We start from the raw sequence: 63704 nt of genomic DNA, 5'->3' as shown, positions 1-63704 counted from the left end.
ACTGGGCAAGTCTCATGGCAATTCCCTTGGACTTGGAAGGGTAGCCAGGACTTCCTTGGATCAGGGTGAGAGGGAAGGGGGTTCAAGGTGAAAGGAGCGGCAGGAGCAAAAGCAGGGGGTGATGAGTTATGCAGATTTTTAAAAAGCACAAGTAATCTGGGGAGAGACAACCCTTAGCACAACCCTTCCCGAGCCTGTTTCACATTGTGAAATGAAGATACCAGCGCCTACCATCTCAAGGGATTGAGCTAATGAATGAAAAGTGGGAAGTTGCAGGCCCACCAAGGAAGAGGGGTGGTAAAGAAAGGACACTTCAGACAGAGAAGTCAATTTCTGAATGCCTGAAGGAGGAGATCCAGTTTGAGAAATTGAATGTGGTTTGGTGTTTCCCAGATTACAAGGCACATGCCTTGTAGGGAAAGTGATGGGAAATGAACTGGAACTGAGGGAGCACTGTAGACAGAGCTAGGAGTTTATCATGTAGGTGCGGATTTATTCACATAGTTAAGACCTTGTAATAGTAAATAATAATTCTTCTCATGTGGAAAACTAATTGTGATAAAATAAGAAATAATGTAGGTTCTTTGTCCCCAGTTATGACACAGAGGTTCTAAAACATTTGGAATTTCCTGATGGGGTGAAAGGAGTATCTTTTGTTATTCAAAACAAGCCCCTTTCAACCAGACTTGAGTTTATGCTAATAAGGTGATAGGAGTGGGGCTGTAGATGCTTCAGGATGGGGAATGATTGCTAGAGGAGCCAACCATGTGATTAGAGAGCTGGATCTTTCAGCCTCATTCCCAGACTCTGAGGAAGGAAGATGATCCCAGAGATTGAGGTCAATCACCAATGGCCAAGGATTTAATCAATAATGCTTATGTAATGGGTCTACCATAAAAACACCTAAATGACGGGTTTGGAGAACTTCTGGGTTGATGAACACATTGAGGTGCTGGGAGGTCAGTGTGCTGGAGAGAGCATGGAAGCTCCATGTCCTCTCCTCCACCCCCATACCTAGCCCTGTGCCTCTTCCATTTGGCTATTACTGAGTTGTACCCTTTATAATAAACCAGTAATAGTAAGTAAACTGTTTTCTTGAGTTCTGTGAACCATACTAGCAAATTATCAAAACTGAGGAGGGGGGTCATTTGTAAAGATCTTATTTCCAAATAAGGTCACATTCTGAGGTTCTAGATGGATATGAATTTTGGGGAGGGGGCACACTATTCAATCCACTACATAGATACAACAACTATTGTTATCAAATTTTGTTATCAACAACCGTTGTTATCAAATTTTATATCATTGAATTCCTTATACATATTGTTAATGCAAATCTGTAACATTTCTTAAGATAAGCTTAGTATTGTTTTTAATGTAGTTGGCTCTCAATAGATTATCTGCTGAATGAGTAGTTTAGTTAATTATGAATAAATCAAGCCCTCTATTGCCCCCAAATTTTATCCAGTGCTTCACACAAGGTATAATCCATAGATTGACACTCAATAATGTCAAGGAATTAAATGCAACCAGCAGCAACAGCCACAAAATGCAGAACAAAACAACTAATAAACCCATCAAAAGCAAAACAACAACAACAACAACAACAACTACTTTTTTTTTTTAAATTCCAGTGTACTTAACATACAGTGTTATATTAGTTTCAGGGGTGCAATATAGTGATTCAACAAATCTATATATTACTCAGTGCTCCTCAAGAATAGTGTACTCTTAATCCCCTTCACCTATTTCACCCAACCCCCCACCACCTCCCCTCTGGTAACCATCAGTTTGTTTTCTATAGTTAAAGAGTCTGTTTTTTGGTTTGTCTCTTTTTCTCTTTGTTCATTTGTTTTCTTAAATTCCACATGTGAGTGAAATCATATGATAGTTGTCTTTTCTCTGACTTATTTTACTTAGTATTATACTCTCTAGATCTATCCATGTTGTTGCAAATGGCAAGATTTCATTCTTTTTTATGGATGAGTAATATTCCACTGTATATATATGTGTGTGTGTGTATCTATCTGTCTATCATCTATCTATCATTTATCTATCTATCTCATCTATCTATCTATCATCTATCATCTATCTATCTATCTACCTGTCTATCTATCTATCATGTCTTCTTTATCCATTCATCTATTGATGGACTCTTGGGCTGCTTCCATAATTTGGCTATTGTAAATAATGCTGCAATAAACATAGGGGTGCATATATCTTTTCAAATTAGTGTTTTTGTATTCTTTGAGTGAATACCCAGTAGTGTAATTACTGGATCATATGGTAGTTCTATTTTTAATTTTTTGAGAAATCTCCAACTGTTTTCCACAGTGGCTGCACCAGTTTGCATTCCCACTAATAGTGCATGAGATTTCCTTTTTCTCCACATCCTTGCCAACACTTGTTGCTTCTTATATTTCTTACGGTCCTTTGTATTTTTGACTTCAGCCATTCCTTTTTTTTTTTTTTTAAAGTGAGGGGGCTTTGGGGGAGCGGCTGAGGGAGAAGGAGAGAGAATCTTAAGCAGGCTTCACACCCAGCATGGAGCCCAATGCAGGGCTCAACTCCCAACCTTGAGATCACGACCTGATCCAAAATCAAGAGTTGGATGCTTAACCAACTGAGCCACCCAGGTACCCTGACTTTAGCCATTCTGACAGGTGTGAGGTGATATCTCATTGTGGTGTTGCATTTCCCTGATGATGAGTGATGTTGAGCATCTTTTCATGTGTCTGTTGGCCACCTGTATGTGTTCTTTGGAGAAATGTCTGTTCATGTTTTCTCCCCATTTTTAATTGGATTGTTTGTGTTTTTTTGGTGTTGAGTTGTATAAGTTCTTTATATATTTCAGATATTAACCCTTTATCAGATATGCCATTTGCAAATCTCTTCTCCCATTCTCTATGCTGCCTTTTAGTTTTATTGTTTCCTTTGCTGTGCAGAAGCTTTTTATTTTGATGTAGAACCAATAGTTTATTTTTGCTTTTGTTTCCCTTGTCTCGGGAGATAAATCTAGAAAAATGTTGCTACAGCCAATGTAATAAAAATTACTGCCTGTGTTCTTTTCAAGGATTCTTATGATTTTGGGTCTCCCATTTAAGCCCTTAGTCCATTTTGAGTTTATTTTTGTAACTATGGTATATTTTAAGCAATAGAGCATTCTTGCAGGGCTGTGAAAAAGCCAAATCATATTTCAACATCCAAGGGGTATATGATTTTGAGAGGCTCTCACTCATGAAAGTAGATTTCACCTCATTAGGTAGAACCTTCAATTACTAGTTGTAGTGTTAAGATAGGTAAGATGGTGAGTGCACTTAGGGAGTGAGGTACTAACTGGGAACTAAAATGGTACTAACTGGGAAATAAAAATGAGGTTAAGAAAGCAACAAGAGAACTTTCTTATTATACAGAAGGGAAAAGCAACAAGAATCAAAGAATTTAGAAGGGAACTCCTCACCCAATGTACACATCTAACCAGTAAGGGATATGGGCTTAAAGAGAAGAGATTTGCTTAGACTTTTTGATTGCAGATTCACTTTCCTCCTGTCTTGTATCTTTATAAGGTACAGAAGTTACCAAGACAAACTACATAGACAATGAGAATAAAAAGAAAGCATAAAATACCCTGCTGTCAAAGTTTCAGTAAATGGTTTAGAAATATTAAGTGGGATGTGTGTCTGTGTGAGAGAGAGAGAGAGAGAGAGAGACAGAGTGTTTATGTACATATATAAGTATAGCATACTTTCAATTTTTAATAAGTGGTATTCAAATGCTTAGGCACATAGTATGCATGTAAGAAAAAATTGTTAACTAATGACTCATCAAACAACTCTTAAAGTTCTGTAGAGAAGTGTACAGATTTTGATATTAGTACTCAATAAGTCCAATTTAAAGCTACTACTCCACTTGGAAATTTGGCTACATGAAGTAATATGACAAATTGTCCTTAGTTTTAAACAGAAACACTATAAAACATACATTTGTTTGAACAATAGGTGACAATTGATCTATTGTAGTCAGGGGCACCAAAGGGTTCTGGGATCAATTCAGTAAAAAGAAGGCCCACTATAGGGCATCAGGTTGAATTACAACTTACATGTCAAGTTTTGGATGACCATCTTACCCGCCCCACCCCAGAATGTAAGCTCTGTGAGAACAGGACCCTTTGTGCTAGGATAGAGTCTGGTGTGGGGCAAGTACTTGTTGAATTAACTTAAATATCTATCTCCTGCACCAACCAATTAAACCCCTTCTGAGCACCTCTACCTGCATGTTCCTCTCACACTTCAACCTGAACACACACCAAACCAAAGTGCAGTTTTCTTTCCCCATGGTTGTTTTCCCTGTGTTTCTTAGATTGGCACCATTATGACATGATTACTAAGTCCAGATAAGTCAGTTTCTTAGGTATCTCCAGAGGCCTCTTCCTCTCCATCCCTTTTGAATTAGTTTAGGTAATTGTTAACTTCTGGTTTTCAGAATTGTCACCAGTCTCACTCTGTTTTTCAAAAATCCTTGGAAATTTTTTTTTTTTCTAAAACATACCGTCATATCATTCCCTTTTTATAACCAATCCCAAACGACTGCAAGGAAAATTTTAAACTCCTCAGCTCCTACCAGACCTTTCATCTGTGCCTACTCTTCCAGTTTGATCTATCTCCCAATCCCTAATCTTTAGTCATTCAAAACTACTATTCCCAGAACATTCCAGGTGCTCTCACATGTCTGGAACCATGTGTTCTCTTTGCCTGGAAAGCACTCCTTATCCCCCATTATCCTTGCTCTTGTTAGATTCCTAATCATCCTTCAAAACTCAGCTCTTTTCAAACCTCTGACCATCACCTTCCAAGACTGTTAGGTGTTCTCTCCTTTTCAGACCTCCATTGAGCCTTTACCACGCTGAGCACTTTGAAGGCAGGGACTGTCTTCTTCATTTTAGTCCCTCAGCAAAGCAGCAGCAGGACCTCCTCATTGTTTTTGTTTTTGTTTTTTTAAAGATTTTATTTATTTGACAGAGAGGGCAAGAACAAGCAGGGGGAGCAGCAGAGGGAGAGGGAGAAGCAGGTTCCCTGCTGAACAGGGGGTCCCATGCAGGGCTCCATCCCAGGACCCTAGGATCATGACCTGAGCTGAAGGCAGACACTTAAGGACTGAGCCACCCAGTTGCCCCGTTCCTGATTGTTTTTGATGAGTGAATGAAGGAATAAATTCTAGAGAGAGAACATCATTCCAGATCAACGCCCTCATTTTACAGATGGGAAACTGAGGACCAGAGAGGTGATATGATCTGATAAAATCGAACTAAGAGGAAAGGATCTGGACCTCCAGGCTTTTGGCCACTGATTCCCCACCCCCCACTATTAACAAGTCACATTGCAGTTACAGTTATAAGAGACCTATTTATTGCTACCTTGAAGTCCAGTCTCTGCTCTATTTCAACCCTCCGAGCTAGTAAGCGTCCCTCATTGTGATGAGGTTAATTTTTTACCACCCCCCGCCCCCTTCTCGTGTGTTTCCTGAAGTAACAGCCAACATCCTCTGTTTGCTTCCAGTTGTAGCCCGCAGCTACAGGATACTCTCCATCTTTCAACACCAACCCTCACAGGAAGAGGAACCTCTGTCGGGAAGGTTTCTCCGTAGGACTCCTATTCCTACTGGTGACAGTTTGTCTCCGGAAACCGTGGCGCCCTCACTACAGCCAGATCTCCAGTGGGCAACACCCTTGAACTGTACCCTGCAACTCTCCAGAATGCTCACAGACGACGTTGATTCACCTCTTCTGCCTATCGGGACAAATATCGGGGCTGTTGAGGTCGCCGAAGGGCCAGATGGGGGGGGGACCTGCTCCGTGACCAAGCCACTTCGCTTTTCTGTGGAAAGCGGGGCTTGGGCACCAGACTTGGGAGACTCCAAGCGGTGGAAGGCGGGGCGCACCCGGCTGACTGAGACGCGCGCGCGGGTCGCGTGCTCCCGGCGGCCTGGGGCGGGGCCTCCGGCCACGCCCCCCTCCGCCTTCTGATTGGTCGTTTCGAAACAGGCAGCGAACCGCGGCGAGCCCTGAGACCCAGGCGGAGGCGGCGGCAGTTGGTCAGGGGCGTGCCAGCTTCGCACAGATTGAACCGACATGTCACCCTGCAGGGAGAAGTGACCATCCCGCGCCAGGTCGGGTGAGTACTTCTCTGTTTGTCTTCTCTTTTCCTCGCGAGCCTTTCCTCGCCTTCTTGGGGCTGCCGCGCCTCAGTCTGCGGGCTCGAGAACCCCCGGCGCTCCGCCGAGTCGAAGCGCTGGTTTGGTCGGGTCTCGGAGCTGCGGGATCCAAGACACTCTGCGATTGGCCCGCCGCGAGAGCCGTGTCCTCTGATTGGTCCCTGGGGCTGTCAAGGTGAAGTTTTGCCTGCCCTCTCCAGCCCACCTTGGTGCGGTGCGAGGGGCAACAGGTGTGCAGGGGCGGGGGACGGCAGGTGCGGACCTAGTAGGTTGGGGAAGAGGTATCGAGCCGTTACTGGTCTGCTTTAGAAACGAGAGGGAGATCAGAGCCTGAAGCTAGTTGAACGTCTCCAGGGGTACCCTTATCCCCAGGCGCCGAGCACATATAGGGTCACTTGATTACTCAACACCATCCTTTGGAAGAATTAATGAAGTCACTGACCTTGGAAAGAGAACGACACAGACGGTCATTTTGCCCTCTAGCAAAGTTTACAGACTCTTCCCTGTTTGTTCTCTCCAGTCCAGGCAGGGCTCTGCTTTCCCAGCTACAGCCCTTAGTTTGGAGGGCTGCCTTGGGGGGTGTATTGAAAAAGAAAAGGAAGGCTTGTAGATTGCCCTGGAAATCTGGGGAAACTTTTGGAAGGTGTCCTTCCTCACGCAGTCCCTCCTGGTTCCTAACTAATCTTTTCAAGTTGAATTTTATGGATTTAAGAGTGCTTTGTAGTATGCATGGCGGAGTTGCTGATCCAGTTCTCAAGTGAAGAGATGTATTTTTGCAGGCCCAGTCCAAGTCACACTTTGGGTTTTGTTTTGCTTGTGTGAAGAGCGCTAATAACTACTTTATCAGAAGATAAGCAGTTGGTGAACTGCTATAAGATCACCTTTCTTGGCACTTAAATTATTAGGAATTGGAATTCTAGCCACCTCAGGTTTTCTTTGGGAGGAGATTGGGTTGGATTTGAATGAAAAAGTGGAAACTGGTGAGAATCTTCTAGCATAGATTCTGATACAAGTTGTCTGATGGATGTGTTTCAAAAATTCATTAACAGCTTTGGATAGTAGGTGTCTGCTATTTTGACATTATTGAATTAAAAGTAATATTTCTTTTTAGTATAGCAAAATTGCTAAGTATGCAGGCTCTGAAATCAGGCTTTACCGTGGGTATGACCTTAGGCAAGTTATTTAATCTTTGTAAGCCTAAATTTTCTAATCTGTAAAAGAAGGTTAATAATAGTTCCTACCTTACCAATGGGAGGATTGCCGTGAGGATTAAATGAAATAATCCATGTAAATAGTTTCGTACAGTGACTGACATATAGCTATTATTATTTCTATGCTGTTTAATTTGGATAAAAAGTTTCAAGCTACACTCAGGGCGCCTGGGTGGCTCAGTCGTTTAGCGTCTGCCTTAGGCTCAGGTCATGATCCCAGGGTCCTGGGATGGAGTCCGGCATCGGGCTCCCTGCTCAGCGGGAAGCCTGCTTCTCCCTCTCCCACTCCCCCTGCTTGTGTTCCCTCTCTCGCTATGTCTCTCTCTCTCAAATAAATAAATATAATCTTTAAAAAAAAAAAAAGTTTCAAGCTACACTCAAGGGCCTGAGAGGCACAGGAGGTAAAGGTAGTGCCAGAGGCAGTGATGAGCTCTTATTCATTGATTAATTTAATACCTGTAAGCATAGTAACTGTTGCTATTTATCAAACACATTATTACCTAGACAGTGCAGGTACGTGTTTTAGGTGCTTTAGTTACATTAATGTTAAACCTCTTAGTAATCCTGTAATGTAGTTGGTGTTAATCTGAATGTTACAGGTGAGGAAACTGAAGCTCAGAGAAAGCAAATAACCTACTAAGTCCACTCGGAATTCAGTCCACCCCCTTTTTTGTGTGTCACACTGCCCTTTATTTATATTCCTGGCATTACGTAACTTCTCTGCGCAGAGTTGTTTGTATGGCCCAGATTCATTTCTGCCATGGATATAGTTTTATTTTTGAATACTTCATTAATAAAAAAAATAGTAAGAGGGCGCCTGGGTGGCTCAGTTGGTTAAGCGACTGCCTTCCGCTCAGGTCATGATCCTGGAGTCCCTGGATCGAGTCCCGCATCGGGCTCCCTGCTCGGCAGGGAGTCTGCTTCTCCCTCTGACCCTCCCAATCCTCCCCCCCTCATGTGCTCTCTCTCTCAGTCTCTCTCTCTCAAATAAATAAATAAAATCTTAAAAAAAAAATAGTAAGAAATAATTTGTGATGGTAGATCAAAGTGTGCGATAAGAGAAGAATGTCAGCAACATACATGCTATTACTAAAAACTAAATGAGTCCAATGGTGTTTGGAGAATTGGCCAGTTCAGAAGTAATGTTTCCTAATTTGTATTTTCCCATTTAGTTTTGGTGTATTCACTATATTTTTACTATGCAGCACTCTTCTATTATTTTTTTCCCCCTGTATATCTCAAGTTTGGAGTTAAGAAAGTTCAGTTATTTCAATAATTTTTCTCAAGCCAATTGTTGAGGAGGAAAGTCAGGGGTTAAGGTTAGTATGTATTGTTATAGTTTACTTTCAGTAACATGTCTGTGTTCATGTGTTTTACTTTCTTCTTATTACCTATTGCTTTCTATACTTTGATATCAGATACACCTTTACATACCTAATGAACCATGTGATGTACATAGAATTTGAGAGAATAGGAAACTTGAGTCTGTCGGTAAGTTTATCTCACTTCCAGTTTCACAATTTTTAATTGAAATTTAAATGCCATAAAGAAATACCTCAGGAGGCATGTTTACAAGATAAGGCAGTCATTGCATTTGTATTTCTTTAGTGTTTCTCCTTCTAAAAACACAAAATATTTTCTCATGTTATTACATTGTTACATAGTAGGTTGTTTTAACAGAAAGTTACCATTTATTTTATCAATAAATTACTAATTTCCGAAGAACTAGGATGTAATAAAATGTAGCATATGCACTAAACATTAATTTGTCTTTGATGTTGAAAGCATCTTAGGAATTTATAGTACTATGACCATCAGTCATATGATAGATATTGCTGAAGTGCTGACTGATAGAGATTTCTGCATATTATCACACAACATATACTTTTCTGTAACACTGTACAATTGACTATGTTTGAAGAGCTCACTCTATATAGTTTCAAACATAATGACTTTTCTTTTGATAGATGACTTGTTACTATTTTGGATTCTAAAAATAAAATTGGCTGTTGAAAAACTTGTTTGTGTTCAGAAGTTTTTTTTTATATCCTCCCTCCCCCAATTTAGAAAACATTGTGATTCCAGTAACATAATTATACATACTGTTCTGCAGATTGCTTTTGGTCACATAACATCTTTTCATATCAGTAGATATAGCTCTTATTTTTTCAAGTGGCTGAATGAATCCACTGAATGTATGACAATTTATTTGAGCAGTTTCCTGTTAGTAGATGCTTTATGTTGTTTTTACATTTCTTTATATTAGTGTTTGTGTATGGGTATGTTTTCCATAGAGTCTTTTAGTTTATCATATATAAAGGTAAACTGATTTTAAGTTATTTAAAAATTTTATGATAAACGAATAGTTCTATTGAACATGAAATTAAGTTATTCAGGTTGAATCTCTACAAAACATTGCAAGAGGAAAATTTCAAATAGAAAATCAAAGACTCCCAACAAATGAATAGTCTTTATAATTTTGCAAATAACATGTGATGTTTTTATGAAGCTGTAAGAATCTTCTTTCTCTTGAAAATCTTTATCTGCTTTAGAAGCTGCTTTTTCCTTAAATGGGTATACCACAGATTTACTTCATTATTGTTTCATATTCCCTTTAGTGATAAATGCAACATTTATTGTATTTAGGAGTAATTCTGGTACTAATTTTAGCACTAATTTCTACCCAGTAGAAGAAATGGAGAATGTTACCTCCAGAAGGTTCTTACTTTAGAAAGTATAGAATAAAATAAAAGCATATATTGCTATGTAACCTGAATTAGGGAGGGAGTTTGGGAAGTGTTTTTTTAGAGGAATTGAATCTGAAGAGAGGTAGGAATGAGTCTGGAAGAAAGGAGGCAGAAGATTGTTGCATGTAGATAGATCATCAGGTGCAAAGTCCCAGAGATGAGAGAGTATGCTTGAAGGGTCTAAAAGAAGTTCAGTATGGCTGGAGTGTGAGGGTCAAGAGAAGAGGCTAGAGGGGATCTATCAGGCTTTGCTAGCTTTGTTGAGGAGTTGGGGCTTTATCCTGAAGGAATTGGAGAGTCATTAAGGGTTTTAAGTAGGGAAGGAGAAAGGTGTCCTCAGATGAGGGTTTGTGAAGGCTCAATCTGGCTGCAGCACATGAAGAGCAGGTTGGAGGCTTGCAAAGCTGGAGAAAGGGTGACTGGTTGGAAGCTGTTTCAGTAAACCTAGAGAGAGGGGTGATGGTGGCTTGAACTAGAGGGGTGGCCATAGATATTGAAGAGAAAATTTAGAGTTAGAAGCAACAAGATGTGGTCACTGTTTTGACTGAGGGATGCAAGGAGGCGGTAGAGGCGTGGGAGAGGAGGGAATCAAGAATGACCTATTTAACTTGGTGAATGTTGGTGCTATTCCCTGAAATAGTAAACACAGGAAGCCTTTGTAAATATTTAAATGAGTGAGTAAATGAATAAATGATCTCAGTTTTACAAAGGCAGGGCCATTTGATGATGGAGAACACTTAGCACGATGGGTTTTACCTATAAATTTTGCATTTTTTGTTTGTTTGGTTTTATTTATGTTTTAGCATACTATATGAACTGGTGCCATTTTTCTCATTGCTTCAATCTGTTGGACTCACTATATCTTCCAATCATGTTCTGGATGCATATCGCTTTCTTGGGGTCAAATGTCTTGACCCTCTGGGCACAGCTTCCTGTGTATTACTTTCTTATTACTGCTGGAACAAATTGCCACAAACTTAGTGGTTGAAAACAACACAGATTTATTATCTTATGGTTTGGGAGGTCACAAATCTAAAATGAGCTAAAAAAAAGATGGGGTTCCTTCTTTCTGGAGGCTCCAGAGGAAGTCCCTTTCTTTCCCTTTTCCAGCTTTGAAGGACTTGTGTTCCTTTGGGCTCCTTCCTCCATCTTCAAGGCTGGCAGTGAGGCAACTCAGATCTGTTTTTCTGCTTCTCACGTTATTCTCTGACTTTTCTGCATCCCTCTTTTTAAAAAATGTGTTTGTTTTTATTGAGATACAATTAACATCACATTATATTAGTTTCATATGTACAACATACATGATTTGATATTTGTATGTATTGTAAAATGATCACCATAATAAATCTAGCTAGCATCCATCCCCATACAGAGTTATAATTTTTTTCTTGTGATGAGGACCTTAAAGATCTACTCTTAGCAGCTTTCAAATATGCAATACAGTATTATTAACTATAGTCACCATACTATACATGACATCCCCATGACTTATAAACTGTAGGTTTGTACCCTTTGAACCCCTTCACCCATTTTACCCACCCCCTAGTTCCCACCTCTGGCAGCCGCCAATCTGTTCTCTTTATCTATCAGCTTGGTTGGTTGGTTTGTTTAGATTCCACATAATTGAGATCATACAGTATTTGCCTTTCCCTATCTGACTTATTTCACTTAGCATAATGCCCTTAAGGTCTGTCTATGTTGTCACAAATGGCAAGATTTCATTCTTTTTTTATGGCTGAGTAATATTCTATTGTATTCATCTTTACCCATTCATCCATCAGTGGACACAGGTTGTTTCTGTATCTGGGCTATTGTAAACAATGCTGTAGTGAACATGGGGATGCATATAGCTTTTCAAATTAGTGTTTTCATTTTTTTTGAATAAATACCCAGAAGTAGAATTGCTGGATCATATGGTAGTTCTGTTTTTCATTTTTTGAGGAACCTCCATACTGTTTTTTCATAGTGGCTGCACCAATTTACATTCCCATCAATAGTGCATGAGGTTTCCCTTTTCTTTACATCCTCACCAACACTTGTTATTTCTTGTCTTTTTATCTTTTAAAGATTTTATTTATTTATTTGACAGAAAGAGACATAGCGAGAGAGGGAACACAAGCAGGGGGAGTGGGAGAGGGAGAAGCAGGCTTCCTTCCCAGCAGGGAGCCCGATGCGGGGCTTGATCCCAGGACCCTGGGATCATGACCTGAGCCTAAGGCAGACACTTAACAACTGAGCCACCCAGGTGCCCCTATTTCTTGTCTTTTTGATGATAGTCATTCTGACTGGTGTAAGGTGATATCTCATTGTGGTTTTGATTTGCATTTCCTTGATGATTAGTGATTTTGAGTGTCTTTTCATGTGTCTGTTGGCCATCTGTATGCTTCTTTGGACAAATACCTATTCAGGTCCTCTATCCATTTTTTAATCAGATTGTTTGTTTGTTTTGCTATTGAGTTGAGTTGGATATTAACTCCTTATCAGGTATATGATATGTAAATATTTTCTCCCATTCTGTAGGTTGCCTTTTCATTTTGTTGATGGTTTACTTTGCTGTGCATCAGCTTTTTAGTTTGTGTAGTCCCACTTATTTATTTTGGCTTTTGTTGCCTTTGCCTTGGGAGTCAGATCCAAAAGTCATCTCCAACACTGATGCTTGGAAGGAGCTTACCTTTATGTTTTCTTCTAGGAGTTTTATGGTTTCACGTATTACATTCAAATTCAAGTCTTTAATCCATTTTGAGTTAATTTTTGTGTACGGTATAAGATAGTGGTCCAGTTTCATTCTTTTGCATGTGGTTGTCCAGTTTTCCCAACACCATTTATTGAAGAGACTGTCCATTCACTCTAACATATTTTAGGCTCCTTTGTTATAAATTGACCATAAATGTGTGGGTTTATTTCTGGGCTCTCTAATTTGTTCCATTGATTTATATATCTGTTTTCATGCCAGTACCATACTGTGTGTTTTTAAAGATTTTATTTATTTATTTTTTGAGAGCGAGAGAGAGAGTGAGAGAGCACGAGTGAGAGGGTGGGGCAGAGGGAGAGGGAGAAGCAGACTCCCTTCTGAGCAGGGAGCCTGACATGGGGCTCGATCCCAGGATCCCAGGATCATGACCTGAGCCGAAGGCAGACACTTAACAGACCGAGCCACCCAGGCACCACTGTTTTTTTTTTTTTTTTTTAGTGGAAGTATATGTAATACACAATGTTACTTTAGTTTCAAGTGTACGACATGGTGATTCCACAAGTCTATACATTATGTTATGTTCACCACAAGTGTAGCTACCCCATACTGTTTTGATTATTCCAGTTTTGTAATATAGTTTGAAAACAAGGAGAGTGATGCCTCTAGATTTGTTCTTCTTCCTTAATTAAGATTGCTTTGGTTATTTGGGGTTTTATGGTTACATATAAATTTTAGGATTGTTCTGTTCTGTTTCTGTGAAAAATGCCATTGGACTCTTGAAAGGGATGGCATTGAATCTGTAGATGGCTTTGAGTAATATGGATATTTTAACAATATTGATTCTTCCAGTTTAAGAGCATGGAATATCTTTTCATATATTTGCATCTTCTTCAATTTCTTTCATCAATGTCTTAAAATTTTCAGTTAGTATAGGTCTTTTACCTCCTTGGTTAAATTTATTCCCAGGTATTTTATTCTTTTTGATGCAACTCTAAATGGGATTATTTTCTTAATTTCTCTTTTTTTAGTGTCTAGAAACAACAGATTTCTATGTATTGATTTTTAAATCCTGCAACTTTACTGAATTCATTTATTAGTTCTAAGAGTTTTTTGGTGGTCTTTAGGGTGTTTTATATATAATATCATGTAATATGCAAATAGTGTCAGTTTTACTTCTTCCTTTCCAATTTGGATACTTTTCTTTTTCTTGTCTAATTGTTTTGGCTATGGCTGCCAAATACTATGTTGCATAAAAGTGAGACTAGGCGTCCATGTCTTGTTCTTGATCTTAGAGGAAAGATGTTCAGCTTTTGACCATATGATGTTAGCTGTGGGCTTGTCATATATGGCCTTTATTATGTTGAGTTATGTTCCCTCTATACCCACTCTTTTGAGAATTTGTCTCATAAATTGATGTTGAATTTTGTTAAATGCTATTTCTATATCTGTTGCGATGATCATATGATTTTTATTTTGTTAACATGGTATATCATGTTGATTGATTTGTGAGTGTTGAACCATCCTTGCATTTCTGAAGTAAATTCCACTTGATCATGGTATATGATCCCTTTAATGTATTGTTGAATTCAGTTTGCTAATATTTTGTTGACGATTTTTGCATCTATGTTCATCAGGGATTTTGGCTTCTGCATCCCTCTTGTAGAGACTCTTGTGGATTCATTTGCCCTACCAAGATAATCTGTCATCCCAAAGTCTTTAATTTACTCAATCTGAAATGCCCATTTTGCCCACAAAGGTAGCATATTCACAGGTTCTGGGGATTAGGAGGTAAACATTTTGGGGAACCATTATTCTGTCTACCACAAATAGAGTTTAATCAAGATGTGATAAAAACGTACTTGTCCACTGAGGCACACAAATTCCTGAGTAGCACATTGCATCCAGAATCCATGCCCCTTGGCAAAGCTATCCTATCCTTTTCACTTGGACCCTCCGCCTATACACCATTCTTAGTCTTTTTTTTTTTTTCTTTGTGATTCCTTTGGTTATCAGGCATCTCACTTGACCTGCTGGTAAAGGTACCACACAGTTCAGTAACCACTGTACATATTCCACCTTGGACATGCTGGGTGAGAGGCAAAATCGTTTATCAATTCATGTCAATAATGAATAAAAATAATAAAGAATACAAAAAAAAAATGTCTCCGAGTAGATACTTGTCTACTATGTAGCTGCTTTCAAGCTCCTGTCACATTTTATTCCACAACAGAAACACTGTGAAGAAGGGTGACAACCCAATTTTCCCTAGAGATTTTGATATTTCTCCTACCAAAAGTGTTTCCTAAACTTTAGGCTTGACTACTTCTTTTAATACTGCTTCCAGCAGCAGTCCAGGAACTTAAAATATAGTTGGCAAAGCAATGTACAGAAATAACAGAAAATGGTATGAAGCAGTGTAAAGGCAAGTGATTGGGGAAGTCACTATGTGAATTTAAGAGCTAAAGATAGAATCAGAAGTAATTCAGGCAAGTCGGGAAGGGCTACTGGGAGGAGGTACATCAAACAAATTATAAGCCTGGGTTAGCTGAGATAATGAAGAATCTTCTCAACTATTCTTTCTCTATTTCCTGTGCTAACTCCTTGTCTCATGTCTAAATTTTGGATTTTCTCAGGACTTGTTCTTAGGCCCTTATCACTGCTTTCTCCATTTCTTTCTCAGATGATCTCATTCTTCTCAATGGCTTTACCTTCCAAGTATTTGCTGACAATTTCTACCTCCTCTTGAACATTCTTCTCAGCTCTAGATTGGTTTTACCAACTGCCAGACAGACACTTCCACTTGGATGTCTTTAAAGGTTTCCCAAATTAAACATGACCGAAACACAGCACTTTTGACCTATTGTGTTCCCTGCCTTGATTTGTTCATACTCATATCATCCTCAGCTCAGTAAATGCTCCCACTATGTATTTACTCAATTGCTTAAGCCAGAAACCTGGGAGTCATACTTGACATTTCACACTGCCCTTACATCCCTCCCTTTCACCGCTCCTCTCTAACCATTATCAGGTCTTGGTTCTGACTGCAGTGGATATAAACTCCATCCACTTCTCTTGAGTGGAGACTTTGTCTGTGTTCTAGCTCAGTCACCATCGTTTGTCACCGAGCTACTGCAGTCCTGCAGATTTCCTAACTCTTCCTCTGCCAGGCTCCTCTCCATCTCTTTTCCCGTGTGCTCCCATTTCCTATATGGTCCCACTGTTTCTACCCTTTCTGTGTCTCCTTTCATTGTTTCCCCTGGTTCTTTTCCCCACATCTCTATCCACTCCCCTTTCTGTTTCCTTCCCCCTTTCTCTTAAACCCATCACTATTTCACTGTTGTGTTCCTCTCTGCCCCTCAAAGAGCTCTTTTGAAACTCAGAATTACATTGTCTCTCCCTTGGTTAAAGTTCTCCCATGGCTTCTCACTGCACCTAGAATAAAACCTAATTTCTTCAGCAGGCCTAGTGTGATGGGGCTGCTGCCTAACTTTTCAGTCCCCTCCTAAGCCCCACATTGTCCATGCTGCAGCCATACCTGCTTCTTTCAGTTCTAGGAATGTGCCACATTCCTCAGAGTCTTCGCAGAAATTATTCTCTGTACTTAGAATTCTTCCTCTCATTCCCTAATTCCTACCATTCTTCAAATTCATGTTTTCCCTCTAGTAAAACCATTTCTAATCATTAAATCTAAGTCTAAAGTAGGCCCCTGCTGTTTCATTCCCTGTTCTTTCCTTCAAAGTAAAATTATCATGATTTAACACTGTGTATTCATTTGTGTGGCTGCTTTTTAAAATTTTCCCGACTGGTGTATTAGTTCCATAAGGGCAGTCACATGTCTTTTACGTTCACTACTGTGTCTCTTGGCTGTGGTTCTAGTTCATTAAAGAGGAAGAGTAAATGCTTGTTGAATCAATGAATGAATGTACACCCCATGGAAAAGCATACAGCCTGAACAGTGATGTAGCCACAGAAATGAACAAAACTGAGTGAGGATAATGAGGAGACATGCTGAATGGAGCAAAGGGCCAATGTTAGATAAGTTCCTGAAGATTTTTATTCTAGCAAAGAGAACTGTGAGTCACAAATTCATATCTGAGTATCCTCCCCATGATGACATGGCTATTTTAAAGCTTTTGCTTTCACTTATAACTATATTTATTTATCTGTTAGTGAAAGAAGCTTCCCATATTATGTTTAATGATTTCTGGGTATTATTAGCCTTATCACTTTTTAATTTGATAAGTTATATTAAATGAACTATAATTATGTCTCATCATAGTATTAATCATACCAACTCATTTGTTAAGTGGTAGTTATGTGTCAGGTACTTCATGTGTATCATCTCATTTAATCTTTATAATAACCATATGAAGGAGGTGGTGGTATCTCATTTTACAGATGAGAACACTGAGAACCAGAAAAGTTAAGCACCCCAAGGTCATATAGCTAATATGCTAGACCTGGAATTCAAACCAGATGTGTCTGCTACTTTCTACTACCATTCTAGTACACATTTTAGTATACATTTAAAAAATGAAATATCTTTGGTATAGCTATAGCATTTCTATTTTCTCTATTAGGCAATTAGGAAATATTTAACCAAAGATTTTAAATCTAAGAAAATACCGCCCCCACCCCCGAACAAATCAGAGAGGATATCTTCTTCAGTTGTTTTTCTGAGTGAAGCATTAAAAAATGATGAAATGGTTTTTGACATGCAGAAAGGCGTACAGACTAGTATAATAACACCTGTGTTCTCACCATTTATCTTGAAATAAAATCTTACCAGTACAGTTGAAAGTCTTCTGTGCATTCCTTCCCAGTCTCATCTTCCTCCCTCTCCTCAGCAATAAGCATTATTCACTATCCCAATTTTGGCATGTATCGTATCCCTGCAGTTTATGTATTTTGGCAATAATCTGGTGTCTGAGTGCTAAATGTGGTATGGTGGCAGTTAATGTCATTATTTTTCTGAAAAAACTTACTGTGTTTCTTTGCCTTTTTGCCATTCTTTTCCAAACTCCCCCCCCGATTTGTACTAGGAATGCTCTATGCCACCTTATGCTCTCCCATCATATCTTATAATGTGGGTGGGGGATAAAAATGTACTCAGTTTCATAGCCTACAGCTATGGGAAAAAGGATCCATTCAACAGGTTGGCATTTCCCCCCATTCTGATCTGAAGTCAAACTGGTATGAAGAGGCTAACCATAAATGATCTTGAGGATCTCATGACTGAATCTGTTTCTAGGATGAGTGGGTTAGGTCAAAATCCTGTTCATCAGGTGGATGAGTGAGTGCCTTCTGTGTTTCTGTTTTCCTCAGATTTTAAAAGTTTAGTACTCTTCCTTTAAGATCTCCGTGTAAACTCCTGGTCTTGTGAACGATTCCCAGCAGGGTTACAGTATAGTTTGGTCACAAGAGGTCTTTTTGCCCAAATCTAAGGGAAAAGACTTCCCAAGTTGGCAAAGAATTGAAATATGCTCCTCCCAAAAGAGAGAGAGACAAAAGCAAAACAAAATAAAGGCAATGATTTGCTGATTGAGATGCAGCTCCAAAAATGAAGTGTTGCTGATTCAGCATAATTGGTTTATGTGAGAAAAATAGAAACTGAGACTTTTAGGGAAAGATAAAAAAGAGGAAAATAGGTAGTAACAAAATGAGTAAGAGGCAAGAATTGTGGTTGTGATGCAGACTCGGGGTAACTATAGAATAGATGCTACTCTTGGGATTAAATGCCCAAGGACACAAAAATGGTTTAGAAAAGAATAGTAAATGACTAGAAAATATCAATAACTGGCTCTCTGGGACATGATGAGTATTCATTAATTAATTGATTCACTGATACAATCTCATCAGTTTATAGAAGTTTCCCAATAAAAGCATATATTTGCATAAGGGATAGTTTTTCATATATGAAGATACATTATAGCTTATCTGAGTGTGATTTCATTAGAAAATTTCTTTTTAAAGGTAATTCAGATGGTTATATTTTTGTCATCTTAAAAGTAGTTCTTTGCATTACACAAGAAGAATGCTTTGAAAAATATGTATATAAAAGACTCTTCTGCTAAAGTTCAAGTGACTGAAGGTTGTGCACAAATTCTTCATTTCTTTCATAAAACCAGTTTTGTTGCATTTTCCATAAAAAGTGCAACTACTAAACATTCTTTTGATAGCTTCTTTGTGAATGTGTCACTGTTCTTGTTTTGCACACGCCTTATAATTTAGGCCCTCTTTTGTTTTGGGTTGGCAGTTCCAACTGTTAAAGCTCTTGTCTGATTGTGTGGGACTCCTTATTTTAATGGGAGCAGCTTCTTTGCTGCATTTTTAAAAAATGGTCTCGGAAGCTTCTTACTGTGGATCTTTGTTGAGGACAAAGGATTATTTATGCTAAAGGAAAATGTATTCCCCACTGAATTAGCTCGTGGGAAGCATAACAAGCTCATTAGTGATGCTCAATTGTACTTTGGCCTTTTGCTATGGTAGAGAGAAGGAAAAATGACATCAAAAAGGACATTCTTCTGTCCTTTGCCTTCCCGCAAAGAAAACGTGATGTAATATTAGACTTTTCAGTTAGATTTAGCTCAAGTTCAACTTTGGTACCAGAGGAAATGTTCCTGAAAGGAAAGTGGTGTGTGTAGTTGATACTGTGCATGAGGTATGTTTGGTATAACTTAGAGGAGAAAGTAACTTTTCCTTGGAAATTGACAGCATTATAGACCATTTTTATTTTTTTCTTATAATTTTTTAATGGTGGTTTATAATAAAAAATAGACTAGTGTATTATGCTGCTATAAGCAATCAAAAATCCTAGGTTTTATATAGTCTCTATTATCCTGAGTGTTTTTAAACTCTTCACCTTTTTTCCCATCTAAAAATACATTAAATAATTGTATTAACCTAATTAATTAAAATTGTATTTTTTCTATAGATTTCAAAAATAGTACTTTGGAGTTAAAATTGCTGTTTCTTTTTTTTTTTTTTGTCTTTAGTACCTTATGGAGAAAATAGCTTATGAAAAATTATTATGGAAAGGCACTGAGTATTGTTTTATAGTTAAAGTTGATGTCTGTCTTTATTGTTGTCTGGCAGAAGAAGCTAATGGCTAAGCTTAGCTTAGTCCAGATGAACTTATATGATCTCTTCATAAAAATCAGATGAGAGATGCTTGACTTTAGTATCAGTTGTTGTGCTGTTGGTGTTTGCATTATTATGTTTACAGGGGAAAATTTGGGGAGACTTTTATATGTGCTAAGTTTTATTGTCAGTTTTATTTTTCTAGCCAGATGCTTCAAGAATTACCTTGATATTCGTGCCAGAAACTATGTATTAAATGTGTTTCAGGTTTTCCTCTTTCAAATGAGGATACTTTCATAAGTGAGAAGCTAGGAGTGATTATTGAATTCTCCTACAGTCACACTATTCCAAATAGAAGAAAAAGTTTTAGGTTTTCAGTCAAATAGGAGACTAAAGCAGATTCCTTGTAATTTGGGGGCTTGGGAAGTAGGAAAACTACCATTATTTGCATATTAATGTTTTGTTCTATTTTCAGAAAAGCAATTTCATTTCAATATAGATGACCATGCAACCTGCAATTCAAGTAAGTGTTTTTCTTGGAAAAATATGTATCTAAATTATGAGATAATAATTATGTGAGATTATATAAAATTATAATAATTAGTAGAATACTAAAATTATCCCAAAATGTTTTTACTGTACTAGTTCTTTTAAGCATTAAATTTTAATAACAGGGATTACTATATTTTAACTTTCTAGTCCTGAAAAGATTTTAATTTTAAGCTTTCATTTATACAAATTATTTATAAGAGTCAAAAATTCCTTAGAATTGGTGAGTCCATCTTACTTTTACTACCCTGGGAAGAGAATTGGAACATTTTATAGTTTTCCTCTCCTTACAATTTAGTATGTATTTGTAATTAAAAGAGCTCTCAATGAAAACAATTATAAATTATTTATTTTAGATAATTATGCCTGTGCCCAGTAATGCCTCTAAATGACCAGGCATCAAAACTTAAAATTTAAAGTGTTTTTGTTGTTGTTGTGGTGGTGGTTTGTTTGTTTTTTGGTGAGGGGAGGCAAGATGGAGATAATTAGACAAACCAGAATAATCTTACATTTGAATGATTTCCAGAATTGGTATTTACTATATTATTCTTATATTCTTTTAAAAGTTTTCTTTTGATATAACTAGAGTATGCTTGAATCTTAAAGATAAAAATCACATTGAAATTCTACCTATAAAGATACAAGCAGTTGATACTATAATTTGCCTTGCAAAGTGAGACCTTTAGAATCAATCATTTCTGGTTCTGGTTCTGCCACTCTGATTGTGAGATTCTGGCAATTTATTTTACCTCTGCTTCCTCACCTCCAAGGTGAGGTCATTGTTGAGGAAATCAGTTGGAATCAATGAGAGAACATGAGCAAAGTGCCTACTAGAATGTATGTTGCATAGTAGACACTTCAGAAGTTTGGTTGTATCATTGGTATAACAAAACTCTCCACATTATAAAACTGGAGATTATACCTGTGTCGTGAAAGTCTTCCTTCCTTCCTTCCTTTGTTTCTTTTGAAAGAAGGCTTATCAAGATGACAGTGGGTGAAGACTAATTTATTTATCAAATGTTAACAACAGTTCTGAATATGATCCTGCTTATACTCCCTCCTATGTGTACTCTGCAGCTATATCTACTCTATTAATAAAGAGTTCTATTATACTCTTTTCCTTTTGGGACTTGGGAGCCCATGGCAGTCTCCCAAAATGTCTTATTCTTGCTCTTTGGGTCCTCTCGAATCCACATTGAGTATGCTCAAAACTCCTTTATTACTCAAAACCATTTTTTATCTGATTATTTCTATTTATCCTCTTTTTATCTAAGTCTCAGAAATGTCATCAGTTTCATGTTAATTATATTTTCTTGATTCTTTATAGGGTGCCTTTTATAATTGCTGCATTGACCATTCTACCCTAATGCCATTAATATTTTAACTTGGTGTCTTTCTTCATAGTTTTGTTTTATAGTTCCATGAAACCTTCTCTGATCTAGAGTGTACAGATCCATCTTTTTTAATTCTTCTCCAAGAGTACTCTTGACATCGGATCATGGACATTTTTGCTTCTCTCCCTGATGAGTGTGAAAACTTTGTAGGATTTTTACCTCTTTCTCTGCTAATTATATTAGACAGTTATGTAGTTATTCATAAGTGCCTTGTAGAGAGGAGACATCCAATAGATAGCTTATCAATTGATATCCTAATTTATTACATTAAGATCTTCCTTGCCCCTCTTTTTTTTGTATCTTTCATTCTGATTAGTAAATAAACATACAGTCTAAAAATCAATGAACAATAGTTCCTGATCTCTTTTGGGTCATACATAGTCCCCTTTGAGAATCTGACAAAAAGCTATGAACTAAGAAAAGGTCCATTTGTATATAGGCATAAAATTTTGCCTAATTGTAAGTTAAGTTTATGTACATACTCAAGTTCATCTATAGACTGCCTGTGGATTAAGAATCTTTGCAAATGACAGCTTTCACATGTTTGAGAACAACCTTTATACATGCAGTTTTTGCTATTAACATCTAACTTTTAACAACATTAATATGCTATTGACTAGCCCAGGGTATTATACCCCAGGTTTTGTTGGCAAGAGTAGGAGAATCCAAGTCCTCTTTTCCCTAATGTGACAAGAAATTAGAATGGCTTCTGTTAATGTTAGCTTCTCCATTTTCACACATGATTTTTTCCAAAACCACCCTTCTAACTATATCACCTCTTTCCCTGACAAACATTTGCAACTGCTGTGCCTTTTTTCAACTCAGCCAAATGGTTAAAAGACAAGTAACATTCTATTGGCTATAAAATACCTTCAACTGTAAGATGCATCTTGATTTTGATGGTGCAAAGGTCATTTGCTAATGTCCTCAATTATTCAACAAATATTTAACTGACTACCATGTGCTATGTCTTATACTGAGTTCTGGGGTTACAAACAGAAATAAGACATGCTTATGAAAGCAAGATTTAGATAGTAAATCTTTGCTATACTCCCTTTGAAATAATTTTAAGAGAATTCAGAGAAATAAGTAAAAAAGACATCTTGTCTTTTTCCTAAAACTTTATAAGATCTTTATATATTTAGGAGTTCATTCCCTAATCTCTACTCTTAGTTCCTGAAATAATGGCCCTCAAATAAGTTATTTATTTATTTTTTAAACTTTGGGTATTTTTATTGAGTTTCACTACTCCTGCTTGCCTCTCGTGGTATGTATTCATGTTCGTTCTTTGCCTTTGGGATTTTTTTAATCTGTTTGTTTCTCATCATAGAAACTTGGAAGCAGCTCTTTCTTTCTTTCTTTCTTTTTTTTTCCTCCAAAGTTTGTCTGGATAAACAATGGTGTTATGGATTTTGATTTCAGGTAGTAAGACTTGCCTTAAACACACCTCAATAAGTTTAATATATTTTAGAGGGAAAATGATCTACATTTAAAAATCAAGAAGGGAATAGATTCAGTTGGTACTACCTATACTCATATCTCTTTTTTTTTTAAAAATTAAAAAACCTTTATTTTAAAGTAATCACAAACCTGCAAAGTAGCTGTTAAGTGTAGAACAGAGATATTTGTTTGCTGAACCATTTGAGAATAAGTTGCCAGTCTAATGCTGCATTACCTCTGAATACTTTAGTATGTATTTCTCACAAATAAGGACATCGTCCTGCACAACTGCAATGAAATAATTAGAACCAGGATATTAACATGGGTACAGTACTGCCACCTAATACTCAGAGCACATTCAAGTATTTTCAGTTGTTCCCATAATATCCAGTTCAGAATTACATGCCACATTTAGTTGTCATGTCCCTTCATCTGTCTAGAAGAGTATCTTTGCTTTCTTTAATGACCTTGACATTTTTGAATTTTATAGACCAGTTATTTTGTAGGATGTCCCTCAGTTTGGATTTGCCTGTTGTATTCTCATGATTAGATTCAGTTTATGCATCTTTGGCAGGAATATGACAGAGGGATACTGTGTTTTCTCATTGCATCCTTTCAGGTGGAATATGATTTTGATTTGTCCCATCATTGATGGTGTTTACGTCTGTCACTTGGTTAAGTTGCTGTCTGTCAGATTTCTCTACTGTAAAATTACTCTTTCTTCTCTTTGTAATAAGTATTTTGTGGGGAAGTACTTTGAAACTATATAAAAATCTCATTCCTCATCAAAATCCCAGTTTATTCATATATTTATATCTATATGAACTAATAGTTTTCTATTTTATTCAGTGTGTTATAATCCATTTATATTATTGTTTGATCCTCAAGTTGCTCTTGATTTAGCCAGTAGAAGTCCCTTCATGCTGACTTCTATGTCCTTTTGGTTTGTCCCTATCATTCTTTGAGCCCTTCTTTGCTTTCTGGTAAAAGATATTCCAATCACCATAGGATTCATTCTAGTTTTCTCTCACTCCATAGAAGAGTTGTAACTCTCTTCTTTGGCAGTGAGAAACCTGGCTTCCATTTGATAAATCCATGTGAATATAACAATCTCCCATTGTTGCTGCCATTCCCTCCCTGAGTTGATGGCTTTCTCAGCTCACTTGGGCTCTGACACCCTGCGCTGGGATGTTCCCCCATCTTCCCCTGGGGACACCCTCCTCATCCTACTCAGGGTCTGATACTGTCCCCATGTGTGGACACTCTCTCATCTCACTCAAGCTCTGACCCTTCATTTCAAGCTTCCCTCCAGTGAGAATCCCTCATCACTTCCCTTGAGCTCAAATACCCCTTCCTGAATTGAGAAATGAAAGTCTTCTCTCTAAATAATCTTATATTAAAACATATCTAATTGTATTTCAAAATTTTGCAAGTGTTGGTTTGATAGTATGTTTATGTCAGTTTTTATTCTTAACCAGGGATTGGCCAGGTAGTAAATATTCTTGGCTTTGCGAGTCAGTAGGCAAAATTGAGGCTATTCTGTAGGTACTTATATAACAACCATTTTAAAATGTAAAAACCATTCTTAGATTGTGGGTCATGAAAGAATCAGGTGACATACCAGATTATTTAGAATTTTTTTTAAGATGACACTGTTATTATGATCAGAAGTTATAAAATGCCATTTATGCATTTATTCATTCATTTATCCATTATACCACAAATGTTGCTAGGCCCAGTGCTAGATGCTACAAAGATGTATCTTGTAAGGCAGGTTACATTGGCTGATTTTATAGCTGAGAGGCTGAAGCTGTGGTTCAAGTAACTTATTAAACTTAAACTAGTTAGCTAGCCAGTGAAGGAAAAATATTATTTGTTGACTTTTATCTTGTAGTTTGGTAGTAGTAGAATCCATTCATTGATTTACCACAGTATTGAATACTGAAAATGTGTCGAGTTTCTAGATTAATAGTTTGCTTCTAGTTTATGAACTTTCAGTGAACTGCTATGGTTTTAGACATATGTATATTATATATGGTCTATAATTCATCATTTGAGTATAAGTGTGGGCTATACTAACTTTTAAAAAGGTTGCATCCATTTGGTTGGTGTTTTCTCTAGGTGTGGTTTGGAGAAGACCTGCCTCTAAGTCCACGGAGTCCTCTGACCCCCAGACACGGGCCAGGTTTGGCTGATGTTTGTCAGTATGATGAGTGGATAGCTGTGAGGCATGAAGCCACCCTGTTGCCCATGCAAGAAGATCTGTCAATCTGGCTATCTGGTTTATTAGGTAAGGCTTGAAAAGATACTCAAAATTGTAGTTTTTTACTTACTAAATATTTATTGAGAATCTTACTCTTTGTCAAGGAGTGATCGTTCCAGAGGCTGGGAATACTCTAGTGAATGGAATATTTGATATCCTTGTTCTCACAAGCTTACATTCTAGTTGGGGAGATGTTCCAATTCACCCCGAACCTTAGGGCTTGGATAGTAAGGCAGTTTGAGGCTTAACAGAAGCGGTCTGTAGTAATCTTTGAATAATCAACATTATCATTATTAATGTTAAAACCTTTTTTTTTTTAAGTGTGTAGATCTGATTTGGGGTCTCTATTACCAATGCACCACCCCCGTCTCATATAAGGCATGAGATTCTGAGGGGAATATATATTGTAGTTAAAATGATTGCTACTTCTGAGGCATTGAGGGGCAAAGGCATGTGAAACCTAGGAGGAAGTATCAGCTTGGAAAATATGTGGCTTCATATTTTCTTTACTCAGTTAGAGACTGGGAGTGCTCTGAACTTTCTCCACAGAAAAACGCTCTCTTTTAAACACAGAATTTCATCTATGGCCTTTCCAAGATAATTAAAAACACTGCACACTCTGTTGTTCTCATATCAGTTTGATGATTTGGATAATTTTTGAAAAGCTTATTATGTAATAATAATGATTCTAAAGAAAGGATTTTAGAGGCAAAAAGTCGGTATTCTCTGGGTGTTTGTTAGCTATTATCTTTAATTTTAAAATCATAACAAAATCCATCTTATTTATGGAGAATCTTTTTCTTGTGCAAGCAGTAGTAATGTGCAGTGAATCAAAACTTTAACAGTTAATAGTGAAATATAAAACATTCTCGTTTTTAGGAAATGAAATAAAATGTCATTTTATTTTTTCTGCTACATCAGAGATATTTTTGTTTTGGTTGTCTTAATTTTGCATTATCTGTTTTAACTATAGCTTCTAAGAGTGAATACTTGGAGTCTGATCTAATATTTGTCTCATGTTTCAGCTATAATCTAATTACGTTTAATTAAATTTTAACCATATTGTTTGAATTTACTGTTTCTAGTAGAATCTTAACTTTGAAATATGTTTTTAGGTACTGAAGTTAAGGCAGAAAGATTATTGGAAGAACTTGATAATGGAGTACTATTATGCCAACTGATTGATGTTCTTCAAAACATGGTAAAAGCTTGTGACTCTGAAGAACCCAGGGTAAGAACATGTTTGACAGTAGGTGATTTTATTTGTTTATTTATTTATCTGAGAGAGCGAGCAGGGGGAGGGGCAGAAGGAGAGAGAGAGAGAGAATCTGAAGCAGACTCAACACTGAGTGCAGAGCCCAACGTGGGGCTCCATCTCATGACCGCGAGATCATGACCTGAGCCGAAACCAAGAATTGGACACTTAACCGACTGAGCCACTCAGGCACCCTGACAGTAGGTGATTTTATACCTTGGTACATATTAATTTGTTTATGTACATTTCTATCTGAAAGGTTGCAAACTTCCACCTAACTATGTATAAGACCTTAGGTAATTTATCTAATCTTGCAAAATGGGAGAATTAACATTTATGTTGTCAGATTTATTTGCAAGGATTTAATGAAATTAAATGAAGAAATGTATAGATGGTATTTAGGTTTGTGCCTAGTTTAAGTAAATATCCAGTAAGTAGTTATCTCTCCTTGAGAACAATACTCTTACTTGTGAGAGTTAAATGAGAAAAGAGCTTGTGATGGTTCCTGGCACACAGTTATTATTTTTACTGCTATTATTACTACCATCATCATCACCATCTTTATATTCCCCATATTTTGTCTTGGTGGTAAATTCTATAATTTGATTGAATGAATAATAATTTTTTTAGGCAGTTTTCCTCCGGTGACCCTGAAATCATGATTTGAACTAGATAAGGTTTCCTCTCTTCATCAAACATGGGTCACCTATGAGATCTGGGGTCTCTTAGTGTGGCATCTGGATATTCACCTAGTGTTGGTAGAAATATAAATTGCTATCATCTTTCTGGGAGTCAGCGGGTGAGATATATATATGTATATATATATATATATATATATAGAAAGTAAAGCACATCTTTTGATACATAATTCCCCCAGGGATTTATTCTAAGAAAATAACTACAAATTCACAAATTAATTTTCAAAGAACTTGATTGTGCAGAAAAAGTTAAGAACAATTTAAATGCTCATCAATAAAGAAGTTGTTAAAAATTAATTATGGTACCTAAACTGAGTGGAATGCATTATCCATTCATTAGAAATGACTCTTTTAATAATCTGTTATTTTTTTATTATTTATTATTTTATTTATTATTATTATTTTAATAATCTGTTATTTTTCACCTCAAAAGATGCCTACAGCCTGTTGTTAAGTGTGTCTGCACACATACACACACAGATCAGATTGTGGACTAGCATGTTTGTGTAGCATTCTGTAGGTGCAGATATGTGTATCCTTGTGCATAGAGATGCTTACTAACGTGAGTGAGAAAATTTCACTTGACAATTAGAAAAACTCATAAGGCCATTTTAATTCTGGAAAATACAACAACAGGAAAGATATAGAAGGAACTGGTAATAGTGGTTATCTCTAGGAAGTGAGAGGAACTGAGTGGTAGAGGTAGGAGACAGACTTATACCCTATTGTGCCTATTGCATTTTAAAAAATCTTAGCATAAATTGCTTTTTCAAGTAAAAATTTAAAAGAGAACTAAAACCCCTCTGCCTCAGCAGGATTATTTAACTATTCTTAGTCCAGATAGTTAAAAAATTAGGATTCTATAAAACTTAGACTGTTAATTTTCAAAGAACTTGAATTAAGAATGGGCTACTACTTCCTTATTTGACAGTCTCCTCAAGAAACTCAGAACCATATTTATGAATGCAAATAAGGAAGTAAGCAAAAATGAGTGTGTCCATTAACCTTTAACATAGCAATAATTTTGTGTTTGTATTGAACTGTGTATGGAGAGACATTTAGAGATACGCTTTGGAATTATTAGACTGTCATTTTTTGTTTTAATTAAGACCCCAGTGTCATTTTAAGAAGAAAGAGGTTAGAGATGCTTGACATACTGCTAATTTTGAATAGATTGATTTCCTAGGAGTCATTTTCTGGAATATACTTAAAGTAAAATAAAATAATTTTTGAAGATACTTTTTCCTCCTAATGTTGTGAACTTTTTAGCCATATTTATTTAGTGATATTAAAATGGATATCTAATGAAATTATCCTTCATATGAGTTTTTGAAATTATTCTTTCATCTTTTCCAGAATTTTCCAATGAGAAAAGTGCCCTGTAAGAAGGATGCTGCCTCAGGTTCATTCTTTGCTAGAGACAACACTGCAAACTTCCTTCACTGGTGCAGGCACATTGGGGTTGATGAGACTTACCTCTTTGAATCTGAAGGTTTAGGTAAGTGTTGTTATCACTGTGTTTAATGTTTATTAGGGTATTTTTGTATGTCTCACATGTAATTTTTTTTCCAAATAAGGACTCAAATGCTGTATCTCATTTTCCTAGAAAAATTTATACTTTAAATATATGTAAAACAATTGGAGAATCAGATTCTAAACCATATATATTAAGCTTTTTATTTATAAAGATCTTTTATATTTATTTATTTATTTATTTTAAAGATTTTATTTATTTATTTGAGACAGAGAGAGCACATGAGAGAGGGGAGGGTCAGAGGGAGAAGCAGACCCCCTGCTGAGCAGGGAGCCCGATGTGGGACTCGATCCCGGGACTCCAGGATCATGACCTGAGCCGAAGGCAGTCGCTTAACCAACTGAGCCACCCAGGCGCCCGATCTTTTATATTTAGAATGCCCTTGAAATATTTTACTTCCTAAATGAGTTGGTCAAGGAAAGGTTCTGGACTAATGCTTTGCTAATTAATGTTTTCATCAAGAATTACTCTACCAAAGCCTAAATTACTAGTAATTTCTTTTTAACTGGATAATTATAGAAATAACAGAAGGCCAAATGAGATATACTCATGGTATTTAGATTTACCTTGTACACAGCAGCTGTCAAGTTGATTGTCTAAACGATTCATGTTTTTGACAATTCATTTTAAAAAGTCATGCTCTACTGAAGAATTATTGACATATTGTCTCATTTACTTTAAGTCAATAGAAGCATCTGTGCAGTGACTAACGTGGAAGCTAGCTAAGTTTTAGACTACTATATATATATTTCCTTAGAGCATTTATATATGTATATACATACACACATAGAATTTTTAATGTTTTGATAGGAGCAGTAGCATACCAAGGGTGGGTGAAGATCATGGGAGTAGTAGGGTTCCCTGGTAGAGAGAAGTATTTTATCACTGACATTGTTTAGAATTGCTGGTTCATGGTGATAATAAAAAACAAACAAATTTTTAGGTGGTTTTATTATAGTTTGAAAATTCTCTGAATTAAAAAAAGAAGGAATAACTAGTTCACTGCCTTAAGCAAAGATTCAGGTTATTAGGTAACCATCTGTTCATAGTTCTATGCCAAACATAAACTGAGCAAATAAACTAAAAACAGAACAAAATAAAATAAAATTCTCTGACTGTGCACACCCTTGTTGCCTGCACACAGGGTAGGCTGCTCCCACTGCTACCCATTTGATATGCCTCTGGATATTCCTATCCGGTATACAATTAAAAAAATGTAAGGGGTTACTATTTTACCTCCCATTTTGCACCCTGCTTTAATCCAGGTGTGCTGATTGTTATTGACAATGAGGTTGATTAATGGCATATGCAGGTTGTAGAGATCAAAGGAAAGAGGAAATGCTTTGAATTCTCTAGTTTCCAGTTTATTGTTTCTGGAAGGATATAAAATTGTATATTTCTCCTTGTTAGTAGAAGCCATCTTGTGACTGTCCTGAAGGTCAGCATATTAAAGCACTGCCAGTAACAGTAATTCATTTCTAGGCATTTAACTGATGAACTAGTATTTTTACTTTCTAAAGGTTTCAGAGATAAGCCTCTAAATTTTTACATTTTGCTAGGAAATCAAAGCAATTAAAAAAAACAAATACGCTATGCTTAAAGTATGCTTAAAAGCTACTTTTAGAGAAACAAGTTTAATAAAAATTGCAGGACAAATTCCTTTTGGTATGGATTTTAAAGTCAAATATAGGCCTTTTTATTGCTCTGGAAGGGTATACTTTGTGCTTGGGGTATGTAATAGATGATATTAATGAATCAAAGAACTGCCATTTCCACTGGGGGAGTCAATGTGCATGTTATTCATCACACAAACCATTATTCTGTTAGGGTTCAGAAGTTTCCTAGAGCTTTTAACTCTAAGGACAGGAACAGAAAGGTAGATGATCCACAACTACCATAGTGGTGCCTTTGGCTGAATTCTAATGATCAGGGTTTTTTGTTTGTCTGGCTTTGTTTTTTATTAAGGATCTTTGTTTGAAGGATTAGATTAGTATTTGGGTTCCTTTTAAAATATTAAACAAAATTTTCTAATGTGCTAGAGTATGCAGAACATAATCTCCTGTCTTAACCATTTTAAGCATATTTGGTTTTGTTTTATTTATAGCATTTAAGAAAATTGAGATACACTTTGGGGTACCTGGATGGCTCAGTCAGTTGAGCATCCGACTCTCGACTTTGGTTTGGGTTGTGATCTCAGAGTCATGGGAACAAGCCCCCATCGGGCTCCGCGCTCAGTGTGGAGTCTGCTTATTCCTCTCCCTCTGCTCCTTCTCTGCTTGTGCATGTGTGCTCGCTCTCTGTCACGCTCTCAAATAAATACATAAATAAATAAAATCTTTAAAAAACAATTGAGATGCACTTCACATAACGTAAAATTCATCATTTCAAAATGTACACTTAAGTGGTTTTTAGTATATTCACTGTGTTATGCAACCATCACCACTAATTAATTCCAGAACATTTTCATCATTCACAAAAGAAAACTCATAGCTATTAACAATTAGTCCTTCTGGCATCTTCAGGCATCTATGGATTTGCATATTCTGGACCCTTTAAATAAATAGAATCATACTATATGTGGCTTTTTGTGTCTGGCTTTTTTCATTTAGCATGTTTCATTTATGTCATAGCATTCAATAGTACTTCATTCCTTTATAGAGCTGAATGATTCCATGTATGGATATACTACATTTTTAAAAAACATTATCATCTGATGGACATTTTGATTGTTTTTTCTTTTTGGTCAATATGAATAATGCTGCTGTCTACATTTGTTTACAGGTTTTTGAGTGAACATATATTTTTAATTCTCTCAGGGATATAGCTAGAAGTGGAATTGTTGAATCATATGGTAATTCTATATTTATCTTTTTAAGGAACTACCAAACTGCTTTCACAATGGCTTCACCATTTTACATTCCCACTGGCAACGAACAACTTCACATCTCCGCCAACACTTGTTATTGTTTTTTTTTTTTTTTTTTTAAATGACTCTCCTAGTGGATATGTGAAGTGGTGGCTCATTGTGGTTTTGATTTGCATTTCCTTAATGATTAATGATGTTGAGCATCTTTTCATGGCTTATTGGCCACTTGTGTGTCTTCTTTGAAGAAATCTGTATTCAAATCTTTTGCTCATTTTTGGGGGGTCATTGGTCTTTTTCTGGTTGACTTCTAAGAGTTTTTTATTTATTCTGAATACTAGGCCCTTATCAGATATATGATTTGCAAATATTTTCATCCAGGGCTTAGGTTGCCTTTTCACTTTCTTGATAGTGTCCTTTGATGGATGAAAATTTTTAATTTTGATTAAGTTCAATTTATCTTTTCTTTGATTGCTTGTGCTTTTGGTGTCATATTTAAAATACTATGGCCTAATCCAAGGTCACACAGATTTTCACCTCTTTTTCCTTCTAAGAGTTTTATAGTGTTAGCTCTTATGTTTAGGTCTTTGATCCATTTTGAGTTATTTTTTTGTATTTGTTGTGAAGTAAGGGTCTAAATTCATTCTTTTGCATGTAGATATCCAGTTGTTCTAACACCATCTGTTTCAACAGAATACTGCTGTTTTCCTTCCTGAGTTGTCTTGCCACCCTTTTTGAAAATCAGCTGAACACAAATGTCTGGGTTTATTTCTGGGCTCTCGGTTCCATTCCACTCGTCTCTATGTTCCTTGGCCACTAACACACTGTCTTGGTTACGGTAGCTTTGTTGTAAGTCTTGAAATTGGGAAGTGCAAGTCTTCCGACTTTGTTCTTGTTTTTGCTAGTCTGTCTTTTTACAATTCTATATGAATTTTATCAGCTTAACCATTTCTGTAAAAAAGGCTGTTGGGATTTTGATAGGGATTGCACTGAATCTGTAGGTCAGTTTGAAGAGTTTTGTCCTCTTAACAATATATGTCTCCCAGTCCATGAACACAGGATGTCTTTCCATTTATTTGTATCTTCCTTAATTTCTTTCAACAATATTTTGTAGTTTTCAGTAAACAAGTCGTAAAATTCTTTGGTTAAATTTGTTCCTAAGTACTTTATTCTTCTTGAAGCATTGTAAATTGAATTGTTTTTTAAATTACATGTTCAGATTGTATAAAGTGAAATGATTTTTGTATATTGATCTTGTATCCTGCAACTTTGCTGAAATTGAGTTTGCTCTTATACTATTTTTTGTAGATTCCTTAGGGTTTTTTTATGCAAAGGACAGTGTCATCCAAATGGAGATAGTTTTCCTTCCTCCTTTCCAATCTGGATGCCCTTTATTTGTTTTTCTTGCCTAAATGCCCTGTCTAGAACCTCCCATACAATTTTGAATAGAAGAGTTAAGAGTGGACATCCTTGTCTTCTCCCTAGTCTTCGGAGGAAGATTCTCAGTCTTTTACCATTAAGAATGATGTTAACTCTGGGTTTTTCATAGATACCCATTTTCAGATTTATAAAGTTTCCTTCCATTCCTAGTTTGTTGAATCTTCCTTTTTTTTTTTTTTAATCATGAAAAGGGTATTTGATTTTGTCAGATGCTTTTTCTGTGTCTACTGAGATAATTGTGTGTTTTCTTTCCTTTATTCTATTAATATAGTGGATTATATTGATTGATTTTCATACGTTGAACCAACCTTGCATTCCTGGGATATATCTCACTTGCTGCTGGATTCAGTTTGCCAGAATTGCATTGAAGATTTTTACATCTATATTCATAAAGGATATTAGTCTTTAGTTTTCTTGTGATATATTTGTCTGGCTTTGGTGTCAGGGTAATATTGACCTCATAGAATGAGTTAGGAAGTACTCCTTCTTTTCTGATTTTGAAAAAGTTTGAGAAGGCCATTAACACATAGTCCTAAGCTAAAGATAGTTTGGAATAAAATTGAGGTGATATATCTCTTCAAATAATATCTCCTGTTGAGAGACCTGAAATATAAACAATGTAATGTTACTAAGCCCTTAGTTTTTTAGACTTAAAGTGTTACAAATTAGGGTACATGCTAAGTTTTCGTCCTCTTCTTATTAGCCAGTTTTTAAAAAAATTTATGGACGATGATAATATGTAGAGAAAAATGTCTTTTCTAAGTCTCCAAACAAGTAAACCTCCTGTCTTCATTATTATTTTTTTTTTTACTTCTTCCATGCCAGAAATGTATTTCCCTATTTAATTTTGCCCTTTAAAATATGTGGTCTTATTTTTTCACAGTTTTGCACAAAGATCCAAGACAGGTGTATCTTTGTCTTCTTGAAATTGGTCGAATTGTGTCGAGGTGTGTATTCCACATTATTTCAGAATTTCAATGTCATTAATCTTTTAAAAGCTACTTTTAGATAGAACACTATTTTCTAAAATAAAATAATTCTTGATTAAAATAAAATAACTTAATTTCCTATCTTTTATTTATTTCTTTTTTTTATTATTAACTTTGTTCTGTTTGCATGAGCTGTGTCATGTGTCAACATATGCTCACCCATATACCTTGCCATCATTTAGTATTAAACTGTAAAAGTGGTTGCTTAAATTTTTTAGACTAAGAATATGGTAAAAGCATGTAAAACTCTTTTAGCAATTCAAGGCAAGGCAGATCATCTGGACACAAAGAGGATCTGATAAGAAGGCTGAGGCTTAGTGTCGTCCATACCTGACTCAGCCCCATCTTTACTCTGAAACTGACTTTAAAGGTGGCTAACTTTCAGGATCCCTGGTTGAATACTGGAGCATCCAGTAATCCCAATATATGCTATAATGTGAAGATTATATCCTGAATTTTTGACAGTCTCTTGGACATTAAAAAGCATTTCCAGATGTTCCAGTGAAACAATTGGTGGAAGAGAGTCAAATAGACTTCACTTTAAAAATAAAACATAACCTATTGTGATATGCAGGGAAGTGAATGGGTCAGACTTTTCTTGAATGATGAGATCTCCTAACTGGTTTTCAGATATGGGGTTGAGCCACCAGTATTAGTAAAACTTGAGAAAGAAATTGAACTAGAAGAGACCTTACTTAATACTTCTGGGCCTGAAGATTCCATTAGCATTCCGAAATCGTGCTGTCAGCATGAAGAGCTGCATGAGGCTGTAAGTAATTGCTGTATTTTCTCTCAACTGTGATGTGTCAGTGTCTCATAGTTTGCCACAGGTGATGCTGTGTTTAAAAGAGAATGTTTCTTATTCAGAACATACACCAGTACTAACTTCTACTCCCTGGTGAATTTAGGGCACCATATGTTAAAGGTGATGTGTTGTTTGTGTATGATGAGGAATGGATGTGTATTTGAGGAGTGGGGATGCAAATAGGCTGGAATCCCTCATGAAGGGTACTGGAAGCCAAAGAATTCATTGATTCTTTTTTTAAACATAGTAGTGTTATAATCTGATTTGCAAATTATAAGGATTACTCTCATGGTCATGTAGAGGTTATATTGGTTTCATTGTAATAATCCAGGCCTATGATGATGAGAACCTGAACTCGGGCAGCAGTAGTGAAGGTGAAGCAAGAGGAACAATAATAGGACATATTTTGGAGGTAGAATTGAAGAATCCTAATTCTGATAGGGAGGGAGAAAACCTAGGGTGATTTTTAAGGTTTCTAAGTAAATGGTACACTGATACTTGGAATATATAGGAGGAGGAAAAGTTGTAAGAGCAAATTGATGGGGTTTTGGGGAATATTCCCCTGACAGAATGTATGCAGACTTTTAGATGACGGGTCTCAACTGGGAAGTCTTAGAGCTTTACCTGTCCATCGTTATGCAGAGGTCACTAGCAGTTGCCCCAGCTGTGGGCTGTGTCTTCTGTAGTGACTATAGTCTAGTAAGTGATGGAGGTGAACTGAGTAGCAAACATTTTTTTCTGCTTCCACTGTTGCTTAGAATTATGGTCTTTTTCAGACCGTTGTATTTGATGAAAGTGCTTAAAATACAAAATTATTTAAGAAATAACAAATAAGTCATTACTGATAAACATTTAGAAAGTATTGCTTTGATTGTTTTGTTTAACATAATAAAAGTCTATAGTAAAAGATTTGGATATCCTTGCAAGACAGATTAAGAAAATGTCAGCCTGATGGGGATGCAGAGAAAGGGGAACCCTCCTACACTGTTGGTGGGAATGCAAGCTGGTGCAGCCACTCTGGAAAACAGTATGGAGGTTCCTCAAAAAGTTGAAAATAAAGCTACCATACAATCCAGCAATTGCACTACTGGGTATTTACCCCAAAGATACAAATGTAGGGATCCGAAGGGATACGTGCACCCCGATGTTTATAGCAGCAATGTACACAATAGCCAAACTGTGGAATGAGCCAAGATGTCCATTGACAGATGAATGGATAAAGAAGATGTGGTATATATATACAATGGAATATCATGCAGCCATCAAAAGGAATGAAATCTTGCCATTTGCAACAACATGGATGGAACTGGAGGGTGTTACCCTGAGCGAAATAAGTCAATCAGAGAAAGACATGTATCATATGACCTCACTGATCTGAGGAATTCTTAATCTCAGGAAACAAACTGAGGGTTGCTGGAGTGGTGGGGGGTGGGAGGGATGGGGTGGCTGGTGATAGACATTGGGGAGGGTATGTGCTATGGTGAGCGCTGTGAATTGTCTAAGACTGTTGAATCACAGATCTGTACCTCTGAAGCAAATAATACATTATATGTTAAAAAAAAAAAAAAAAGAAAAAGATAGCAGGAGGGGAGGAATCAAGGGGGGGAAATTGGAGGGGGAGATGAACCATGAGAGACTATGGACTCTGAAAAACAAACTGAGGGTTCTAGAGGGGAGGGGGGTGGGGGGATGGGTTAGCCTGGGGATGGGTATTAAAGAGGGCATGTTCTGCATGGAGCACTGGGTGTTATGCACAAACAATGAATCAGGGAACACTACATCAAAAACTAATGATGTAATGTATGGTGACTAATGAAAAAAAAAAAAGAAAATGTCAGCCTGAATATTCTTTACCAGGCCAAAATATATTTTACCTATATTACTGATTTATATGACGACTGTCAATGTCAGTGTGTGACACAGTGATAATGCAGTAGGTTAAAAAATAAAACTTATTTTAAATCTTATAGAACCTAAAATAATAATAATTAAATAAAGAAGAAAACATTGGTAAAGTATTTTTTATTGAATAGGAAAGACTATGTACAGTTTGATAAGAAAAGCATTTCCAGAAGTAAATGGGTAAAGACTGTTGTTTACACAAGAGGAAAATACGGTGTTGAATCTTGCTGAGAATCAAGGAATTAAGATACACAATTTGTGTCATTAGTAAAAATTTTTTAAAATTATGAAACCTGGTGCTGATAAATTCTGGTAAAAGTCTACTTAGGGATTGCTACTTGTGATGGAAAATGATGTAAACTTTTGCAAAACAAGTTGACAAATGGATATCAAGAACCACAAAAATGTTCCTCTTTCATTTTTATTGTAATTGAAGGGGGATTAAAAAGCAGAACAAATGAAAGTATTTATTGTGCTATTTATAGTGGTGAAAATTAGAAGCAATGTGAATACTCTCAAATAGAGCAATGGCTAGGTGAATTAAGATTCATTATCTTAACAGAATAATCATTATATGTGATCATTATGAAGACTATGTAGCAATAAGAAAAATACTTTGTGAAAAGTATGTATATATAGACAAACTATAAGAAAAAGAATGAAAATAATCAATAGGTTAGTGCCTTTTTAGATGATTTTAATTTCTTTAGCTATTCCCTTTAGTGTTTTAATGTTAATTATGCAGTAGATAAAACCATAAGAGAACACTTTTTATCCATAGCTCTTATTTCTTTTAGGCCTACTCCTTTGTTTAGATTGTGGGTTAATGCTAATTTTTACTGCTGAATGTAAGTGGCATTTGGATATTTAAACAAAGCAAATGACTTTTCATATTTACATTCTTGTTGTGAACACTAAAAAAGAACACATTTCTTTAAATATGCATATGCTACATGAATACATTCAGTGTCCACCTATACATACATGAGCTACAGAGATTTTAGAGTCGTGTTTAAAGTGAGGAACAATTATCATCTGATTCATTATTTAGAGTGCTGTATTTAGGTATAATTCTGTATGCTTTTGAAACTTTTAGGGATAGAAAGTAGTGACCGAAAAAAATACCTCCTTTCAGATTACTTTGGTTAACTAATGTGTAAATGGTTTCAATAATTGTAAATTCTTTACCCACGTTCAGTTTATATTTAGCTATTTTATGCAGGTGCGTGTATGCGCATGAATGTGTGTGTACACATACACATATACCAGGCTACGAACAAGAGAAACTTAATTGAATGGCTTATGAAAATCAGTTCTATTTATGATCATATTATTTTGTTAAATGAATGATGTAGAGAGATAAATTCCAGACCCTTCTGATCATGCCCTGGTGAATCCACCTTTAGCTGTTCATTTTGGGTAGATCATGAAGACAATCATGCACTTCTCTTAGTGCTTAGCTAAACTGGGCATATCTGAAGAGACTTTGGTTTAACATCATACCCAAGTTCAATTAAATGAGTTTGTGTAGATATACACTGTGTGACAAATAATTGAGAAAAATATTTCATGGCCTTGCTTTTTCAAAAATGTGATTTTAGGAAAACAAAATATTTTCCATGGTGACTGATATGCAACTTTTTTTTCAATCAAACATCTCAACAAATATTTTTATTTTTTAATCAGTTTATTATAATTTCCATATTTTAAGTATAGAATTCCTGAATTTCTTTTTGTATTCATTTTTATAATTTTTTAGATGTTTACTGCAGTTAAAAATTCTGTAAGCTCCTTGAGGGATAGAAGTAGGGATTTCTCCCCAATTCTCATCTCCTTAGCAGACTATTGAAACAAAGTGAGCACTTTTAGAAAAATGCCTCTTGAATTGAATTCTTTAGAATTTCACCCAATCTTGGGTGAATAGATATAAATACGCCTCTGGAGGGGCGCCTGGGTGGCTCAGTTGGTTAAGCGACTGCCTTCAGCTCAGGTCATGATCCTGTACTCCCGGGATCGAGTCCCGCATCGGGCTCCCTGCTCGGCAGGGAGTCTGCTTCTCCCTCTGGCCCTCCTCCCTCTCATGCTCTCTGTTTCTCATTCTCTCTGTCTCAAATAAATAAATAAAATCTTTAAAAAAAAAAAAATAAATAAATACGCCTCTGGTTATTTTAACAGTAACTTTGGAACAATCTTGATATCCCCCTCCAAATGTTAATTTAGCATAGTGTTAAGGGACAAGTGCGAATTCCTACTTAAGCTTTATCTGACTGGCCTATCTTTGACTTGACACAGATATATTAATCCAGGGCATAAAACAATTCAAGCTTAACAATGAACTCAGGTGTTTCCTATGACTTAATGAATGTGTTTTGAATTGACTTCACTGTTGTACACATTCACAGACCTCCAAAGGTCAGTGAGTGCATTAGGACCCTGATTGCACTTAGGCAGAGAGAGGGAGAGAGAGGGAGAGAGGTGGGGTAGGGAGGGAGAGAGGGAGACCCAAGACTTCATCACTGGGGCTCCTGGCTGGCTCAGTCAGGAGAGCATGCAACTCTTGATCTCAGGTTTCTGAGTTTGAGCCCTACATTGGGTGTGGAGCCTACTTTAAAAAAGGAAAAAAAAAAAAGATTGTCACTGTCAGCTTTTATTAGATTAATGTCTAACCTCAGTATCTTTCAGGAGCTGGCTGGCTCAGTCCGTGGAGCATGTGACTCTTGATCCTCAGGGTCATGAGTTCAAGCCCCATGTTTGGTCTAGAGATTACTTAAAAAAAAAATCCTAATCTCAATATTTGTCAACAAGTAAAGGAGAGATAATAAATGGTTCAACTGTCTTTAAATTTTTATCTTTGAATTTGATTTTCCCATCTATCAAATAACCTTGCATTTTAATGTTAAATATTTTTTGTCACAAGCACTAAATTTTGTTTATTTTTAATCTTAGGTTAAACATATTGCTGAGGACCCTCCTTGTAGTTGTTCCCATCGATTCTCTATTGAGTACTTATCTGAAGGACGGTACCGACTTGGGGATAAAATACTCTTTATAAGAGTAAGTCCATCATTTACATCCTATTTACATACAGGTCTTATTTTGAAATTGGATTTATTGTTTTACCAAATTCCTTTTGCTTTCCTTTTACTTTTTAAAAAATTGGAATAGGGAGTGTTATTAATGAAATAATTTTACTGTACAGGAAAAATATGGAATACTTGCTTTCATGAGTATATAATGAGTTTGGGTAGACACCTTTAACACAATAAACTACCAAGGATAGCTAAGACTATTCAGACATTTAATATAATTGTTGGGAAAAAAAATCTTTGTATCCCTCAGCTAATTTATTCCACTTTTCAAATTTTCTAAAAAGGAATTTCCCATCATAAGAAAAAACTAAAACAATACATGTAATAAGATTAAATATCAGTAATAAGAAAAGGAGGTAGAAACATTGCAGTTTATAATAATGTATAGATTGGGTCTTAAGTATAAAATCTTTTTTCATTGACACAGCATCAGTGTGTTTACCAGTATCCTGATGTGCATATTCATTTCCTTCCTTTGTCCCATCTGCGATCCGCAGTTGATTAACTGTCCTGTTTATTGGTAAAGAGATTGAAGTTTCACCTGTTCAGTATTCTGTCCACTTCTGATACAAGAGCTCTTTTATTCCCAATTTAGGAATATAATATAGAAGTATTTAAAAATATTTCACCATCCATATTTTTAAATTTCATATATTATCATTACCTCCCCACACCCTGCCCAACTCACACAGAAACATTTCCAAGACTTTCTATTTTTTAATTAGTTTTCTTTTTTTTAAGGCAGTCTGATACAATGATGGTGCACAGAGCATGGGATTTAGAGTTAAAATTTGCAGGGCAGTCTCCTACAGTGGTGCAGAGTTGCCTGCTGAATGAATAGGGGCCTGAAAATCAGCTGGGACTGTGCTGGCTGACCCAGGGATGCATCTTGTCTGCACAAAAGCACCATTTGGGTTGGGCAGCCTGGTATGTTTGAGGCCAGGCCAGAGCTGTGTGATTTGAGACAATTTCCTCAACCTCGCAGAGCCATAATTTTCTTGCCTGCAAAGAAGAATTAATCATAAATTTTATCAGGGTTTATGAAAGGTTAAATTGGTAAAATATATATGAAAGTAATTTATTGTAAAGTATAAATTTTAGTTGTTTTTATCTTCCTTCCATAATTTTTTTTCTTTATTATGAGGCATAGTTTCTGTAAGTACTCATTTCTCCTTCTCTTCATCTCCCTCCCTCTTTCCTCTCTCTTTTCTTCCTCTTTATTGAACAATATTGCCCTTGCAATTTTGTATATTTGTAATTTGGATTTTTAGGATGCAAGTTATGTGCAAAAGTTTTTCTTACAAATTAGAGGACCTGTATTTAGTTGCATGATTCAGTATGAATTAAATTGATTATTTTAATAATATAAGAAATAGGCTATCAATTTATAATGAAGCTGCTGGCAAATACTCTGAATTTCATAGGTCATATACATCACAAATTATGCCTGCTCATGAATTGTAACTGTGAACCTTACGTTTTTTTGTTTTTGTTTTTGTTTTTACTTTCTTTTGGGGGAAAAGATGCTTCATGGAAAACATGTCATGGTCCGTGTTGGTGGAGGCTGGGATACTCTTCAAGGATTTTTGCTTAAATATGATCCCTGTCGAATATTACAGTTTGCTACATTAGAACAAAAAATTCTAGCCTTTCAAAAAGGAGTTTCCAATGAAAGTGTACCTGACTCATCCGCCAGAACACCTCAGCCTCCTGAAATGAATCCTTTGTCAGCTGTTAGCAAGTTTCAGAAACAAAAATCAAAACCTGGCACGCCAGTTGGTATTCCAAGGAGCAAAGAAAAGCAGGTACGTCCACCGGGTATGTTGCTGCCTGCATCTTCCCTGAAAGGAGGGGATCTGGGCTCTGTGTTGGTCCGTTCCAAATTGCCAAATTCTCCGGCAGCGTCTTCTCATCTTAAGCTCAAATCTTCAAAAGGCATCGCAAAGAAACCACAGGCTCCTTCAAACAATGCAGTAGGTAAAAGCACTTCTTCACCCGCCTCATCAAGAACCGCACCTTGTGAATCTCAGTCAGTGAGAAAACGTATCTCATCACCCAGTACTCCTCAGGCCAAGCTTGTTACGTCCCAGAAGCCCAGAGATGTGCCTGAGTCTGCACTTTTGCCAAATAAGTCTTCTGGAAAAACTGAACCAAAGCATTTGAAACACATTCCTGTACCTTCCAGGGATACTGCAGAGTCTCACTCCGCGGCACATTCAAATTCATCATCAAAGCGTCCAAAGCCGCCTAAGGCAAATACACACATAAGGCCTAAACCTTCCCCCTCTCTCCATTCCCCTGCAAAAATGACAAAATCCAGTTCCAAGACTATACCCACAAGTCTAGGAACACGATCTCAGCCCTCTGATGGAGCCCCCCAAGCCAGGGCAGTGCCAGCACAGAAACTTAAGTCAGCCTTAAATGTAAACCAGCCACTCTCCGTATCCTCAGTTGTACCCACAAAAGTTGCACAGGAATCAAAAGATAAGAATATGGGTTCAGTTGCCAAAAAGCAGCCCCAGAATAAAAGTCCATCCCAGAAGATGGGACCCAGCTCCTCGAAGTCCCCTGGCCGTACCCCACTGTCCCTCGTGAGTCTTCCCCAGTCTTCTGTCAAGACACCACCTGTACCAAAGTCAGCACAGACTGCCACTAAGAGCCAGTATTCAGCAAAAGGGCCTCCAAAAAGTGGCAAAGCCCCGGCTTCAACCAGGAAACCACCCTCATCTGGTAAGGAAGCAGTTAGTGGAGATAAAAAACCTACCACAAAGAAAAAGGAAGATGATGACCATTATTTTGTTATGACTGGAAGTAAGAAACCTAGGAAATAAATACAAATGTGTCGTTTTAAGAAAACGGGCAAGGAAGAGAGTGAATGTGTTAGCATCGCATCTTGAAAGTTTCTCCTGTTTGTGTTTGTCCGAATAGCTCAGACATTAGGCACAGTAAGGTGGGGGTTGGAGGTTGGGGATGGGGGTAAAGGGTGTATCAGAATTCACATTTCTGAATTTTCCAGAAGGTATCCTTTTGAGGTAGACAGTTGTAAACTTGCCATAAGGTTCTTATTAATAATAGACGTTGATATGATTTTCGATACATAGCATCTTTGTTAATGTCTGCCCTCTAAGGGAAGTGAGTTAAATAACACTACTAGAGTTACAACTATAATTGCTGTATTTTTGAATATGTATTAAATATGGAGGTTATATACTGGCTAATAGCAACCGTGGTGCTGTTAATATTAGTTACTGCCTTTTGGTAAAATAGCAACGGTTTGGCACTTGTCTTACAAAAGGCACCTAATTTAATTTTTTGATCAGGATTATCTGATTGAACAATACTAAGTACCAGTGGCTGCTGCTGATTAGCTTGACATTGCTCTATGGTTGGTAGAATCCTGTTACTTAAAATTTTTAAGCTTTCCAAATCAGAAGGAACTGATTTTTTTGACTGGCTTATATTAACATTGGTAATATTTTATTATATTTTTGGTAAAAAAAACCACAAGATATTGAAAAATAAACTGAAATTTAGTAAAAAAAAAAAAAAACCCAAGACTTTTTATATATTATTTATAAGAATCTACACCTTATATTTTAGATGGATGTTGTGCAATGTGAAAGGGGAAACTGATTTAGTAACTTTTTGCATATTACAAATATTTTTAATATAGTTTCCTCTGAGTGCAGATATGAATTTTTACATTTAAAATAATGTTTTAACATCAGAACTATGTGTTAACAATCTTAAAATTAAGGTTTTATTAAAGAATCTTATGTTGGTGCTATATAAAAATTCTATCATGTGATTGTTATTTTTCTTTAGATAGCACAATGCCAGTTTTAATTAGGTCCTTCCAATTACATTAATTTTCTTTAATAAAGTCATGCTGCTTTCAGTTTTTCAATGGCAAGTGGACAGGATATATGCAGCATTTTCTGCTCTCTAGGCAGATTCTCCAAGGAACATATCCACATCATGTAATGACTGCATAGGTTCCTTTGCTCTAAGATATTTGTAAATAATTTGTTTTTTAAGGGATTGTGGCTATTTAAAAAATTATTAATGTACTTTCAGAAGTTTTAAGGGTGTGTTTAATAACTTTATAGTATTATCAGTTATCATAGGTTATTATATTCAATATTGAGGTTTGTGTTTCCCTATTTTAAGCTACAATGTGTTTTCTAAAGAAAAATAATGGTTTACACAAATGTGCAATTATAAGATAAGCATCTTAAGCTGACTACTAACATTCTTTGGATTATAAAGCAAGAAAACTTTGTATAAAACGAAGTGATCTTTTGTCTGAGGAATACAGTTAAAATCAGATATATATGCAGGCTAGTTTTTGGAATAATGGATACTTCTTAAAAGAGACAGTCTCTAAATATTTGGTTTAGTTCTGTTGCTCTGGGCATTGAGAGAATATATACATTTTTGGAAAGTGAAATCAGTGTTCAAGAAGTGCTAGAAGCTTTACATTTTTAGTGATCAGAAATATTTAATGCATCTTTAAAAGAGAAGAATTTAACTTTCAAGAAGGAGTTTATTCCCACATAAAATCAAACAGTACTTCGGTATTGGTAACTTCTAGAACTTAAAAAACAATGATATTCTAACCAACCTATGGAAATAAAGTAGATTTTACAATATTAAACAGTAACTTTTATATAGAGTAATCAGGAATAAAAGCATCCCATAGGCATCTGGCACAAATTCCAAGAATGTTTTGGAAAATTGGAAGTTAATTTGTAAATGACCCTATTCTTCATCAGTAGGGAATTTCTCCAATTGTATTGATGTTGAATGATCCCTTTCAAGATACGCTTGAAGCTTACCCTTTCAAGATAAAGATTTTCAAAAATAAACAACAGCCGAAAGATACTTTCTTCAAATATATTTTGAAATGCTCTTAAAGAGCTAGTGTTTCTAATCATTTTCACAGTTTTTAAAATACATTGTTGAAGCTGGAAAGACATTTTCATTTCTTCTAAGAGTGTAAGGTTTTAAAAGATTTTTCATGTTTCATATTTAACAAAATGAATTAAGCTTAAATTACTAAAGCACCTGGTGGAAAAAAATAACATGTATTTTCAAAAAAGAATGGAATGAGTTTTTATTTTTCTTTGCTAAAATTTGTGAACATGACTGGTATATCAAACTGACCTTCGGAGGAAAATGAAATGCTGGTTATTTTTAGATTGTTTGGGCTTACAGCGGGCATTTATGTCTTACATCTTCAAAATATCTTGATGAATTAGGTGACCTCTAACTTTCCTCGCCACACGGAGTTTACAATTTTTAATGGATAAGGGAAATTTTTTGAGAAACAATTACTGTTCCTTCTGCAATCTATTAATCTCTACCTGATTTAAAAATCTGTTACTTCTTTAAAAGCCTTCAATAACAGGTTGTTTTGTTACATTTGTACATCCAGGTCCACATACTGACTCCATTGGAATCCAAATTTGTATACATTCTTTTCTTGTGCAGCAGTGTATGTATCAAATTTTAACTTCTATTTTCTCAAGTATTAAAACTTAAACATATGCATCAAATTCTCAGTGTGCTTTTTTTGTGTGTTGTGAATGCATTCTGATCACTCGGTTCATGTGAGAAATTGCATATATTAAGCACTCATAATTTGAGAATAGTTTTGATTTTGCTACTTAAACTGCCCTTTTCATACTTGTGGAATTCACATCACTGCTCCCAGGAGATTGTAAGATTCTGCCATTAAATAGCAGTATTTGTTCCCTGAGTTGCTGTATCTGTTAGAAGTTTGTCTCAGTAAGGCTCATATTTAATAATCACCAAGATAATGGAAATAATTTATCAGTTATTAAAGCACAGTTCTATAGCCTACACCAGTCTTGTGTTCATGGAAGTCTCCTGACAGTAGGAACTTCCAGTTCTTGCAATTCTGTCTTGATTTCACACTCAGTGAGAAGAGTCTTGAAATACTCATGTTTTTGTGTATTCATGATCAGAGCAATTATAAAAAGCAGTTCCGTATGTATTCAATATGTATTTCCTGTGATGTTTTAAAAAAGAAAACAGGAAAACACCACCTGGGCCAAATTCTTATTATATTTTCCTAAATATTTGTGGGGAAAATTTGTGTATAAAGTTTTGACCTTAAATTCATGAGTTTATGAAATTTGGGGGAATATTAGGAAAACATTAAACAATTGCCAGTAAATATGAAAACACAAAGACAAATATTTTATTAAATTTAAGCTGTTTTCCTATAAATGTACTGTTTTGTTCTTATAGGAAAACACAAGACTTGATCTTGAAGAAATAATACATGCAAAAATTTAGTGATAAGTTAACTTTGGCACATAGTAATATTGGTATAACTATAAAATAGAATATAATATAGCCATTAAAAATGATGTAGACATTGATTTAATCTTTTTTTTTAAGATTCTATTTATTTATTTGTCAGAGAGAGAGAGAGAGCACAAGCAGAGGGAGCAGCAGAGGGAGAAGCAGGCTCCTTGCCGAGCAAGCAGGGAGCCAGATTCGGAATTCCATCCCGGGACCCTGGGATCATGACCTAAGCCAAAGGCAGATGCTTAACTGACTGAGCCACCCAGGCGACCCTACATTGATTTATCTTAAAAGAAGTATGTATGGTGGTGAAGTGGTTTGTTTTGCAAGACTGCTGTGATAAAACATTAATATAGAGTATTTTCTTAATTTTTGGTGTTCAGCCAGGGATAGCATGATTCTTATTGCATGGGATGTGATATCTAGGTTAATATAATTAATCTCTTGTGGAGAGTCCCTTAGGGTTTCATGTAATACATTTTATTTAATATGACCAACTTTCTTAAATTACTTTTGGTAAATTATACTGGAATGAATGAATATAATAAATAGAATGGATTAATGTTGGGTATGACTGTGGAGGACCTCTAGTGGTCAAATGTGATAGTGTTGATGCACTTGTATCTACTCAGATCACCACTTATTGAAACCTACCGAGTTGTGGAGATAGAACGAAGAATAAAGCAGTTCTCACATTCAGGAGCCTTGGGTTTACAAAGCACTTTGCAACTCACAGAATGCTTAATTACGTTAATAGCTAATCTTCCGAGCATTCCCATATTAGTATTATTATCTTCATGAGAATATTATTAGCACCATACAGACAGGAATTGTGTCTGTTTTTTTTTTACCACTGTGTTCCCAAAGCCTAAACCAGTGCCTGGCACATAGTAGGCGTTCAGTATATGTTTGTTAATAAATTCACGAGTGAACTCTCTTTTCGTAGATGAGGAAAACTAAGGCTCAGGAAAACTGAAAGTAAATATAAAAATACCTACTAAGATTGATTGGCTGAACTTAAAGGATAAATTTATTTTACCTATTTACACTTCTCTACAAATTTGATTTGTTCTTTATGTTAATATGATAAAGAAAGTAGGACTTAGGTGGCATCTTTTTAAAAATCCACCGAAATATAACATCCTGCTTTTTTTTTTTTTCTTCTGAGAAAAGTTTTCTTGATTTAATTGTTTTTGGATTACTCTTTAAGTATTCTAAGCTTGAATAGATTTAGAGATTAGTGTATTTTTATGTCTTTAGTTTAATATTTATAAAGCTATTAACTATGTTCAAAGCATTGGATGTAGAACGATGTGATGAAGTAGAGGTGCTCTGCAAATGTTTGCTGGTGAATGAATAAAAGAAAAATAAGTTAAATGTACTACAAAATACTAAAATTAGCAATTAAAATCAAATTCCTGACAGTGCAGTGGGGATAGATATTGGTAAAAATACCAAGTTGTAGATGGCCCTAGAACCTCCATTAAAAAAAAAAAAAACTTGAAAATAAGTGGTTGTCCTCTGAATGAACAGGTTTCGTATGCTTCTTCCAAAATGAATAAATAGATCTCTCTTACGCAGCCCTGCAAATGTGATACAAAGTTGCATCATGGAGATCTCTCCAATAATTCATTGCCCTGTGCTGGGTGCTTTGGAACCCAATAAGTAGCTGTGGGAGAACAGGCCAACCTGTGGTGTTCATTGGAAGAGGAGGGGAACGTGACATACTAAATTTTAATCCCAAGCACTGAGGTAAAATGAAGGCAAGTGCCTTTATTTATTTATTTATTTATTTATTTATTTATTTATTTTAATTCCAGTGTAGTTGACAAAGTGTTATATTTGCTTCAGGTGTGCAATATGGTGATTCAACAATTCTATACATTACTCAGTGCTCATCGAGTTAAGTGTACTCTTAGTCCCCTTCACGTAACCCCCCCAACTCATCTCCCCTCTGGTAACCATCTGTTTATTCCTTATAGTTAAAAGTCTGATTTTTGGTTTGTCTCTTTTTTTTCCCTTTGTTTGTTTTTACATTCCACAAATGAGTGAAATCATATGGTATTGTCTTTCTCCAACTGACTTACTTCACTTAGTATTATACTCTCTAGATCTACCCACATCATTGCAAATGGCAAGATTTCATTCTTTTTTATGGCTGAGTAGTATTCCAGTGTGTGTGTGTGTGTGTGTGTGTGTGTGTGTGTGTGTGTGTATCACATCTTCTTTATCCATTCATCCATCAATGGACACTACCTCCATAATTTGGCTACTGTAAATAATGCTGCAGTAAACGTAGGGGTGCATGTATCCCTTTAAATTCGTTTGGGTAAATACTCAGTAGTGTGATTAGGGGATCACAGGATAGTTCTATTTTTTTTTTAAAGATTTTATTTATTTGACAGAGAGAGACACAGCGAGAGAGGGAACACAAGTAGGGGGAGTGGGAGAGGGAGAAGCAGGCTTCCCGTGGAGCAGGGAGCCAGATGTGGGGCTCGATCCCAGGACCCTGGGATCATGACCTGAGCCGAAGGCAGACGCTTAATGACTGAGCCACCCAGGCACCCCAGGATAGTTCTATTTTTAATTTTTTGAGGCCCCTCCATACTGTTTTCCCCAGTGGCTGCACCAGTTTGCATCCCCACCAACGACGCACCAGAGCTCTTATTTCTCTACATCCTTGGAAGGCAAGTGCCTTTAAACAGCAAAATGCCATAGCTTCCATTTACTGTAGGCATCAGCAAAAATGTTTTTGAAGTCCATGAAGTCCCAAGTCTCCTTAGAGGTTAAAAAAAGTCAATAACTCCTGAAAATTACAGCCTTTGAGATCAGAGCAAGTTAAGAAGGGAGCAGAGTTTGGTGTCTTCAGAGAGGGGGATGCTATTCCTTTGACTATCCACTCCTTCCCTCAACCCAGCCCCTCACCTGGCTCACAGTTAACCTTCATATCACAGCGTAAGCATCACTCACTCAGAAACCAAGACTCTCCAAGCCTGGGTTGGATGCCTCCAGCGTACTTTCTTCCTAACTCACATTTTTCCTGTCATTACATTGTACCAAACACCGATCTGCTTACTTATCTAAATCTCTGACCAAACCTAGGATGGGAACTCCATGTCTCACTTGTTCATAGTTGCATCTCCTGCATTTAGTGCCTGTATTTAATGCCTAAATGCTTGTGGAAGGAGGGAAGGAGGGAAGGAAGGAAGGAAATACCCTTTTACTGAGGGAAATAAGCATCAGTGTGTGTAAAGGGAACCTCTGGCTTAATGTTGTGGACCCACCTACTGTGAAAGGAGTGTCTTCCAGAGAAAATGTCAGGGTAGAGTTTGAAGAAGTCTGCAGACATGACCTGCTCATTTTGGGAGAGGAGAGGGGAAGAGGGCAGTAATAAGGGGCCTTGAAGTTATGGATTTCTCTCTTTACATTAACAACAGATTGCTACAGTTTCACAGAAGAAAAATGTTAGAAACTTCCCAACTTACTAGACAGGCTTTTGTTTAAAAATGCATATTTTCAGGGATGTGAGAGAACAGTCAGAGTGTAACAGAGATTAACAAGGGTCCTGCTGCTAACTACTTCAGTCCTCACACTGAATGAATGGGGAAACTCAGGCCAGGGAGTTTGTTGTTGGTTGAGCCTGTTATCTGTACAATTAAAGCCAAGCTCTGAGCAGCAGAGTGAAGTCAAAATGGCAGAGGTAGTTGTCCCTCGGGTCTATGAATTATAGTTCAATGGTCCCAGATGCATGGGTCCAGCCCAGCAGATTCCTTGTATTACCTGTAATTGTGATTTTTTTTCTAAAGCAATCTACGCAACCACAATGCAGCAAAACACTCATTCGTTCATTTGTTCAGTGAGCAAACAGTTTTTCTGAGTGCCGACTCTATGCCAGACACTAAGCTATATGCTGGGGACACAGTGACAAGACTGGCCACTGCTTTTCAGGAGATGACAATCTTCGTTCAAGTGGCTTAAAAAAAAGTGTGATTTTTTTAATTAAAAAAATTTTTTTTTTACTGTAGTTCACCCAATTCTTTCCTTGTGATTTATTTTACCCATGGGATAAAATACCTTGATGGGATGTACCTGAGCCTCAAGAACAAGGGTCATTCACCATCAATTGTTACTCAGAAAATAGAGCAGTAAGAATCAAGTCTAAACAAGGGATTGGAAACAGAAAGGGACCTGAGCTTTTTCTGGGTAAGCCATTACTTAAAATCAAGAAACACACTTCTTTAACACAAGGCTGCTTCTCTTCTATAGTATTTATAGGAAATACTATAGAGTATTTCCTGTGCTTGATTCTTCCTACCCCCTCCTCTAAGCTCCACCTCGGTCTTAAGTGCTCCACAGAACTGAGATGAGCTCTCCACGTGGCTGCATGGAGAAGGTTGGTCACCCTCCAGCTGCCTGTCTCATGTCCGGGGAGTGCAGTGCTGAGATGCTTCCTGGGTTTGGACATCTCAGTGCCTTGCCCTAGCAGATGAGAGAGGAAACCTGCTCTTGCTGTATATCACAGAACAACACCTTCTGAGCTTTTGCTGCATCTTCCCCACTGGCTTATAGCTCCACAGGACCCAGTGGCATCCTGGGAAGACCTGGTGTGTTGGCCACATAACCAGGAAACCTGCACTGTGGTATGCTGGTGTGCACAGGAATAACACAGCCCTTGACCCTCCCCCAGAGCCAAGACCAACCAACTCTACCCTTTCTTACATATTCAGTTTCTTTTGCCAGTTTCCCCCCCAATCTTGCAAACATGCTCTGATCTCTGATTATGCTTTTTCTACCCATTCCCTCATCCCCAAGTGGCAACCATGTGTTGGTCAGGATGAGCTGGGCTTTGCTGACGAAACAATAAAACACTCTTCTTGGCTTTTAGCAACAAAGGTTACTTCTCACTCAAGCTAGATGTCCATCCAGGTCATCTGGGGCTCTGCTCACCGTAGTTGCTCAGAGACCCAGGCTGATGGAAGCCTCATCTTGACAAACCCTTCAATTTTATTTTATTTTATTTTTTAGAGAGGGAGAGAGGAGGAGAAGGGAGGAGGGGCAGAGGGAGAGGGAAAGGAAGAATCTCAAGCAGGCTCCAAGCCCAGCAAGTAGCCGGACACGGGGCTCAATCTTACAACCCTGCGATCATGATCTAAGCCCAAATCAAGAGTTGGACGCTTCACCGACTGAGCCACCCATGTGCCCCTTGACAAACACTTCAGCAATTACTGTAGAGGGAAAAGGAGGTGTGGGAATGGCCAGCCCCTCCCTTCTGAAACTCGTCCTTGGTTCTCCTGACATGATTCTGAGTTTTCTCACGATTCTCTGATTCCTCCCTCATCAGTCCAGTTTTCTGACTCATGTTCCCTCTTTGCCCTTTTCATGTAGCTGCTCCCTAAGGAACATTCCTTGGCCCTCTCCTAACACATATGTTCTCTCTTGGCAATTTCTTCCAAACTGTGCTTTCCAGTACCATCTCCGTGTGAATGATTTCCAGATCTGTATTCCCAGCCCTATTTCCCCAAGGCCCAGTTCCATTGTCAGCAGCCGCCAGCCTCCTCCCATTACTGCCTTAAAATCTCTTGTCTGAAAAGGAACTTTCTGTCTCCACCAAATCTACTCTTCCTCCCAACTCCCATCTTTCTGTTGACACCTCTTCCTTTCCCCACATTGAAACTTTCCAATTATTTTAGAGTGTGTCTAAAATCCATCCCCTGCCTTCTATTACCGCCCAAGTTCCTGCACCTCTCTCCCGGAGGACAGAAATTCTTTGGCTATATTTTCAGCTTCTCTCCATGGTTCAAGGCTGCACATGGTACAACTCCAGGGAACACCATTCTAGGTGAATGGCACCCCCTGGAGTTGTGCAATGCAGTGGTTCTACAGGCCACACTGTGCCCATAGTAATCTGCCTACAGCTCAGCTTAAATCATGACATACCGCTGTTCAAAACCCTTCCTTGGCTTCCCATTTCAACCTGAATGCCTTGGCTCCATCCCCCCTCCCCACCCCCCACAGGTCATGATGGAAGTCACTCTCCCACTTCTGAAGTCACATCTTTCCTACACCAAGTAGTATTTTCTACCCTGCATCCTAGTGATTTAAGAATAGTTTTTCTCTCATGTACTTGATAAGTGAGAAGTTATTCTTACTTAGGGATTAAATTAAGAAATACTATTTGCTCCTTATGGTGAAAAATAAAAACCCCAAGTCAAAATGGCTTAAGTTTTAAAAGAGAATGCATTGGCTCACATAAATGAGAATTGCAGGTTACATCCTACTGCTTCAGGCATAGCTGAATGCAGGGCTCAAGTGAGATCCTTGGGATTCCTTCCCTCTCTTTACCCCCAGGAAGTGGAAATCACAGCAGGCCTGTCTGGTGGTAGCTGGAGCCAAGGAGGAGATGCTGCTACTACTCGAGACAAGAAACACTCCAGCTTCTTCCTTTCCCTGTCCACTGGTGGTCCACTGGTGCCTCCGTTTGGCTGACCCTGGGGTCCGGGAAACACAGCCTGTAGGGCTCAGAGGGGAGCAGGGGAAGGGAAAAGGGTGTGTCTAAGACCAAACAGGTGGACCACCAGCACAAGTAACTCACTCAAAGTCATACAACAGTAGGTGGTGGAGCCTGTCTTGAACCATAGCTGAAGCTCTGAATCCTGCTACCCTCTCCCGCAGCCAGCATGAAAGGGCATTCCAGTTGGAGCATCTGTGTGAGCAAAGGCACAGGCGGGAAATTCTAGAACATGTATGGAAATAGCAGAGAGTTCCCTTGGGCTGCAATGCAAGGTGCTTTCAGAGGAACAGTGGGGGAAGAGGATGCCCGCTGTAAAGCGTTGAGGCCTGGCTCAAGAATTTGGTCTTTGTTTGGAAGCAAAAGGGAAGTTACTGAAGGAAAAGACAGAGTTAAGATAATTTATTTATTTACAGCTATAAAAATGTCAGAAACAGGAAGGAAATGCTTGGACTCTTTTCAAACAAGAACAAGGTACAAAGTGAAACAATCTTCAAGAGTAAAGATTACAAATATAGTAGAGTTGCTTTTTTCCTAATTTTTGTATGGTTGCCATCTTTGATACTTATAAGAGAAATTAGGAATGAGCACTCGTTCATTCAAGTGAGGACCTGCTGTGAGCTGGGCCTTGTGCTGGGGTTTTTCAGTATGCCAACTGGAGTCCTTTGCTGGGCAATTCTAGTATCTCCCTTCTGAAGTTGCAGGAGTGCCCTCCATGTAATGACATTTGGCCTGAAAAGAGATCTGTGGTCGTCCAGAAAGTACATAAAAATGGTTGTTCACTTTGTACTCCTTTATGGTTTTAAATCTCAAGGTCATAGGCTCTGGCTGGCTTTGAAGTTAAATGGCTTGAGCTCATTTGCAATGATATTGGCAGACTGTGAATAAATAAAGTGTGGACTGAAAAGGAAAATGCCTCTTGGGAGAGGGAGATTGTGCATTTTTGTGGGGTAAGTTTGAGTTAGTCATTAAGCCCCTTGACATTTCCATTTCTTTAATCACAAACTGAAGATACTTGCTATTTAATAATAAGTTTATCATCGCCATCTTCAACAACACAGATGCACCACCTAAATGCCTGATTGTGAGCCACACAACATAAGGCATGTCACCAAGGGAACATCTTATCATATAAACTAAGTTTCTACAGATGGCTAGCTTTACAATTTTTAATCAACAGGCAATACGTAAAAAAGTATCAATCCCTAGGTGTTTGGAAAATTTAGTCCAATTCCCCTCCCATGACATAACACTTGCAATTCATCCATTCAATGTTTATTAAGTACTTTCTATCTTCCATGAATCCAACAAAGATTGATTAATTGTCTATATGCATTCATCCTTGGATAATGGTGAACAAAAGAGATATGGGTGGACTCTTCGTGGAGCTTGCATCTAATGGACGTAAGCTGTGTCCATGGTTTGGCCCCGATTGTGCTGTCAAAAAGCTCCCTCTTTAGCAGAGAAGACAAACTTAAAACTGCAAACACAATGTGATGTGTATGAAGGTGTTCATTGGGAATGAGTGTCTACAGAAGGCTCCTCTAAGAAACTAATGCAGCAGCTGGAACTTGGAGGAAGAACAAGTTTCCAGAGCCTCGGGGAAACATGTTTTGAGTACAAAGAGTGGCAGGATGCCCAATTATGGAAATGTGAAACATCATTCAGAGTTTGTAACGCAGAGCTCTGAGGGCATGGGAACAGGTGCACAAATCTAGGTCATGCGGAGCCTTGTGGACCATGTTTTAGAGCTTGGATTTTATTGTAAGGGGTATGGAGGCAGTTGATGGATGCAAAACAGCAGTGACATGATTGGGTTTGCCTTTTAGGGAAACCATCCACCAGCATTGTGACTCCAGAAGCTACTAAAGAGACAGGATTGAAGGAACTTGGCTACTCCCTGGACGCAGGTGTGTATGTGGGGGGTGGGGCGGGGTGGAGAGTCTAGAAGTCTCCCAGGTGTCTGGCTTTTTGCAGCAGCCTTATTCAATCCCCAGGTTTCAGACTTTTCACACTAAACAACCAGACCTATCTGCCCTGAACAGATGTTTTGCCATGTTGCTTCTTTGCTCCAAAACTTTCAGTTAGTGTTTTTTACTCCAGAAATATGAACTTAAAAATTGCCTTCCAGGGCCTTTGTTGGTTCCCACTTTGAATCCCTCCACTCACCTCTTTTCATGTTACACCACATTCCATTCCCTTCCACCTCAGTGCCTGGCGTTTTTCCTTGAGATCTTCAGTGCACCATCCTCCGAGGCTAGCTTAAGCTTCATCTCCTTCGTGCAGCCTTCTCTGGTCACTTTGTGCCTAACTGATCGCTGTCTCTTCATCTACTGCAGCTTGGGGTTAAGTACATGACACTAGAGTATGGTTTCACAAGGGCAAGGGTTTTTATCTTTTTTGTTCACTGCTATATTCCCACACTTGGAACATGGTAGGTAGTTGACAAACATTTGTTGAGTGAATTAATGACTACTAAGGTTCTCCATAGATATTTAAGAAATATAACATGATCAAGAAATAGAACACTCAATGAATTTGATCATTCATTAAGTCAACAAGTATGCACTGAGTGATTACTATGTGACAAGCATTGTGATGGTTTCTGGGTATTCAAAACTTGATTGGACCTGGAGTATGTCCTCAAGTACAAAGTGAGAACAAAATCATTGTCCTACAGAATAAAAATCTGGTGAATATTTACATTTTAACATACCTAAAAATCAGTAGGGAACAATGCAGATTTTTAAAAAAGAAAACAAGAATCTTAGATCTCTTCGATTTCAATATTTTCAAAATAGGATAATAGCAAACTTTGGTAAAGACTGGCAGCATTAGCACCCCTCAAACTTGGCTAGTGGGGAGGAAGATTAGTACAATCACTTCGGAGAGCAATTTTCTGGTTAACTAGTAAGGTGAAGGTATGCTTGCAAGACAGGCTAGCAGTTCTACCCCTACATGGAAAAACTCAGACATGCGCATGGAGATACATACAATAATGCCACTTGCAACATGGTTTGAAGTGAACAGCCAGAAGCAACGAAAATGTCCCATCAACAGCAGAGTGGAGAAATAAATTGTGGTGTATCCAAGCAGCAGAATCTTCTGGAGCTGTGAAAATGAATTGAACTTGAGCTATAATTATTCACATGACTCAATCTCACAAATATTATATTTAGCGTTTAAAAAACAAGTTGTAGAGTGATAAGGCAACATGATCCCATTTACATAAAGTTTAAACATGGAATATAATACATGATTTGTGAATTGATACATATGTAGAAAAAGTATAAAATAGGTCTGATAGGGTGACCAACCATCCTGGTTTGCCTGCAACTTTTACTGTTTTATTACTGAAAGTTGCATATTTTGGGACACCCCCCCACCCGCAGGCCCCCGGTTCCAGGCAAATCAAGACAATTGGTCACCTTACTTGAAAAAGAGAAACGTCAAGCTTAGAATGGTGATTACTTCTTGATGGAGGGAAGGAAATGGGATTGGGTAAAAGTACACTGGGTATAATTCAGCTGAATTTGTAATGTTCTCGTTTTTTTTAAACCAGATTATGGGCATGCAGGTGTTTGTTATATTATTCTCCATTTGTATATCTGAAGTATTTCATAATTAAGAAAATCCCAAAAAATCTCCGTGGATGCTGTGGTAAATGCCACCCAGATTCACCCCTGCCTTTTGGGACTGGAGCACTCACTCTACCAGCTGCCCAGAGTGCTGGCAGGTTCACCATCTGACTCCCAGTTGAGTTTTGAAGTTCCCCAATTTCCCAACTGCCTTTGTTTGCGTAGATCCACTTCAGCTATGGGGGCAGCCTGCAGTCAGTGACTTGACTGACACATGCGCAGAAGGGCTCATCCCTCTTTTCCTTAATTTGGGACCTTTCTGAAGGACCATCCAGGCTCTAGAGCTCCCTGTGGGATCAGCTGGGATGTCAGTTGTGACATCATCACAGTCCAACTACTACTTCTGCCCAATTGTGCTTTCTTCCCTTACAGGTGCTGACCCGAGAGCACCGCCCAGTAAACATGATGCAATCAAATCTCCACCTCAGGGTCGATTTCCCTGGGGAAATTGACCTGCAATACTGTCCTTCCAGAAAAAGACATAGATAGAAAAAAAGAGAGAGAGAGAGAGACTGAGATCACAATTAAACTGTAAATATACCCCCCGCCTCTATTTTTTTCTTTATCACCTCCCCACCCCTCCTTGTATCCCATTTTATTTTAAAATCTCAAGCTGACATGCTACACAGAATTTGAGGTGAGGCTAAACAGAGTCTGGCTATAAAAAAGGAAAAAGAAACACTGATTCATTTTCAATGAACAATAATAAAATGATAAAATTTTTCTTTTTGATAGAGGGATTTTGTGGGTTAGAGAACATTCTGGCACATGATATTTTTGTTGTTGTTTTGTTTTTGTTTTTGGGTTTTTTTTTTTTTTTTGGCACGTGGTTTTGTTGTTCCCACCAAATGAATCATTCAAGGAGGACAGGTGCTTTTCCATCTGAGCAGAGTTGGGTCACTGCGAATAAAATAAAACAGTCTAAAACAATATATAATGAATCACTAAAAAAAAGATTCACTAACTTGTGTAATGTGGATAATAAATACTCTTAGGATAGAGAGAAGAAAATCAGTGAGATAATGCACATTGTCGGGCTTAGAACACAGACACAGAATACAAGTAAATGAGAAAAAGAAAGAGCATCTCAAAGCAGTCCTCTCTATAAGCTTAACAGTCTTAAAGAAAGGTCAATCGTTTGATCTTGGACCACAACCTAAAAACTGCCAAGAGCACAGTCTACCTCATCTGTCAACACCGTCCCTCCCAGTCCTGGCCTCCATAATCTCTCATACTCCAGAAGGACACGCACACAGAAGGACACACACACACACACACACAGAAGGACACACACACACACAAGGACGCACACACACACACACAAAGAAGGACACACACACACACACACACACAGGGCCAAAATTCCTACAGCAGTTCCTAAACTACCTGATACTATCTTAAGTCTTCCTAGCCAAGTTCCCTAGGGGCAGACACTGTTTGGTACTGCTTTCTAAATTTTGCTGGCAGGAAAGGGCCCTGGAAGCTAGATTTAAATCACAGCTCAACCAATTACCAGCTGTGTGAACTTGTTCACGTACCACACCTCAATTTCTTCAATTATAAAATGAGAATATAGGGCGCCTAGGTAGCTTAGTCAGTTAAACATCTGCCTTTGGCTCAGGTCATGATCCCAGGGTCCTGGGATCGAGCCCCATGTCGGGCTCCCTGTTCAGAGGGGCATCTGCTTCTCCCTGTGCCCCCCTTGCCCCTGCTTGTGCTCATTCTCTCTCTCTCAAATAAATAAATAAAATCTTTTAAAAAAATAAAATGAGAATAACACTTATAAGGTAGATATGAGGATTAAGCCAGAAAATGTTTCCAAAGCATTGAGTGCAATGCTTGGAAAACATATATAGGGTTTAATAAATGGTCGATTAGTTGAATTTTAAAAACTAAAAAATAACTACTCTGAAAAGGTGTAGGAACGAAATACATATTTCAATACTATGCAAATTATTTTAAACTGACTGTGATGTAGGATTAAAATAAATCTAGTGAGGAAAGAAGGGAGGAATAAACCTCACATTCTTACCAACCCATCTGTAGAAATGTTAAAATTAGAGCATTCTTATGACAGAATTGTCATGATAGTTGAACTAAATTGTGAGGGGGAAAAATGGTCAGGTTCTGTGTAATGTAACAATTCCTATGAGAGTAATTAAAATCTGAAGTTCTGTTTCTTTTTTTAGAAGTGATGTCTGCTTGAAATGAGCTCTAATGGTCCCTATTTACACACCGACTGCAGAGCGCCCATCCCGCTGCAGACATCTCTGTAATTAGCTCCATTCAAGAACAAAGCAGTGACCATCTTTCAGCTGCTTTCTGGCTTTTGAGCTTAGGAGGCAAAGGAGAGTTTTTGGCAGACTTGCAAAATGGAATTTAAATCTGCCACAAAGCCGTCAGTTGCAAGGGTGATAATTGCAGTTTGTTACAATTGATTTATACAGGCTCCAGGAAAGAATGATCGTCTGGCTAAAATTATCCAATGAATAACGGTAATATGTGAAATTTTCCCTCCTTGGAATTTTAATGGCTGTATTTAGAATAACGTGGTAATGTTGACCTATTTCTAATATGGTGAATAAACCAACTGATATTTGGGGGTGTCTCTTAATCATTCCCATAGACATCACCTTTTTGAAAATTCACTTTGATCTGCTTCACGTTTGGTATTCTGCACTTTTCAGATGAACTTTCAATGAAAACAGGTAATTAACTGAATTACACCTTGTAAAAGAATATAGGCAAAAGTTAAAATTGTGCTACTGGGCCCACAGAACTTTGAAGTGCCACCAAAATCTTTTACAAAGAGCCCATAGACTGAATTAGTGTCCTCTCTCCCCCCACAACACACACACACAGCACAGACACACACACATACACCCTTAGCTCAGAGGAAATGGAAAGTTACCACTCAACTGTGTCATACGCAGATATCCTATTTTTCTTATTCCAGTCGATCTAGGAGTTTCTTTATGATGTGAATTTCACCCATCTACATTATTGTGATTGCTGATGTATTTGGAGTATCTCTGCTATTTTACTCTGAGTTTCTGTTTTCATACTTTTTCTTCTATTTCCTTTTTCTCCTTTCCTGCCTTCAGCTCTCTTTTCCCCTCCTGCTTTGTACCAGTTTGTGAACATTCTGGTTTTATTCTTTTAATGGTTACATTAAACATTTGAACACAAGGGCAAAATATAACTTTCAAAGAAAACAAGGAATTAGCTATGTTTATTTTCCCTCCTAGCCCCACCCATTGTTATTTTTCACATTATTATCTAGAATTTTAGGTTCCATCTTGTCTCTAAAGAAGAAAAAAAACAATTATTACTTCTATTTTTGCTGCCAATAACTATTTCTATTTTATAGACAATAATTGTATTCTTCACCTTACTTGTGGATTTATTACTTGGGATTTTTCTTCTTTTTTTTATTGGTGTTGTTGATTTTTTCTTCTTTTTTAAATTTTGTCAGGGAAGGTCTTTGGATAATAAACTAGTCTTTGCCTGAAAATATCTATTTCATTTTCTCTTAAAAATTTTTTATTATACTTACTTTTGGGAATGAGGAATACTTTCACATGATACAAACTTCAAGTGAGCTAAATGTTGTTTTAGTTGGGTATAGGATTCTAGATTGAGTATTGCTTTTCCTTGGCACTCTGGAGACGGATCGGAGCTCCATTTATTCTTGCATGTTTCTGCTGATTAGAAGTTTTGTATCAGTCCGATTGTCATTCTTTGTAGTTTTTCTACAGTGGTTTTTAAGAATTTTCTTTTTTGACATTCTGCAATTATGCTTCTACAAGGTTATTTAAGAGTGGAAGTTTTTTAAAAAGTTGTCCTGCTTGATATGCCTTGATATACATTTTTATTTACCTTTGATAGACCTTTTTATTCAGCAGACTTATGTCAGAGCCTTACAGTTTGTGCATCAGGTCTCTTTATTTTACTTTTAATTTCCTGTCACTTCATCTCTCTGTGCTGTATTTTGAATGATGTCCTCACTTTTAATCACTGATTTTTTAACTGAATCCAGTAAACTATTTTACTTCTTATGTCAATGACTACCTTTATATTTTCCAGAATTTTTTTAATTGGTAGTTTTTCACAGTTCTTTGCTCTTGATTATAACCCCCATCCTTTATCTCTTTCAAGATTTTAAATATAATTAAAAGTCCCTTGAGGGTTGCTGTATATCTATTTCTTTGAGTATAGACTTTCTTATTTATTTGGTTTGTTGTCTATCTTTCATGGGTTTGGATCCCTGATTCATTTGTAAGTTTGTAGCCTCAGTTCTTACTCATTACTATGGATGACTCTGTTCCTGTTCCACAGAAACTTTATTTTTAATTGTGACTGTATTTTTAAATGTAAAAATATATAAGATATCATTTTGATGTATCTGGGCTGGAAAAGAGATTCCATGTGCTCTTACTTCTCCATTATGACTGGAAATAAATTAATTTGATTTTTAAAAATCAAAAAGTATAAGAAAAGATAAAGCTGAAAAATATATGAAATGTGTTTGGATAGAGTTAAATAGGACACAATGAAAAAAATTTATGAACAGATTATAGCTATAGTACATTTCTATATAAATCTGAAGATCTGTCTGTGTTGGAGTTATATGTATTTAAGTGCAATATTTTTCCAAAGATAAATAATTGAGGATTATGAAGTCATTTATTTATATTTTGAATTCAACAATTATTGAATTCCTCTTCCCAGAAGTGTACCAAGTGTAGTTATACAGAGACCAGTAAGTCTTAGTTTTGCATCTGTAAAATGGGGATCATAGTATATACCATGCAAAGCAGTTGTAAAGAGTAGAGAGGAAGATTATAAAGTGCCTAGGGGAGTGTCTGGTAACATGGTAAGCATCTAATAAATTGGAGCTTCCCGTATTACTATTATCATCAATTGACATCGTCATCATGGAGATCATGTTGATTTGGGAAGACAAACAGGTAAAGAAATATTTAAATACACAAAGACTTATAAAATGTAAAGAAGGAATTGGTCAACTGTGCTTGGGATGGCTGAGAAGCCTTTGAAGAGAAGACACATGAACTGGGTCTTGAAGATTGAACAGGTGTTTGCCAAGTAGAAATATTGGAAAAAGTGGCAAACCATGCAAACTTGAAACAACACATTATATTCTGGGAACTGAAGACACTCGGGACAAGTGGAGGACACAGGTAAGCAGAGTTGGAGGAGATACATTTGAAGAGGTGGGCAGGGGCCAACGAGAGAGGGAAGGGCATCTCAGTTACAAGCTGCAACAATCCAGAAAATAGATGACGAGGACCCCAATTTAACAAAGATGGTAGGATAGAAAAGATGGCAACAGATTTTGAAAAACAGGAGAACGCATATGCAGGACGTGGCAACTGATAGGATACGGAAGTTCAAATGCCAGGAAGACCACTTACCAGCTGTGGGACCCCCATAAGTTGTTTTACCCCTCTGGGCCTTAACTTCCTTACCTGTGAAATGGAGAGAAAATTTGGGGCCTACCTCACGAGACAATACTGAGCATTAAAAGAGACAAGGTACATAAAGCATTTAAAAGGGCATGAATTCATAGAGAGTATCAAGACAGGATAACGATTATTTTCATGTGGGAAGTGTAGGGTGCTGTAGGAGCCAGGAATGAAGCCCAGATTTTTCTGGCTTGGCAACTGAAGAGTTGCTGCTGAGGCTTCCGGAGCCTGTGACATTGGGGAAGGAGCAGATTCACCTTAGAGTCCCTGACCATCAATGACAAAGAGTCAAGCTATTGTGAAGCATCAGGTATACCAGGCCTTGGAGGAGTGAGCCGTTTCACTTAGAGAACGGGGGCAGAGCTTTCTCCTGTACCCTGTGGGAAAGCAGGGTGCTAACACAGCTCAGGGAGTGAGCTGGGGGGTCCTAGAAACGTCCTGGAGGCCCCTGGGGGAATCTCTTGTCACCTTAGAATTACAATGAGAAACACACAGGAGGAAGGGGAAGGAACTTGGGAGCATTTTAAGAAACAAGTCTACAAACAGTGGCATGTTGTCTAAAAGTTGGGAGAAAGAAACCATCCGCTAAGAGATCAAACTCTTGATCCTGTGATTTTTCAGTTAGGAGTTTGTATAAGGTTTTCTCTGCTAATATCATACCGTCATGCTGAGTCTCTTATGTTGCATTACTTTATGTCAGCTTACAAACACTTTGAAGGATAAGAAGAGCAGATGTTATCTCCATTTTCCAGGTGAAAAAACAGGCTCAGGGAGATGCTATTTACTCAGGTCTCCATGGCTGGAAAGCAGGCAAAATATGCCAAATATTTTTATTTCCAGTCCCTCTTACTGCTTCTCAATATGCATCTTTTTAGTGGGGACCTCTTTTTTCTCATCTCCTGATGTTTCTTTCCCATGAAAGGCGCTCAGTCACTTAACACCCGGCCTCACTCCCTTTCCCCACTCCACACTGGGGAGGTAGCAACTTACCTGATTGGTAAACTTAGGAAGAATTCCCCCCTCATTCCTCTTGGGAGGGAGCTTGCCTCCCAGAGCAAAGTTCTACTCTGCACTGCAATGCAGGAGCTATGGGGTAGGCAGGGGGTGGGTCAAAGTGGAGGTTTTTTCTGGTTCATTTCTGCCTGGAATTTGGTGCTTGAAATCATTTAATCCAGGCTGCAGGCCCACTAGATACCATAAATATTACCCTCCCATCGAGCTTCTATTACGAATAAGGTCAATATTTTGGTTTCTATCTTTACTCATTGTTTTATTTCCCAACTTGCTCAGAGCCTGAATAAAGAATAAGGTTACTATTTATTGGGCACCTTCTACATATCTGCAACATTCTAGAGAGTCTGGAAATAAGAATGAAATCATCATGACCAAGCACTGCAATAACCACAGGAATATTGCGTGACTCAGAAAATACATTAGATGTCAACAGAAGCCAGCTTGGAGAATCCACTGATGGTACAAGTAGCAATTAATAGACGGAAATGCTGGGGCGCCTGCGTGGCTGAGTGGTTAAGCGTCTGCCTTCGGCTCAGGTCATGGTCCCGGGGTCCTGGGATC

General features: G+C 37.4%; 1 protein-coding gene across 1 annotated transcript; it reads left to right on the top strand.

Annotated features, from left to right (window-relative positions):
* Window positions 1–6126: 6126 nt before the first annotated feature.
* Window positions 6127–43095, top strand: GAS2L3 (growth arrest specific 2 like 3). Its single transcript, XM_021687556.1, has 9 exons — window positions 6127–6170; window positions 20416–20463; window positions 25445–25613; window positions 26702–26817; window positions 28896–29037; window positions 34260–34323; window positions 34996–35134; window positions 40019–40126; window positions 41685–43095. Exons 2-9 carry the CDS (start codon window positions 20440–20442, stop codon window positions 42990–42992), a joined length of 2070 nt encoding a protein of 689 aa, XP_021543231.1. The 5' UTR covers window positions 6127–6170; window positions 20416–20439; the 3' UTR covers window positions 42993–43095.
* The last annotated feature ends 20609 nt before the right edge of the window (window positions 43096–63704 follow it).

This window comes from Neomonachus schauinslandi, chromosome 5 (assembly GCF_002201575.2).
Source record: "Neomonachus schauinslandi chromosome 5, ASM220157v2, whole genome shotgun sequence".
Lineage (NCBI taxonomy): Eukaryota > Metazoa > Chordata > Mammalia > Carnivora > Phocidae > Neomonachus > Neomonachus schauinslandi.
This window is presented reverse-complemented; position numbering and strand designations above follow the sequence as displayed.

Coding starts and splice junctions, on each gene's coding strand:
- GAS2L3 (XM_021687556.1), top strand. CDS start 20,440: ATGACCATGCAACCTGCAATTCAA. Junction 20,464..25,444: donor CCATGCAACCTGCAATTCAA/GTAAGTGTTTTT, acceptor TGTTTTCTCTAG/GTGTGGTTTGGAGAAGACCT. Junction 40,127..41,684: donor ATAAAATACTCTTTATAAGA/GTAAGTCCATCA, acceptor TTGGGGGAAAAG/ATGCTTCATGGAAAACATGT.